The 72,089-nt window shown below is 44.7% G+C and overlaps 2 protein-coding genes across 4 annotated transcripts; one reads left to right on the top strand and one right to left on the bottom strand.

Moving 5' to 3' along the window:
* Nucleotides 1–3,766: 3,766 nt before the first annotated feature.
* Nucleotides 3,767–50,731, bottom strand: chn2 (chimerin 2). 3 transcript variants are annotated; one of them, XM_038983966.1, is made up of 13 exons: nt 50,234–50,731; nt 38,208–38,246; nt 33,073–33,128; nt 32,085–32,116; nt 31,698–31,811; nt 31,323–31,596; nt 20,698–20,787; nt 14,836–14,920; nt 6,405–6,578; nt 5,465–5,542; nt 5,096–5,233; nt 4,807–4,912; nt 3,767–4,680 (listed from the first exon to the last, which is right to left on the bottom strand). In XM_038983966.1, exons 1-13 carry the CDS (start codon nt 50,280–50,282, stop codon nt 4,509–4,511), a joined length of 1,407 nt encoding a protein of 468 aa, XP_038839894.1. In that variant the 5' UTR covers nt 50,283–50,731; the 3' UTR covers nt 3,767–4,508. The 3 variants fall into 3 exon arrangements, with proteins under 3 accessions (XP_038839894.1, XP_038839895.1, XP_038839896.1); XM_038983967.1 differs by lacking the exon at nt 33,073–33,128; XM_038983968.1 differs by lacking the exons at nt 32,085–32,116; nt 33,073–33,128.
* A 3,270-nt stretch (nt 50,732–54,001) lies between these two features.
* Nucleotides 54,002–66,519, top strand: LOC120038027 (probable serine carboxypeptidase CPVL). Its single transcript, XM_038983971.1, has 13 exons — nt 54,002–54,143; nt 54,388–54,569; nt 54,950–55,068; nt 55,563–55,677; nt 56,388–56,446; nt 57,743–57,822; nt 60,966–61,032; nt 61,314–61,436; nt 61,669–61,800; nt 61,938–62,036; nt 62,220–62,393; nt 63,291–63,473; nt 65,992–66,519. The coding sequence occupies exons 1-13, from the start codon at nt 54,139–54,141 to the stop codon at nt 66,088–66,090; spliced, it is 1,437 nt and encodes a 478-aa protein (XP_038839899.1). The 5' UTR covers nt 54,002–54,138; the 3' UTR covers nt 66,091–66,519.
* The last annotated feature ends 5,570 nt before the right edge of the window (nt 66,520–72,089 follow it).

The raw sequence follows: 72,089 nt of genomic DNA on the forward strand, positions 1-72,089 counted from the left end.
TTCATATCAAACCACCTCATGTCCTTCATATCAAACCACCTCTTGTCCTTCATATCAAACTACCTCTTGTCCTTCATATCAAACTACCTCTTGTCCTTCATATCAAACTACCTCTTGTCCTTCATATCAAACTACCTCTTGTCCTTCATATCAAACCACCTCTTGTCCTTCATATCAAACCACCTCTTGTCCTTCATATCAAACCACCTGTTGTCCTTCATATCAAACCACCTCTTGTCCTTCATATCAAACCACCTCTTGTCCTTCATATCAAACCACCTCAAGTCCTTCATATCAAACCACCTCAAGTCCGTCATGTCCTTCATATCAAGAAAACAAACACACAAAAAGCAATTCAAACAAATGACAAAATAAGTAATTGACCCTGGTTGGATATATTTGTAACATTAGATACCATGTGCTTTAGGCTGTGTGTGTATGAAATATGAAAACATACTTGAAAATTAATATTGTAGGAGACCTTAACCCACACCTAGTGAAGTGGGATGGTACCTATGAGGCCATCGGAGAGGCGTGTACACATGAGAGAGACTTGGTATAGAGAAGTGTGGGGACACTCTCCTGAAGGAAGGTGGTAATATAGTAACCTTAACCCAGAACTCTTGGCATTAAGGTCTATGGCTTGACAGTTACCGGACCCTGGTTTGTGTCCCGGACGGAGCTACTTCCCGATTTCACTATAAAATGATTATGAAATCATTCTTTACAATTATTTGATACTTCATAACTATTCCGTATCCATCCTTCATTGGCCAAAACATATTATGAATTAGGTGTATACCTGGTGATAGGCGCAATTGATGAACATTTATGAAAGTTATATCTTTAAAAAATGCCTCAAAATGTATTCAAATTTCATCATCATTGCTCCATGCTCCATAACAGGTTGCAGTCTGGCAGGTAGAATGATCATGGTATAGCCTGGACTACTTAGCAACAGCAGTCGCAGCAACACTTCCACTGAAGTTGTTATTGTCAGGTATGGTCCCCCGTACTCTTCTGTTCTCCTTAAAACGTCCAGAACGTGACACTTTGAGATTCCGTCTACAAGTTTTCTCATTGAACATTGGCTCAAACTCTGCATCGTCGAAGGTTTCTGCATCTGGAAATGTTTCGTTTCCCTTTGAGTCCGGTGTAGATTTGGAGGAGATAGGAGATATCTTCTCCCCAGAAGGTTCGGTCTCACCAGATTCTTGGGTTGTTGGAATACTCTTCCTTGTCACAAATGCTCTCCACCAAGGGAATCTCACAGGCGCTGCCATATCTGGAGGATCACGTTTCACCTGCAAGATACAGTTCTGTATGTCAATATGGCCAAACTGGTTTTGAGAAAAAAGAATCAATCATGCCATAAAAATTCTGTCAATAATAGAAAATATAGGAAATCATGTTCATATAGCTGTCATGTAAACATGCTATACGTTTGTGATCAGCTATGATGGATAATATGTCATACACCTGCCATCAACTCACCTGTATGTTTTCAGCCCTCTGGTGTCTCTTCTAGTATCTCCAAGGGGGTTCAACGTGAGGTCAGTCCTCGGCTGAGGACAACATGACCCGCACACAGACCTTCTAAGACAGTGTAGATTCCAAGTTTTTTCCAGCTGCATCCACTTGGAAGACTCAATTTACAACATCCAATCAAGGCTTGAATTTACCCGACTGTAAATAACCGACTTCTGATGTATTCCCTGTCACTGAGAGGCAACAAATGTTACAGGCATCGGAATACAGCTGTCTATATCGCCTACAAACAAAACCCCACCCATGCACACCTGATTGGTGCACGTAAAACTGGGAGAGAAGTTACCTCCCTGGAAGCCTGCAGGAAGAACACCTGACCTGACAGCCAGAGTAACACATTATCTGAGAACTAGACACACAGAAGAAACAATACATGCAAAGTCCTCCACACCCTTACATTTAGAAACAGGGTGACTAATCATGGCTGTGTCCCAAATTGGCACCCTATTCCCTACATAGTGCACTATTGTTGACCACAGTCCTATGGAACCTGTTCAAAAGTAGTGCACTATATAGGGAATAGGGTGCCATTTGAGACACATCCCATGTGTGTACCCTCAGGTACAGGGCGTCCACCATTGTTGCTCTCTTCAGCACCAGCGCTATTGCGCCATCGTTGTCCTATTGAAGGTGTGGTAGAGTACGTGTGTGTTGTGATTGCATTGCACCATGACGCAGACATTGCTTTGAGCAATTGAATTGTAGCCTATCCTAAACGTACACATAAAAGATTGAGCAAAATGTCATTTTACATCCTTTTAATAAATCAGCATTTGATAAATTACAATCTTAATTGCACCCATCACAAAAATACTTTTAATAAAATTGATTCGTAGAAAGGATTTCAATTATTATCAATAATGGAAAACAACAGAGAATGTGTAAACTCTATCGCCATGACGTTGTTTGGAGTGGGTGAGTTCCACAGCACCTATAGCTGCTCCAGGCAGTTTTATAGGCTGAACATTTAGACTTCATGTTTCCTGACTTTAGTATGTGTCAAATAGTGGCAGAACACTACGAGGTCTAGTCCTTACCCAGACTAGATGTTTGGCAGTCTACGAGTAGCTATTACTGAACAAAAATATAAACGCAACATGTAAAGTGTTGGTCCCATGTTTCATGAGTTGAAATAAAAGGTCCCAGAAATGTTCCATTTGCACAAAAAGCTAATTTCTCTAAAATGTTGTGCACAAATGTATTTACATCCCTGTGAGTATTTTTCCTTTGCCAGGATAATCCATCCACCAGACAGTTGTGGCATATCAAGAAGCTGGTTAAACAGCATGATCATTACACGGGTGCACCTTGTGCTGGGGACAATAAAGTTCACTCTAAAATGTGCCGTTTTGTCACAACACAATGCCACAGATGTCTCAAGTTTTGAGGGAGTGTGCAATTGGCAAGCTGACTGCAGGAATGTCCACCAGAGAATTGAATGTGCCATAAGCCGGCATAATTTTAGAGAATTTGGCAGTATGTCCAACCGGCCTCACAACCACGTGTAACCATGCCAGCCCAGGACCTCCACATCCGGCATCTTTACCTGCGGGATCGTCTGAGACCAGCCACCCGGACAGCTGATGGAACTGAGGAGTCTTTCTGTCTGTAATAAAGCCCTTTTGTGGGGAAAAAAAACTAATTCTGATTGGCTGGGCCTGGCTCCCAAGTGGGTGGGCCTATGTCCTCCCAGGCCTCCCCATGGGTGCGCCCCTGCCCAGTCATATGAAATCCATAGATAAGGGCCTAATTCATTTATTTCCTTATTTGCACTGTAACTCAGTAAATTCTGTTGAAATTGTTGTATGCTGCATTTATATTTTTGTTCAGTGTGTGTATATGTATATATATTACCCCATGGTATTCCACTAAAGTATGAATATTAATATATATATTATATTCATTAATTTACCCATTCCATGTGTCAATTTAAAAGAATGGGAAATTTGATTCAAAAGTTTTCTGTAAACATTTAGGCTCAGACACATTTCACCCAAACCATATACTATAACTCGGCCTATTTTTCTAGTACCAACAAACAGTTGCAGATGGAACTTCAACAGTGCCACTCAAAATATGTTTCTAAGCATTTCCCTACAAGTTTAACCTGCTCTGTTTACCAATTCCTTTAGGGTTTTGTTGTATTTTGACAATGGAACACATCGCAGATCCTTGACAACCTATCAGCTTCAGGGGATAAAAAGCACATGATGCTGAAAACTTTTGCAAAAAGAAATCTTCACAAAATAAATTGATCTGCACAGTGCTTCATACATAGACCATCCATCCATATCTCACCCTACAGGATCACACAGTTACTGAGTCAAAAGAGTCTCTGAGTCATGAGACTCATTAACCAATAAGCACACAACGAACACACTTGAGCAGACAATCACTATACAGACAGACATCAACCAGGAAGAATGTGTTAGTGTGATGATGCTAGATTTATGAAAGGTGTGTGGAAATGCTGGAATCAATGGCTTTTTCTAAAATAGCACCCTACTCACTATATAGTGCACACTACTGTGAACCAGAGCCCTATGGGGCCGGTTCAGAAGTAATGAAAATAGGGTGCCATTTGGGACGTATCCAATACCTTGTTCCTCTTAAGGAGAATATGACAGAATGTGACAACCTTTGACCTTACTGTAACAAGACATGATGTCTGACTGACGTACCACAGACTCAACTTCAACTGATACAGTCATGCTTATGGGAGAGAAGCAATGGAAGCGCAAATCTGACCACAATAGAAACATTTGGGAATTTTGACACTTCATATGATGACAGACATGATGGCTTGAGATTCCTCTGGTATGGAATAAATCAAACATCCTATTCCTGCCCTGACAGGGCTCCAGCCCTTCCTGCCCAGCAACAGACAGGGCTCGTCCTTCCTGCCCAGCAACAGACAGGGCTCGTCCTTCCTGCCCAGCAACAGACAGGGCTCCAGTCCTTCAAAACAAGACATCTTCATGCTCTATCAGGAGCTGTATGATGAGTTTCTGATGCCTCATGTCGTTCAGAGTGGCCAGGGCGTTCTGTTCAGGCGGCTGCATTAACGTCGGACCAAACACAATCCCCAGGTTCTCAGAATTCATGAAATTGTCCTTTTCAAACATGGTGACCCTGTGAGAAAGATGATTATTATATCAGTCAGAAAGGTGAGAAACAACATATGTATATTTGTAAGACTACATCACTGATTCAACCCCATGAAGATCAGATGCAGTGTGTGTGTGTGTGTTTCATCACTTCTTGAGATGCATCATCAGGTAGCGTAGGGTCTCGTAGTGGGCTGGCGGGAGCTGCAGCAGCCCCTCGTGGATGGCCTCCAGTCTGGTGTCTGGGTTGGGAATTTCTACCAGGAGGAAGTACTAATGTTAGTTACATTCACCTGATAAATAACCGTGCCTAAGACGTGAAGATTTTCCTTAGCTCCCCAAGCTAGTGCCTAGCCTTTAGCTCAGTACGCCATCAGTCATTGCGCTGGAGACCCAAGGTGCATTGAGCTAATTGTGGGAATAAGTATGGGAGTACGTACTTGCAGCTTGTATGAATCTGGAGTACACGTGGAATGTGATGACTGGAATGGGCAGGTCTCTCAGATAGAGCTTCAGAGCTCCAGCGATGATGTTGATGTCGTTGTACACATTGGCACTGATGTCTGCCTTCTCGCCATCTGCAGAGATGACACACCAGACACATTACGTACCGACCAGACTGCAGTATATTCACTACAATTACCACAATGCAACATATATGCCCTTTACACCTCACATAACGACATCCGGCAGTCTGATACGGCTATCCTGTGCTCATGTGCTTTTCATTTGAACCTATGGACTTTCATGTCTCATAACCTTAAACCAGACCTAAGCACTGAGGCAAAGGAAATTAAGTTAACACAAACCTCGGTCAAAGGCGAGCCTCACGTCCTCAATGTGTTCTGAGAAGCCAGACACTCTGTAGAGACCCTCAGACTGCAGACCTGCAAGCAGCAACACAGAGAGTCGGTTATCTCTACTCCCTGTACCCTCTTTCACCCCCATGCAGTCTCTACTAAATAAACTCAACAAGCTCTTTGGATCAACAAAATTATTCAACAAGGGTGGCCTTTATTTCAACCAATGGAGCCTTGAGGCAGATTACAGTACTTTGGGGGAATTACATATTTTGATTAAGTGTATTACATATATTTTAGAAATAACACATCCAGTTGAAATAACCCTTTTGAGAGTAGTTCAACACAGTTCAAATGGACAATTTTCTTTCACTAAATGTAGCAATGTCCACCTGGAACAGCCTAAAGAGGACTGGCCACCTCTCAGAGCCTGGTTCCTCTCTAGGTTTCTTCCTAGGTTCCTTCCTTTTTAGGGACTATTTCCTAGCCACTGTGCTTCTACATCTGCATTGCTGTTTGGGGTTTTAGGCTGGGTTTCTGTCTAAGCTCTTTGTGACATCTGCTGATGTAAAAATTGATTTATAAATACATTTGATTGATTGAATTTGATGCGAATTTAAAAGATTGGTTTACACAGCATTTACTTTAGGAGCCTCCTTAGCCCTGGTCCAAGAGAGCCAATACATTTTAGTCATTTAGCAGACGCTTTTATCCAGAGCAACTTACAGTTGTGAGTGCATACATTAAAGTACTGGTCCCCATGGGAATCGAACCCACAACCCTGGCGTTGCTAGCGCCATTCTCTACCAACTGACCAAGACCAAATCCCAGACATCCATTTTCACCTTGAAATTTGAATATTCTTTCAGTTTAGCTAACATGCAGGGTGCACCTGGCTTAAATGTCACAGAAACATTCTAAACTGAATGGCTGCTAAACGGAACGGTACCTCGTAGTTCTATCTCCTTGATACACATGTCCACCACCATGGGCCGTGTGGTGTTGTGGGCCTTGACCAGGGTAGTGAGGTCACAGCTGAACACCTTCTTAATCCTGCGCAGGTCTGGCTGACAGTCGCTGGGCACCAGCTTGGAGCACTGCTTGTGTACGTTCAGCCCACAGTCTGGAAACCACAGGTCAGAGAGGTAGTCAGTGTTAAATACACACCCATACAGAAAGGATATATTCAAATCTTATAATCTGACATGATTATGGTCGACTTCTTCTAAAACAACATGTGACACTGTAACACATTACAGAAGGGTTAGAGATAACAAGTAGTACATTGATTAACCCCAATCTCAGAGAGAAAGCCCAGCCAGCTACGGTAAGACCAGGCTGCTTCAATATGCCATGGTGGGCCACGTCACAGCGTATCTGTCCCCAGGGGCGTGTCTTGTCTTGGCTGTTTGGCAGTGTTGTGGTTTTAGTCACGCAGAGGGTCTTGGACAGATGGGGGTGAGAGAGCAGAGCACTACCTCTCTGTGTGGCATCACTGTCCCGGTCTGGCCTGCACACACACCGTGACGAAGAGAACAAGCTGCCTCTCTGGGAGATGCCACAGGAATGTAACCTAGGTTGAGGTTTCTCTGCCTGTAAACATACTGTACTTGGGAGTCTCCCTGACTCAATAAGAACATCCAGCTAAATCATTCACCACTGATCGTGGCGTTTTTACTACCAAGAAATACCCAGCATTATTGCTGGTCCGCTGACTGGGGTTCCTTATTCTCAGACACAGATTAAAAACAGAGAAAAACAGAGGGAGACTGTCACACAGAAACAGATAAAGATGGATAAAGAGAGATAGACAGACAAGGAGATGGGATAGGGAGGAAGAGGACAGGCTAAGCATGCCAGATAAGAAGGAAGAGAGAGAGAACAGAGCGAGATGGGGATAGGGAGGAAGAGAGAGAGAACAGAGAGAGATGGGGACAGGGAGGAAGAGAGACAATGAGGATAGAAAGCCAGTCATCAGGTTGTGTATCTCTGTGTGTTAGAGAAGGACTGCTTCAGATACAACTGGAAGTACTAAAGAAGTCTTCTGATTGCCATAGGGCACAGGGCTGTCTGATGACACCAGTGTTTGCCTGGGGCTTATAAGCATGGCTAATAACTGAACAACAAACCATCTGTCTACAGAGAAAAACAGCCACGTTAGTCCTCCTCTAAAACACATCCATGTCAGGATTGTGTCCAGGCCATAATAGAACCCTGTGTCTATCGCAGAGAGTTCAGGGACTTTCCAAACCTACTTGTCAACTAGCCTCAATTGTGCTACAGTCTTGCTAAGTTGTAAATGTCTGTAATGTATTTCTATTGTGTGTATGAACCCTATACTTCACTGCACCAGTGAAGTATAGGGCGGCAGGTAGCCTAGTGGTTAGAGCGTTGGGCCAGTAACCAGCAGGTAGCCTAGTGGTTAGAGCGTTGGGCCAGTAACCAGCAGGTAGCCTAGTGGTTAGAGCGTTGGGCCAGTAACCAGCAGGTAGTCTAGTGGTTAGAGCGTTGGGCCAGTAACCAGCAGGTAGCCTAGTGGTTAGAGCGTTGGGCCAGTAACCAGCAGGTAGTCTAGTGGTTAGAGCGTTGGGCCAGTAACCAGCAGGTAGTCTAGTGGTTAGAGCGTTGGGCCAGTATCCAGCAGGTAGCCTAGTGGTTAGAGCGTTGGGCCAGTAACCAGCAGGTAGTCTAGTGGTTAGAGCGTTGGGCCAGTAACCAGCAGGTAGCCTAGTGGTTAGAGCGTTGGGCCAGTAACCGATAGGTTGCTGGAACGAATCCTTGAGCTGACAAGGTAAAAATGTGTCGTTCTGCCCCTGAACAAGGCAGTTAATCCACTGTTCCCCAATATGGGGTCATTGTAAATAAGAAATTGTTCTAAACTGGCTTGCCTCATCAAATAAAAAATACAATCTGATCTGTTATTCAGCCAACAAACATTTCAACAAGTTCACTAGGATACAACATTATTGATCAGTGGAATCATTAGGTGGAGTGTTCATAAATACTAGGGTTGCAAAGAGTGGTTCATTTACTGGAAATTTTCAAGTTATCACAAGACATCTAGTGGCGCTTTTTGGGTATTTCAGATTATCACAGGTATCTGTAATTATCTCTGGCCCTCTGTGTGGCCTTATTACCTGTAAAAATATATAAAATAAGCAAACAATGACAACACTGTAAAACATGATCCTAAATATAAACCAGCAACTTAGTAAATACCATTGGTACCATATTAGGGTGTCAGTGTGACATACAGTACCAGTCAAAAGTCTGGACACACCTACTGTACTCATTACAGGGTTTATATTTTTACTATTTTCTACATGTATTTTATTTGAGATTCTTCAAAGTTGCCACCCTTTGCCTTGATGACAGCTTTGAACACTCTTGGCATTCTCTCAACCAGCTTCATGAGGTATGCTTTTCCAACAGTCTTGAAGGAGTTTCCACATGTGCTGAGCACTTGTTTCCTTCACTCTGCGGTCCAACTCATTCCAAACCATTTCAATTGGGTTGAGGTCGGGTGATTGTGGAGGCCAGGTCATCTGATGCACCACTCCATCACTCTCCTTCTTGGTCAAATAGCCCTTACACAGCCTGGAGGTGTGTTTTGGGTCATTGTCCTGTTGAAAAACAAATGATAGTTCCACTAAGCGCAAACCAGATGGGATGGAGTATCGCTGCAGAATGCTGTGGTAGCCATGCTGGTTAAGTGTGCTTTGAATTCTAAATAAATCAGTGTCACCAGCAAAACACCCCCACACCATCACACCTCCTCCTCCATGCTTCACTGTGGGAACCACACATGCGGAGATCATCCATTCACCTACTCTGCATCTCACAAAGACAAAATCTCAAATTTGGACACGTCAGACCAAAGGACAGATTTCCACCGGTCTAATGTCCATTGCTTGTGTTTCTTGGCCCAAACAAGTCTCTTCTTCTTATTGGTGTCCTTTAGTAGTGGATTATTTGCAGCAATTCAGCCTGATTCACGCAGCCTCTTCTGAACAGTTGATGTTGAGATGTTTCTGTAACTTTAACTCTGTAAAGCATTTATTTGGGCTGCAATCTGAGGTGCAGTTAATTCTAATCTACTTATCCTCTGCAGCAGAGGTAACTCTGGGTCTTCCTTTCCTGTGGCGGTCCTCATGAGAGCCAGTTTCATCATAGTGCTTGATGATTTTTGTGACTGCACTTGAAGAAACTTTCAAAGTTCTTAAAATGTTCCTGATTGACTGACCTTCATGTCTTAAATTAATTATGGACTGTCTTTTCTCTGCTTATTTGAGCTGTTCTTCCCATAATATGGACTTGGTCTTTTACCAAATAGGGATATCTTCTGTATACCACCCATACCTTGTCACAACACAGCAGATTGGCTCAAATGCATTCAGAAGGAAAGAAATTCACACCTGTTAATTGAAATGCATTCCAGGTGACTACCTCATGAAGCTGGTGGAAAGAATGCCAAGTGTGTGCAAAGCTGTCATTAAGGCAAAGGGTGGCTACTTTGAGGAACCTCAAATACCTTCTGATTTGTTTAGCACTTTTTTGGTTACTACATGATTCCATATGTGTTATTTCATCGTTTTGATGTCTTCACTATTATTCTGCAGTGTAGAAAATAGTAAAGAAAGAAAATTGGTGCCAAACTGGTGGCAGTTGTGACAAAAGTTAATAGTAAATAGAGTGTCACGGTTCATTAAAAATAATGTCATTGTTGATTAGATGCTTTTTGCATTATTATGCTGTTTTCTCTTCAACCATATGGTCTATCTACTAGAAGCTCATGGACAATATGGTAACTTACCGGTAGCTTTGCAACCCTAAATATTACATCCTTTTATCTGGCAGGAAGCTCCAAGGACAGCTACAGTACATGTGTCCCTTTTCACTCGATTTAACTTCAGGATTGGAATGATATGAACAGTATTGTGATATTTTCCCCATGTACTGAAGCACTGAAACGGGTTAAAACCACTCCTTAAAAAGGATCTCCATTACAAAGCATGACGGCACGGCCAGACGGCACGGCACGGCCAGACCAGACGGCACGATCAGACGGCACGGCCAGACCAGACGGCACGATCAGACGGCACGGCCAGACCAGACGGCACGATCAGACGGCACGGCCAGACCAGACGGCACGATCAGACGGCACGGCCAGACCAGACGGCACGATCAGACGGCACGGCCAGACCAGACGGCACGATCAGACGGCACGGCACGGCCAGACCAGACGGCACGATCAGACGGCACGGCCAGACCAGACGGCCAGACCAGACGGCCAGACGGCACGGCCAGACGGGATTGTTTTGATCTCGCAGACTGGGACATGTTCCGGGTAGCCTCAGAGAGTAATATCGACGTATACGCTGATTCGGTGAGTGAGTTTATAAGAAAGTGTGTAGGAGATGTTGTACCTACTGTGACTATTAAAACCTACCCTAACCAGAAACTGTGGATAGATGGTGGCATTCGCACCAAACTGAAAGTGCAAATCACCACATTTAACCATGGAAAAGTGACTGGGAATATGGCCAAATACAAACAGTGTAGTTGTTCCCTCCGCAAGGTAATCAAACGAGCAAAATGTCAGTATTAGAGACAAAGTGGAGTCACAATTCAACGGCTCAGACACGACATATATGTGGTAGGGTCTACAAACAACCACGGACTACAAAAGGAAAACCACAGCCACCTCACGGACACCAACTAAACACCTTCTTTGCCCGCTTTGAGGATAATACAGTGCCACAGACACGGCCTGCTACCAAGGACTGTGGGATCTCCTTCTCCGTGGCCGATGGGAGTAAGGCATTTAAACGTGTTAACCCTCGCAAGTCTGCCGGCCCAGACGGCATCCCTAGCCGCGTCCTCAGAGCATGCGCAGACCAGCTGGCATGTTAACGGACATATTCCATCTCTCCCTATCCCAGTCTCCTGTCCCCACATGTTTCATGATGGCCACCATTGTTCCAGTACTCAAGAAGACAAAAGGTAACTGAACTAAATGACTATCGCCCCGTAGCACTCACTTCTGTCATCATGAAGTGCTTTGAGAGACTAGTCAAGGATCATATAACCTCCACCTTGCGTGCGTGCTCAGCCCCCTCCTGTACTCCCTGTTCACCCATGACTGCATGGCCATGCACACCTCCAACTCAATCATCAAGTTTGCAGACCACACAACAGTAGTAGGCTTGATCACCAACGACGACGAGACCACCTATAGGGAGGAAGTGAGGGCACTCATAGTGTGGTGTCAGTAAAACAACCTCTCACTCAACGTCAACAAAACAAAGGAGATGATCGTGAACTTCAGGAAACAGCAGAGGGAGCACCCCCCTATCCACATCAATGGGACAGCAGTGGAGAAGGTGGAACGTTACGTTGCTCGGTGTACACATCACAGACAAACTGAAATGGTCCATCCACACAGACAGTGTGGTGAAGAAGGCGCAACAGCGCCTCTTCAACCTCAAGAGGCTGAAGAAATGTGACTTGTCACCTAAAACCCTCACAAACTTTTACAGATGCACAATTGAGAGCATCCTGTCGGGCTGTATCACCGCCTGGTACAGCAACTGCACCGCCCTCAACCGCAAGGCTCTCCAGAGGGTGGTGCGGTCTGCACAACGCATCACCAGGGGCAAACTACCTGCCCTCCAGGACACCTACAGCACCTGATGTCACAGGAAGACCAAAAAAATAATCAAGGACAACAACCACCCGAGCTGCTGCCTGTTCACCCCGCTACCATCCAGAAGGCGAGGTCAGTACAGGTGCATTAAAGCTGGGACCGAGAGACTGAAAAACATCTATCTCAAGGCCATCAGACCTAAAACAGCCACTAACACAGATGCTGCTGCCTACATACAGACTCAATCATTGGCCACTTTAATAAATGGATCACTAGTCACTTTAAGAATGCCACTTTAATAATGTTTACATATCTTGCATTACTCATCTCATATGTATATACTGTATTTTATACCATCTATTGCATCTTGCTCATGCCGCTCTGTCATTGCTCATCCATATATTTATATGTATATATTCTTATTCCATTCTTTTACTTAGATTTGTGTGTATTAGGTAGTTGTTGTGGAATTGTTAGATTACTTGTTAGATATTACTGCACTGTCGGAACTAGAAGCACAAGCATTTCGCTACACTCGCAATAACATCTGCTAACCATGTGTATGTGACCAATAAAATTAGATTTGACAGCACAGCCAGCCTTGTTGCAGTTTTGTGGATACAGTATTTGGATGTCCTTGCTTGACTGGGTGTGTCCCGTTGATGCACCTTCTAAGCTCTCTGTGAGCGTCTGTCTTGTTTATAAATAGTTGACAGCCATAGTCGCCGGGGGAACTGGTTTGTCCCAGGTGTCACTGAGGAATGCTAAATTACTACATTTCACAGGCCTCATCCAACCATTGATTTACATGGAACAGACCACATTTCCTGGACTCTACATTCCATGACATGATCCAGGCTTGAACATAATATTGTAATACCCTTTTTATTGTCATAGCATTTAAAAATAAATACATTATTAGGCATTTCAAGTTTGATATCTCATGTGTTACAATTAGTCACATGACATTAGTCGCATGACATGAAACCCAACCGGACAGAGACGTCCGATCAGTTGTCCAATTTGATTGATATTTGATCAAACGTGAATTCTTGAAATAAATCAAAACTTGGAAGTCATATTGTAAACACGGGGGATAAAATGAGACAACACCTGGTTACATGGATGATTTATTGAACATGTTGACTTAATCCATTTCTGCCCAGAGGGATGTTAACAGGACTCCAAGGGTCTGATCAGGGATGTTAACAGGACTCCAAGGGTCTGATCAGGGATGTTAACAGGACCCCAGGGGTCTGATCAGGGATGTTAACAGGACTCCAAGGGTCTGATCAGGGATGTTAACAGGACCCCAAGGGTCTGATCAGGGATGTTAACAGGACTCCAAGGATCTGATCAGGGATGTTAACAGGACTCCAAGGGTCTGATCAGGGATGTTAACAGGACCCCAAGGGTCTGATCAGGGATGTTAACAGGACCCTAAGGGTCTGATCAGGGATGTTAACAGGACTCCAAGGGTCTGATCAGGGATGTTAACAGGACTCCAAGGGTCTGATCAGGGATGTTAACAGGACTCCAAGGGTCTGATCAGGGATGTTAACAGGACCCCAAGGGTCTGATCAGGGATGTTAACAGGACCCCAAGGGTCTGATCAGGGATGTTAACAGGACCCCAAGGGTCTGATCAGGGATGTTAACAGGACTCCAAGGGTCTGATCAGGGATGTTAACAGGACTCCAAGGGTCTGATCAGGGATGTTAACAGGACTCCAAGGATCTGATCAGGGATGTTAACAGGACCCCAAGGGTCTGATCAGGGATGTTAACAGGACTCCAAGGGTCTGATCAGGGATGTTAACAGGACTCCAAGGGTCTGATCAGGGATGTTAACAGGACTCCAAGGGTCTGATCAGGGATGTTAACAGGACCCCAAGGGTCTGATCAGGGATGTTAACAGGACTCCAAGGGTCTGATCAGGGATGTTAACAGGACTCCAAGGGTCTGATCAGGGATGTTAACAGGACTCCAAGGGTCTGATCAGGGATGTTAACAGGACTCCAAGGGTCTGATCAGGGATGTTAACAGGACTCCAAGGGTCTGATCAGGGATGTTAACAGGACTCCAAGGGTCTGATCAGGGATGTTAACAGGACCCCAAGGGTCTGATCAGGGATGTTAACAGGACTCCAAGGGTCTGATCAGGGATGTTAACAGGACCCCAAGGGTCTGATCAGGGATGTTAACAGGACCCCAAGGGTCTGATCAGGGATGTTAACAGGACCCCAAGGGTCTGATCAGGGATGTTAACAGGACCCCAAGGGTCTGATCAGGGATGTTAACAGGACCCCAAGGGTCTGATCAGGGATGTTAACAGGACTCCAAGGGTCTGATCAGGGATGTTAACAGGACTCCAAGGGTCTGATCAGGGATGTTAACAGGACCCCAAGGGTCTGATCAGGGATGTTAACAGGACCCCAAGGGTCTGATCAGGGATGTTAACAGGACTACAAGGGTCTGATCAGGGATGTTAACAGGACTCCAAGGGTCTGATCAGGGATTGGAGTTATTTTCTTTAGGCTTTCATCCCAAATTGCATCCAATTCCCTGTAAAACTTTAGATCAGAACCCTATGAGCCCTACACACGTGGACTACATAGGTAATAGGGTGATATTTGGGACGGTGCTCTAATGTGATGAAGTACCCATGAAAGGTCAGTGATGGTAGCTAGGTCAGCAGTGAGCAGTGTTGGGATGTCTGAATGGAAGAGGAGGTTACCTGAGCAGTGGACCCCTTGGGCTATGAGGCCCCACATGAAGTTGGCACAATACTCGCACCAGTGAGGCCCTCGGAAAGTATGAACCTATGGAAGGGTGAGAAAACACAGCAATAGATTAGAGTCTGGAAGACACGCCACACCTTCTCGCTCTCACTGAACAAACATTATAAAACTCTAAATCACACACACACCACTAAACAAACATAACTCTCTAAATCACACATACCTCACTGAACAAACATAACTCTAAATCACACACACATATACGCAAAGACAAGATCTGTGAATTCTTTCATTCATTGTATTTCTGGAGGTGAGTAGGACCCAGGTCAGGTCAGACGGTTACTGTAGGTGAGTAGGACCCAGGGCAGGTCAGAAGGTTACTGTAGGTGAGTAGGACCCAGGTCAGACGGTTACTGTAGGTGAGTAGGACCCAGGGCAGGTCAGAAGGTTACTGTAGGTGAGTAGGACCCAGGTCAGACGTTTACTGTAGGTGAGTAGGACCCAGGTCAGGTCAGACGTTTACTGTAGGTGAGTAGGACCCAGGTCAGGTCAGAAGGTTACTGTAGGTGAGTAGGACCCAGGTCAGACGTTTACTGTAGGTGAGTAGGACCCAGGTTAGGTCAGACGTTTACTGTAGGTGAGTAGGACTCAGGTCAGACGTTTACTGTAGGTGAGTAGGACCCAGGGCAGGTCAGATGGTTACTGTAGGTGAGTAGGACCCAGGTCAGGTCAGACGTTTACTGTCGGTGAGTACTGTCCTATGGGCTGCTCTGGCTCGGACGTGGCCTACTGTCCTATGGGCTGCTCTGGCTCGGACGTGGCCTACTGTCCTATGGGCTGCTCTGGCTCAGACGTGGCCTACTGTCCTATGGGCTGCTCTGGCTCGGACGTGGCCTACTGTCCTATGGGCTGCTCTGGCTCAGACGTGGCTTACTGTCCTATGGGCTGCTCTGGCTTGGGATCAGACGTGGCTTACTGTCCTATGAGCTGCTCTGGCTCGGGGTCAGACGTGGCTTACTGTCCTATGGGTTGCTCTGGCTCGGACGTGGCCTACTGTCCTATGGACTGCTCTGGCTCAGACGTGGCCTACTGTCCTATGGGCTGCTCTGGCTCAGACGTGGCTTACTGTCCTACGGGCTGCTCTGGCTCAGACGTGGCTTACTGTCCTATAGGGTGCTCTGGCTTGGGAAGAAAATATTACACTATGGCAAAATAGAGGGATACTTGTTTACCTGGATGTACCACAGCTCTTCACACTGTGCTTAGTAATGACAGAGGAATGTCTCTTCAGTAAGGCAGAGAATACTTGTCTGGGTCCCAAATGGCACCCTATATAGTTACCTACTTTGCCCTGGTGAAACTAGTCCTTTATCTAGGGAATAGGGTGCCATTTGGAACTCAACCCTGGTCTCTGGTCCCAGTCTACAGTGGAAGGGATGGAGGGACCCCAAGCCCAGTCTACAGTGGAAGGGAGGGAGGGAGGGAGGGACCCCAAGCCCAGTCTACAGTGGAAGGGAGGGAGGGAGGGAGGGACCCCAAGCCCAGTCTACAGTGGAAGGGAGGGAGGGAGGGAGGGACCCCAAGCCCAGTCTACAGTGGAAGGGAGGGAGGGAGGGAGGGACCCCAAGCCCAGTCTACAGTGGAAGGGAGGGAGGGAGGGAGGGACCCCAAGCCCAGTCTACAGTGGAAGGGAGGGAGGGAGGGAGGGACCCCAAGCCCAGTCTACAGTGGAAGGGAGGGAGGGAGGGAGGGACCCCAAGCCCAGTCTACAGTGGAAGGGAGGGAGGGAGGGAGGGACCCCAAGCCCAGTCTACAGTGGAAGGGAGGGAGGGAGGGAGGGACCCCAAGCCCAGTCTACAGTGGAAGGGAGGGAGGGAGGGAGGGACCCCAAGCCCAGTCTACAGTGGAAGGGAGGGAGGGAGGGAGGGACCCCAAGCCCAGTCTACAGTGGAAGGGAGGGAGGGAGGGAGGGACCCCAAGCCCAGTCTACAGTGGAAGGGAGGGAGGGAGGGACCCCAAGCCCAGTCTACAGTGGAAGGGAGGGAGGGAGGGACCCCAAGCCCAGTCTACAGTGGAAGGGAGGGAGGGAGGGACCCCAAGCCCAGTCTACAGTGGAAGGGAGGGAGGGAGGGACCCCAAGCCCAGTCTACAGTGGAAGGGAGGGAGGGAGGGACCCCAAGCCCAGTCTACAGTGGAAGGGATGGAGGGACCCCAAGCCCAGTCTACAGTGGAAGGGATGGAGGGACCTCAAGCCCAGTCTACAGTGGAATGGAGGGAGGGACCCCAAGCCCAGTCTACAGTGGAAGGGATGGAGGGACCCCAAGCCCAGTCTACAGTGGAAGGGAGGGAGGGACCCCAAGCCCAGTCTACAGTGGAAGGGAGGGAGGGACCCCAAGCCCAGTCTACAGTGGAAGGGAGGGAGGGACCCCAAGCCCAATGAGGGACTGTGTATACAAGTCAGATTAAAAGGATTTACAAAGTGTCTGGCATCTGTTCCTGCCCGGGCTGCTGGATACATGCAAACATGTTCACACACACGCAAGTCTGCACCGACCACTTCACTAAAGAGTTATTAGGTTACGTTAGATTGATAGAACAGTACAGATAAGGGCTCTTGACAGGTGCTGAGCAGCCGGGTGGTTTGCTGTTCCATTCTCAAATGGGACCAGACACTAGGCTGGAGAGCTGGAGGTTAGGAGGCCATTCTACCCTGCAGGCTCACTGAAACCTGAGACACAATGGCAGGAATGTATTCAGGTGCCCATGAGGAGAGATCGCTTTCTCTCTCAATTCAATTTAAGGGCTTTATTGGCATGGGAAACATATGTTAACATTGTCAAAGCAAGAGAACCAAATAATAAACAAGTGAAATAAACAATACAAATTAACAGTAAACATTACACTCACAAAAGTACCAAAATAATAAAAGACATTACAAATGTCATATGTGCAAAAATGTCAAGTACAAAAGGGAAAATAAATTAACAGAAATATGGGTTGTATTTACAATGGTGTTTGTTCTTCACTGGTTGTCCTTTTCTTGTGGCAACAGGTCACACACACTGCTGTTGTGATGGCACACTGTGTTATATCACCTAGTAGATATGGGAGTTTATCAAAATAGGATTTGTTTTCAAATTCTTTGTGGGTTTGTGTAATCTGAGGGAAATATGTCTCTCTAATATGGTCATACACTGGGCAGGAGGTTAGGAAGTGCAGCTCAGTTTCCACCTCATTTTGTAGCTAGTGTGCACATAGCCTGTCTTCTCTTGAGATCCAGGTCTGCCTACGGCGGCCTTTCTCAATAGCAAGGCTACATCCCCTCTGTACATAGTCAAAGATTTTCTACATTTTGGGTCAGTTACTGTGGTCAGGTATTCTGCCACTGTGTATTCTCTGTTTCGGGCCAAGTAGCATTCTAGTTTGCTCTGTTGTTTTTGTTAATTCTTTCCAATGTATCAAAAAAGTATATTTTTGTTTTCTTATGATTTGGTTGGGTCTAATTGTGTTGCTGTCCTGGGGCTCTGTGGGGTCTGCAAACAATTTAGTGGTATCCAATTGGTAGTAGTTACAGTCTTGTCTCATCGCTGCAACTCCCGTACGAACTCGGCGAAGGTCGAGAGCCATGCGTCCCCCGAAACACAACCCAACCAAGCCGCACTGCTTCTTGACACAATGCACATCCAACCCGGAAGCCAGCTGCACCAATGTGTCGGAGGAAACACCGTACACCTGGCGACCTGGTCAGCCACAGGAGTCGCTAGTGCGCGATGAGACAAGGATATCCTTGCCGGCTAAACCCTCCCCTAACCCGGACGACGCTGGGCCAATTGTGCGCCGCCCCATGGGCCTCCCGGTTGCGGCTGGCTGCGACAGAGCCTGGGCTCAAACCCAGAATCTCTGGTGGCACAGCTAGCACTGCGATGCAGTGCCTTAGATCACTGCGCCACCCGGGAGGCCATTATTTTAGTCTTACTGAGATTTACTGTCAGGGCCCAGGTCTAAAAGAATCTGTGCAGAAGATCTAGGTGCTGCTGTAGGCTCTCCTTGGTTGGTGACAGAAGCACCAGATCATCAGCAAACAGTAGAGATTTGACTTCAGATTCTAGTAGGGTGAGGCCGGGTGCTGCAGACTGCTCTAGAGCCCTCGCCAATTCATTGATATATATGTTGAAGAGGGTGGGGCTTAAGATGCATCCCTGTCTCACCCCCAGCCCTGTGGAAAGAAGTGTGTGTGTTTTGCCAATTTTAACCGTGTACATGGATTTTATAATGTCATATGTTTTTCCCCCAACACCAATTTCCATCAATTTGTATAGCAGACCCTAATCCCAAACTGAGTCAAAAGCTTTTTTGAAATCAACAAAGCATGAGAAGACTTTGCCTGTTTTGTTTTGTTTGTTTGTTTGTTAGGGTGTGCAGGGTGAATACATGGTCTGTTTTATGGTAATTTGGTAAAAAGCCAATTTGACATTTGCTCAGTACATTGTTTTCACGAGAAAATGTATGAGTCTGCTGTTAATGATAATGCAGAGGATTTTCCAAAAGGTTGCTATTGACGCATATCCCACAGTAGTTATTATTTGTCTCCACTTCTGTGGATTGGGGTGATCAGTCCTTGATTCCAAATATTGGGGAAGATGCCAGAGCTAAGGATGATATTAAGGAGTTTAAGTATAACCAATTGGAATTTGTTGTCTGTATATTTTATCATTTCATTGTGGACACCAACACCACAGGCCTTTTTGGGTTGGAGGGTTTGTATTTTGTCCTGTAGTTCATTCAAATGTAATTGGATCATCTAGTGGGTTCTGGTAGTCTTATATAGTTTATTCTAAAATGTGTATCTGATCATGTTTCTGCTGTTTGTTCTTTGTTATAGGGCCAAAAAGATTGGAGAAGTGGTTTACTCATACATTTTCATTTTGGATAGATAACTCTGTGTTGTTGTTTGTTTAGGGTTTTCTAAGAGTCTATGGATTCTTCAATTACATTGAGCTGATTTCTGACGTGCTGTTCCTTCTTTTTCCGTAGGGTATTTCTGTATTATTTCTGTATTGTCTTCACCATAGTGAAGGCGTAGGCTGATGTTTTCTGGGTCTCTATGTTTTTGGTTGGATAGGTTTCTCAATTTCTTTCTTAGGTTTTTGCTTTCTTCATCAAACCATTTGTCATTGTTGTTTCTGTTTGAACTGTTTAGATTTGATAGGGAAGTTGAGAGGTCAAAAATACTGGTTAGGTTTACTGCCAAGTTTGTGTTGGTCTCACACACCAAAATCATTTGTTGTATTCAATATTTATTTCAATATATCAACTGTATTTCTGTTTTTGAAAATCAAGATGAAACAAAGAGGTTAAAGTGCTCAAACATCTTAGACAATCAATGTTCACAGCCGTTAATGGGTTAAAACATACGCCATATCCATTAAGCACAGTCGATAGATTTAAACATATGGCTGACAGCTGCACGTGCCCACAAGACAGCTTTCATCATGAAAGCACATGATGATGAATAACATCAGTCTCTGTGTTATAATGGTACCTAACGGTAGCCAGTCAGGTGACAGGTAGGCAGCTCACCAGGCAGATAAAAAGAGTCATTGAAATCGGTTACTTTGTCACTTTGAGGAACGTCGCTTTTAAGTTTCAGATCAACCTGACAGAACTTAATCTCCCAGGCCCTGCATGGACAAGCAGAGCTGCCTGTAGGAATGGAATAATTTCCTGAGGTAAAAGAGCTTTGAACAGAGAATCTACAGAGAGGCAGACCTCCTACAGAGGTCCTAAAGCAGTCGACTCTCCCTCCCTCCCTCCCTACATCCTCCTTTAAAAAGGTTCAATCAAACAAACCATCTCACCTTGAAGTTGTGGATCTTGTCATAGGAGCTCTGCTTCTCGGAGGGGCAGTCTTTCAGGGTGCTGTGCCGTACCAGAGGAGAAGTGGTGATCTGTGGACAGGAAGCCAACAGTTTTAGAGGCTTCCAGAGTAATGTTCTCCTGCTCCCCAACTTGACCCTCAGGGCTAAGGCCAGTAGCTCCTGCCTCTTCCGCTCCCCTCTCTTGGTCTTGTGGACCGTTACATCTCCTGGCCCTATCCCTCCTCCCGGACCCCGGCTCCCTTCCTCCACTTCCATGGCCGCTGCCGTGTGTCTGACTGTGTCCCCCTGTCCTAGTCCGGGCTCCCACAGAGCCTCTGTCTCCTCTGGTGAGCCGTGTGGTGTGTGCTGGAGGACGTAGCGCCCAGCGCTGGGTAACAGACGCCGGCGGCACCTGCCCAACGAGGAGGACACGGCCGCTGTGCTCCACTCCCCTCCTCCCTCTGTTCCTCCTACTCCTCTTCCTGCTGGGACCCAGGATGGTACAGACTGACAGTCAGGATGGGGGCGGCTCTGCATCTGATCTGAGCTCCAGCTCCAGTTCAAGGAGAAAGAAGCAGAGAGCAGCCAGCAGCAGTGGGCGGCCCCAGGGCAGGAGTGTGCCTCACACAATGGCTCTCATTCACACACACCCAATAGGAGAGAGACAAGTCCGGGGGGAGGGTCCCTTGGTTGGTGGGGAGGGGCTAGGAGGAGAGTCCCTTGGTTGGTGGGGAGGGGCTAGGTGGGTGTGTGGGGTTAGAGTGAGTGTGTGTGGGGTGAGGGGGAGCTGTCAGTACAGCTCAGCAGCAATCTAAAGCAGGATCAATGGCTGCAGTCAAACTCTCTAAAGACACTCACACTCAACTGGAGATAATACTGAACTGAACTGCCAGTAGCCCACGGTAACAAACCCCCCCACCAACAACAGTTACATAACCAAGTCCCCTCCACACAACAGGAGTCCTGGCACTATCCTTCTGGCCCAGAAGAGCCACGACATGCTCCTAGATTCCTTCCAGTCCAGTAGAAACAGATTAGTCAACTACATCTCGACCTTCATGCCTCACAATCCACTGGTGGTCTTCCTCTCCCTGCCTAGACTGCAGCCAGACTACAAACAGACGCTATGACTCCAGCCTGCTCCCACCAATCACTCTGCTCTGCTCTTAAACCCCCAGCAGAACAGCACCCGACCATGGTCATCCATTGGGATTGGCAGGGATTATGGCCATAATCCCCACTCAAGGTGTAATCCCACGGTGGCCAAATCCCTGTCAGGTCCCAGGCAGAGTTCATGGTGGCCATGTCCTGACTCAATGGGGGGCTGTTGCCAAATCTACAGCACTACAACAGATTGAGCGACTCTCCTTCTAAACATCCACTCCCTCTAAAACACCAGGAGGGCCTCATCAGCTCCTCTTGATTAACAATACAATCAAATGGGAAGTAGACAACTCAAACTAGTGGACATTCAGGGTTGCTGACATGAAATGTTGAAATTAGGGACAGCAATGCAGTTAGTCTGTGAAGAGAAAGAATGAGGGAATGTCAGAATTAAACTAGAACAGAGGATTTTGTAGCTGTGATGGAATGATGAAGAGCTGGAAGGGTAGAATAGTTGAGGAAGGGAACGATCCTAAGGGAGAGAGAAATATATGCTTGAAGCTCACTCAGCTCAGAGACAAAAGCCCTTCAGCTGAAATGAGAGGATAGGCAGCTTTAAAAGGACATAGAAGCCGTTTTAAAAATATGGCTTTGGGCCTCCTGTACACCGTCCAAACTTCAGTAACGTAGACTGAGGACCATGTTGTGCTGTTGTAACAGTATAGCTTCCGTCCCTCTCCTCGCCCCTACCTGGGCTCGAACCAGGGGCCCTCTGCACACAACAACAGCCACTCTCGAAGCATCGTTACCCATCGCGCCACAAACGCCTCTGCAAGGGAAACAACTACTTCAAGGTCTCAGAGCAAGTGACATCACCGATTGAAACGCTATTAGCGCGCACCACCACTAACTAGCTAGCCATTTCACATTGGTTACACTGTAGCTACACTGTAGCTACAGAAGTAATACTCATTTCTACCAGCATGTCAACTGTGCAACTAGATGAGACAATACATTTACTCCACACAGAAACACATACAAAGCTCTCCCTAACCATAACCCTATCCTCATGATTCCTGCTTACAAGCAAAAACAGGAATGACGTGCTCAATAAGGAAGTGGTCCGATGAAGTGGTTGTTAAGCTACAGGACTGTTTCACTAGCATAGACTGGAATGTTATGGGATTCATCAGTCACCGGCTTCATTAATAAGTGTATCAACGACGTTGTCCCCACAGTGCCTGTATGTACATATCCCAACCAGAAGTCATGGATTACAGGTACCATCCGCACTGAAAAGGCTGTCAGAGCAGCTCACAGCACCTGTACATAGGCCATCTATAAATAGCCCATCCAGCTACCTCATCCCCATACTGTATTTTTTTATTTATCTTGCTCCTTTGCACCCCAGTATCTCTACTTGCACATTCAACTTCTGCACATCTACCATTCCAGTGTTTAATTGCTATATTGTAATTACTTCGCCGCCATGGCCTATTTATTGCCTTACCTCCCTTATCCTACCTCATTTGCACAGAGTTTTTCTACTGTATGTTTGTTTATTCCATGTGTAACTCTGTGTTGTTGTATGTGTCGAACTGCTTTGCTTTATCTTGGCCAGGTCGCAGTTGCAAATGAGAACTTGTTCTCAACTAGCCTACCTGGTTAAATAAAGGTGAAATAAACAAATATAAAAAATATTGCTTGTACCCCTGCACATCGACTCAGTACTGGTCCCTTGTGTATATAGCTAAGTTATCGTTACTCATTGTGTATTTATTATTACTTTAATATTATTTATCTTTTATTTCTCTCTGCATTTTTGGTTAGAGTCCGGAAGTATTTCACTGTTTGTCTACACCTGTTGTTTACAAAGCATGTATCTAATACATTTGATTTAAAATGGCTGAACGGGTAACAGTCAGGACAGGAGAAGCTGTTTGTCACCGAGATAGACATCCTATCAAAGGACAGGAGAAGCTGTTTGTCACCGAGAAAGACATCCTATCAAAGGACAGGAGAAGCTGTTTGTCACCGAGAAAGACATCCTATCAAAGGACAGGAGAAGCTGTTTGTCACCGAGAAAGACATCCTATCAAAGACCAGGAGGAGGATCTAAACTAGACGGGGCAGAGAGAAGAGTAAGGGATCTGGAGGAAGAGGGACAGGTGGATGAAAAAAATGTATGACACAGAAAAAGAAATGGGGAGAGGAGGAGGGAGGGGGTATACAGTACGTATTGAGAGAGAGAGAGCGTGTGTGTGACGGTTATGGTCTTTTTCCCCAAGAGGCAGATGGCTTCTTGTCTCAGAGAAGAGTTTGGAATAAAATACATTTTAAAAAAGGCCCTGGTTTCTTTTCAGCAGCCAGGCTCTGTAATTCACTGTGTGGGTGCAGCTGAGCAGACACAGTGGGGAGAACAGAGGATCATGGGAAAATAGAAAATAACACTAGTGTCTTTCTTTCTGTAAGGTCAGATAACCGTCCAAACAAAAACACACCATCTCATACAATTCCATCCAAACATAGACGTGAATGGGGATGTAGTCAGTGATAAAATCAGTTTTACTATTCAGAAAGTGTAGTGAAAGGAAAACGTACAGTGCCAATTAAAACAGGCCTGCCTGTGTCTGGAAGTATGACAGATCAACATTGAAAGCCTTCTTCCTTTTACAAAGTATGTAGCTACTGTATAAAATCTTTATAGTAGTAGCTCAATTATTTCCCAACGCCATCTTTATAGATCATGTTGTTTCCAACAGACTAACAGGTAGCTCAAGGACGAGGTCATTAAACTTCCAAAAACAAACAAACTACTATAACGTCATAATAAAATCCAAGCAGGCTAACCTCACATTATAGAACTAGGACCAGAACATGGACTAGAAATGCAGTGATCACCTTCCAATCCCCACCAGCACCAGTTACATTAAACCAGTGATGGGTCTCAAACGGCTCCCTATTCCCTGCACAGTGCACTTCTTTTGACCAGAGCCCTGAGGGACCAGAGGGTATAGGGTGCCATTTGGGAAGCTGTTGTTATAGGAGGAAACTGGCAGGAGTTTGGCCACTGTGGCAACTCCCAGCACAAGTACACAGACACATTGAGCCGTGTGAACCGAGGAGGCTGACACACAGCAGGTCACCAGACAGGTTGAGTGAGTCTCCTCCCCCCCTCCGGGAGGAATGTACACACACACACCTGGATGAGGATTTACAAGAGAGAGTAAAGACAGCATGTGAGGGAGTATGTTTACTGTAGCTACTGTGTCTGAAAACACAGGCTGATACTGGACAGAGTATTATAGTACACTGTTAACTAAAGTCAGTAAAGATACAGGCTGATACTGGACAGAGTATTATAGTACACTTAACTAAAGTCAGTAAAGATACAGCCTGATACTGGACAGAGTATTATAGTACACTTAACTAAAGTCAGTAAAGATACAGGCTGATACTGGACAGAGTATTATAGTACACTGTTAACTAAAGTCAGTAAAGATACAGGCTGATACTGGACAGAGTATTATAGTACAGTGTTAACTAAAGTCAGTAAAGATACAGGCTGATACTGGACAGAGTATTATAGTACACTGTTAACTAAAGTCAGTAAAGATACAGGCTGATACTGGACAGAGTATTATAGTACACTGTTAACTAAAGTCAGTAAAGATACAGGCTGATACTGGACAGAGTATTATAGTACAGTGTTAACTAAAGTCAGTAAAGATACAGGCTGATACTGGACAGAGTATTATAGTACACTGTTAACTAAAGTCAGTAAAGATACAGGCTGATACTGGACAGAGTATTATAGTACAGTGTTAACTAAAGTCAGTAAAGATACAGGCTGATACTGGACAGAGTATTATAGTACACTGTTAACTAAAGTCAGTAAAGATACAGGCTGATACTGGACAGAGTATTATAGTACAGTGTTAACTAAAGTCAGTAAAGATACAGGCTGATACTGGACAGAGTATTATAGTACACTGTTAACTAAAGTCAGTAAAGATACAGGCTGATACTGGACAGAGTATTATAGTACAGTGTTAACTAACGTCAGTAAAGATACAGGCTGATACTGGACAGAGTATTATAGTACACTGTTAACTAAAGTCAGTAAAGATACAGGCTGATACTGGACAGAGTATTATAGTACAGTGTTAACTAACGTCAGTAAAGATACAGGCTGATACTGGACAGAGTATTATAGTACAGTGTTAACTAAAGTCAGTAAAGATACAGGCTGATACTGGACAGAGTATTATAGTACAGTGTTAACTAAAGTCAGTAAAGATACAGACTGATACTGGACAGAGTATTATAGTACAGTGTTAACTAAAGTCAGTAAAGATACAGGCTGATACTGGACAGAGTATTATAGTACAGTGTTAACTAAAGTCAGTAAAGATACAGGCTGATACAGGCTGATACTGGACAGAGTATTATAGTACAGTGTTAACTAAAGTCAGTAAAGATACAGGCTGATACTGGACAGAGTATTATAGTACACTTAACTAAAGTCAGTAAAGATACAGGCTGATACTGGACAGAGTATTATAGTACAGTGTTAACTAAAGTCAGTAAAGATACAGGCTGATACTGGGCAGAGTATTATAGTACACTGTTAACTAAAGTCAGTAAAGATACAGGCTGATACTGGACAGAGTATTATAGTACACTGTTAACTAAAGTCAGTAAAGATACAGGCTGATACTGGACAGAGTATTATAGTACACTTAACTAAAGTCAGTAAAGATACAGGCTGATACTGGACAGAGTATTATAGTACACTTAACTAAAGTCAGTAAAGATACAGCCTGATACTGGACAGAGTATTATAGTACACTTAACTAAAGTCAGTAAAGATACAGGCTGATACTGGACAGAGTATTATAGTACACTGTTAACTAAAGTCAGTAAAGATACAGGCTGATACTGGACAGAGTATTATAGTACAGTGTTAACTAAAGTCAGTAAAGATACAGGCTGATACTGGACAGAGTATTATAGTACACTGTTAACTAAAGTCAGTAAAGATACAGGCTGATACTGGACAGAGTATTATAGTACACTGTTAACTAAAGTCAGTAAAGATACAGGCTGATACTGGACAGAGTATTATAGTACAGTGTTAACTAAAGTCAGTAAAGATACAGGCTGATACTGGACAGAGTATTATAGTACACTGTTAACTAAAGTCAGTAAAGATACAGGCTGATACTGGACAGAGTATTATAGTACAGTGTTAACTAAAGTCAGTAAAGATACAGGCTGATACTGGACAGAGTATTATAGTACACTGTTAACTAAAGTCAGTAAAGATACAGGCTGATACTGGACAGAGTATTATAGTACAGTGTTAACTAACGTCAGTAAAGATACAGGCTGATACTGGACAGAGTATTATACTACACTGTTAACTAAAGTCAGTAAAGATACAGGCTGATACTGGACAGAGTATTATAGTACAGTGTTAACTAACATCAGTAAAGATACAGGCTGATACTGGACAGAGTATTATAGTACAGTGTTAACTAAAGTCAGTAAAGATACAGGCTGATACTGGACAGAGTATTATAGTACAGTGTTAACTAAAGTCAGTAAAGATACAGACTGATACTGGACAGAGTATTATAGTACAGTGTTAACTAAAGTCAGTAAAGATACAGGCTGATACTGGACAGAGTATTATAGTACAGTGTTAACTAAAGTCAGTAAAGATACAGGCTGATACAGGCTGATACTGGACAGAGTATTATAGTACAGTGTTAACTAAAGTCAGTAAAGATACAGGCTGATACTGGACAGAGTATTATAGTACACTGTTAACTAAAGTCAGTAAAGATACAGGCTGATACAGGCTGATACTGGACAGAGTATTATAGTACAGTGTTAACTAAAGTCAGTAAAGATACAGGCTGATACTGGACAGAGTATTATAGTACACTGTTAACTAAAGTCAGTAAAGATACAGGCTGATACTGGACAGAGTATTATAGTACACTGTTAACTAAAGTCAGTAAAGATACAGGCTGATACTGGACAGAGTATTATAGTACACTTAACTAAAGTCAGTAAAGATACAGGCTGATACTGGACAGAGTATTATAGTACAGTGTTAACTAAAGTCAGTAAAGATACAGACTGATACTGGACAGAGTATTATAGTACAGTGTTAACTAAAGTCAGTAAAGATACAGGCTGATACTGGACAGAGTATTATAGTACAGTGTTAACTAAAGTCAGTAAAGATACAGACTGATACTGGACAGAGTATTATAGTACACTGTTAACTAAAGTCAGTAAAGATACAGGCTGATACAGGCTGATACTGGACAGAGTATTATAGTACAGTGTTAACTAAAGTCAGTAAAGATACAGGCTGATACAGGCTGATACTGGACAGAGTATTATAGTACAGTGTTAACTAAAGTCAGTAAAGATACAGGCTGATACTGGACAGAGTATTATAGTACAGTGTTAACTAAAGTCAGTAAAGATACAGACTGATACTGGACAGAGTATTATAGTACACTGTTAACTAAAGTCAGTAAAGATACAGGCTGATACTGGACAGAGTATTATAGTACAGTGTTAACTAAAGTCAGTAAAGATACAGACTGATACTGGACAGAGTATTATAGTACACTGTTAACTAACGTCAGTAAAGATACAGGCTGATACTGGACAGAGTATTATAGTACAGTGTTAACTAACGTCAGTAAAGATACAGGCTGATACTGGACAGAGTATTATAGTACACTGTTAACTAAAGTCAGTAAAGATACAGGCTGATACAGGCTGATACTGGACAGAGTATTATAGTACACTGTTAACTAAAGTCAGTAAAGATACAGGCTGATACTGGACAGAGTATTATAGTACACTGTTAACTAAAGTCAGTAAAGATACAGGCTGATACTGGGCAGAGTATTATAGTACAGTGTTAACTAAAGTCAGTAAAGATACAGGCTGATACTGGACAGAGTATTATAGTACAGTGTTAACTAAAGTCAGTAAAGATACAGGCTGATACTGGACAGAGTATTATAGTACACTGTTAACTAAAGTCAGTAAAGATACAGGCTGATACTGGGCAGAGTATTATAGTACAGTGTTAACTAAAGTCAGTAAAGATACAGGCTGATACTGGACAGAGTATTATAGTACAGTGTTAACTAAAGTCAGTAAAGATACAGGCCATTAGAACAAGCCTGGCTCCACTCCATAGGGACATACGCTACATCCCAAATGGCAACCTATTCCCTACTTAGTACATTACTTTTGACCAGAGCCCTATAGGACCTGGTCAAAAGTTGTACACTATAAAGGGGATAGGGTGTAATTTAGGACGCAGAAGAGAGGAAACAGGAGGACTGCACTTTGACCTCCCGCTTTTTTTGGGACATGACAGACTGGCAGGTGTTTGTCCAACACTGAAAGCCTAAAATCAGGAGACCTGTCATTGGCCCAACTCGTCATGTTTTCCAAGACTGCATCCCAAATGGCACCTCTTTAGTGCTCTACTTTTGATCAGGACCCATAGGGCTCTGGTCAAAAGTAGAGCATTGTATAGGGAATAGGGTGCCATTTGGGACATAACCCAAGCTTGACAGATTGAAGTGTGACACTCAAAACAACAAATTTTTACAGACACACTGACATTACTGACTGACAGGCTGGCAGTCTGATGTCAAAACTCAAAACATGCTCTAGATATCCACTCACGTCTGCTGGGAACCCCCCCCCCCCCCCCCAATACTATACAAGGTCAGACAGTCTGTATTTGACCAGACCAAATAGCCTAGAATATGTACTTTCTGTATATCAGGTCCTGTATGTTTTCTAACATAAATACACACACTGCTATGGAGGATCCTCCTGGAGGAGTTTAGTGTTAAGGATTCATCTCTGAACGTGTTGGAATCCGTCAGAGTCCATGAACTACTGACCAAGTTAAGAGCCTGCAGGGATAGAGCTGCCTCCTGCAGTAAGGGCTTAAGGCTCTCTGTCCCCTTCACTCTAACTCTAGTGGACAGACAGTGACATGAATAGCACAGTGCTGGTAGGTGTTGGAAAGGAGCAGAGAGGAAACGGACGCCTTGCAACGCCACTGACTCAGGCAGGACTGCCTTGTTGCTGTCAGACGACTGATGGAGACCCATGTGCGTCCCAAATGGCACCCTATTCCCCATATAGGGCATTACTTTTACCAGGGCAAAGGTAGTGCACTACATAGGAAATATAGTGACATTTGGGAGGGACACAACCTTAATGCTGTTTATCAGAACAAAATGATTTGTTCAATATTCCAAGAAGCACCAGGGGTGTGTGGCTTGTATGAGAGGAACATAACGTCAAGACATCTTCACCCAACCAAACATGGATGAAGGAAAGGCTTTGTGATTTTACCATGTTTAAAAGTCAAAGACTGAAGAAAGATAACATTTCCAATCACAGCTAAGTGTGAAATGTGCTGTTGATATGCTATGGCTTGGTCCGGTTGCCACCTAGTGGTGAGATGTGGGAATTGCTAACACCCTAGACCGACACAGTAGAATGAAAGCATTTCGCTAATATAATGAGTCACAGACAGTCAATATCCTTCAGCAGTTAGTTGATGAGAACAAATGGTGTGAAATGTGTGATTCATCTATAGCCCTAGAACAGTGTCTGTCTGACATAGAATAACATCCCAGTCCTGTTGGTCATCATGACCTTTAATGAGAAGTGATGTCAGGAAGGAAACACCCCCCTGCAGAGACAATGTGTCTCTCTCTCATGAGAAACGGTTACATAATGAAAAACTCCATCCTTACTGCAGATGCTGATAGAGTAGAAGGTAATGAACATGTTTTAGGGACAGGAGTTTTTCCAGACCGTGTGGCGAGACCAGGAAAAACTCTGGTCTGTTACAGTCCATAGCTAAGGCCCAGAGTTGTTCCTGTTCAGGTCAGAACTATAGTTAGGAAACACAACAGTAGTAGATGTATCACATTAATACATAGTTAACCTGGTGCTATGGGAGAGAACCACCACCATTCCCAATGTCACCATCCACACCACCCCAACATCCCCAATGTCACCATCCACACCACCCCAACATCCCCAATGTCACCGCCACCGCCGCCACCCCCAATGTCGTCGCCGCCACCACCCCCAATGTCGTCGCCACCCCCAATGTCGTCGCCGCCGCCACTCACCAATGTCGTCGCCGCCGCCACTCACCAATGTCGTCGCCGCCGCCACTCACCAATGTCGTCGCCGCCGCCACTCACCAATGTCGTCACCGCCACTCACCAATGTCGTCACCGCCACTCACCAATGTCGTCACCGCCACTCACCAATGTCGTCACCGCCACTCACCAATGTCGTCACCGCCACTCACCAATGTCGTCACCGCCACTCACCAATGTCGTCACCGCCACTCACCATCCCCATCAATGTCATCACTAAAGTAACTTTTCATAGCACTTAGTTACATAAAGTCAAAGCGATGTACTGTAGTATCTCACCTTACTGTCCTCTCTTTGGAAGGTGACCCTACGGGGTTCAGTGCGTCCCCGGCTCAGCCGGTGCCCCATCTTGTCCTTCAGCAGGGATGTGTAGCCCAGGTGTTCATAGATGGGGTTGGTGGTCATCTTGGCGATGTACTCTGCTGCCTTGGTCTCGATGTACAGGGTGATGAGGCCATCCGTCACCAGGTCATGGACCGTCTCAAAGCGCTTCTCCCCCACAAAGTGCTTCCCGTCATAGAACAGTCTGTAGTTCAGGGTCTGGTGCCCAAACCTGGGGAGAGGGAGGTAGAGTGAGTGGGTGGGTGGGGAGAGCGTTTTTGACACGGTGTGTATATTTAGTAAGTAAATGTGTGTGTGTACTGTGTACAGTACCTTAAGGCCAAGGTGTGTGTCCCTGGCTGTCTCTGGCTCTCTCTGACGAGGTAAGCCCCGTCTGCTCCTCCCAGTAGCTCATCTGCACACTCTCTCGATAGCATGCCATGGAACCTTGAGAGAGCCACAAGTCTCCTGTCAATGCCGCCACAAGTCTCCTGTCAATGCTGTGGCCTTGTCTACGGACCTTGATGTCTCTGTCCCTGTCCTTCTGGATTTAACACTCAATTATCCCCATCCTCTTGCACACACAGGGACACACAGACCTTCAACACCCTAAGCACATGTAAAGCTTGACGTTAATGATAAATCACACAGCTAGAGCCAGCCTCCCCAGCAGCTGTATTAGAACATGGATGAAAAATCAAAGTAAGTCCCACTACTCACTCTCTGCCGTAATATTTGGGTCTGGTCTCCATCTGTAAATCCAGAGGAGAGAGACAAGATACATTGGCTGACAGAGACATAGTCAGTTGAAAGGTCACTTCAATGGCTTGGCCAAGAGATCTAACAACCTGTTTAGATTGAAGGATAAACGTTTCATAAAGGATGTCTGTGTCTCTCTGCCAATCCTATTTAATTTCAATTTAAGGAGCTTTATTGGCATGGGAAACATATATTTACATTGCCAAAGCAAGTGAAATAAACAAAATGTACAGTAAACATTACACTCACAAAAGTAAAAGAATTAAGATTTCAAATGGTATATTAAGTATATATACACAGTGTTGTAATGATGTGCAAATAGTTAATGTACAAAAGGAAAATAAATATAGGTTGTATTTACAATGGTGTTTGTTCTTCACTGGTTGCCCTTTTCTTGTTGCAACAGGTCACAAATCTTGCTGCTGTGATGGAACAATGTGGTATTTCACCCAGTAGATATGGGAGTTTATCAAAATTGGATTTGTTTTCGAATTCGTTGTGAGTTTGTGTAATCTGAGGGAAATGTGTGTCTCTAATATGGTCATACATTTGGCAGGAGGTTAGGAAGTGCAGCTCAGTTTCCACCTCATTTTGTGGGCAGTGTGCACATAGCCTGTCTTCTCTTGAGATCCAGGTTAGGTATTCTGCCACTGTGTACTCTCTGTTTAGGGCCAAATAGCATTCTAGTTTTCTCTGTGTGACTCTCCCTCTCTCATCCTGCCAATTGCCTGACCTCTTTACCATTCGGTGTCAGATTAGAGATAAGAAAACGACAATGTGGTAAATGATTAGTTTATCAGTATGTTGGTTACATTATCACAACAGATCAGGCATCCGATCACAGAATACTGTAGTCTATATGGTTGCCTCGCTGATGATTCTGAGACACTTTGAGAGAAGGGTAGACAATGGGGGTGTAGCTTAATGTTTAAAGAGGTACAGTGCTGACCTCCTGAGGGCAGGTCATCCTCTTGGGCCGAGGAGCTTCCTGCTGGAGCCGGTACACTGTTAGAGACAAACATGGACTGTCAGGTAAAAAGCATAGTATTGAGTATTAGAACGGCTGCACTGCTGAGGCCACGATATGTCCGCTGTGAGAGAGTTACACAGCCTTAAGGGAGCAACACAGTCTACGGACACTGAGGCCACGATATGTCCGCGTCCAGAGAGTTACACAGCCTTAAGGGAGCAACACAGTCTACGGACACTGAGGCCACGATATGTCCGCTGTGAGAGAGTTACACAGCCTTAAGGGAGCAACAGAGTCTACGGACACTGAGGCCACGATATGTCCGCGTCCAGAGAGTTACACAGCCTTAAGGGAGCAACACAGTCTACGGACACTGAGGCCACGATATGTCCGCTTCCAGAGAGTTACACAGCCTTAAGGGAGCAACACAGTCTACGGACACTGAGGCCACGATATGTCCGCTTCCAGAGAGTTACACAGCCTTAAGGGAGCAACACAGTCTACGGACACTGAGGCCACGATATGTCCGCGTCCAGAGAGTTACACAGCCTTAAGGGAGCAACACAGTCTACGGACACTGAGGCCACGATATGTCCGCTTCCAGAGAGTTACACAGCCTTAAGGGAGCAACACAGTCTACGGACACTGAGGCCACGATATGTCCGCGTCCAGAGAGTTACACAGCCTTAAGGGAGCAACACAGTCTACGGACACTGAGGCCACGATATGTCCGCTGTGAGAGAGTTACACAGCCTTAAGGGAGCAACACAGTCTACGGACACTGAGGCCACGATATGTCCGCTTCCAGAGAGTTACACAGCCTTAAGGGCGCAACACAGTCTACGGACACTGAGGCCACGATATGTCCGCTTCCAGAGAGTTACACAGCCTTAAGGGAGCAACACAGTCTACGGACACTGAGGCCACGATATGTCCGCGTCCAGAGAGTTACACAGCCTTAAGGGAGCAACACAGTCTACGGACACTGAGGCCACGATATGTCCGCTTCCAGAGAGTTACACAGCCTTAAGGGAGCAACACAGTCTACGGACACTGAGGCCACGATATGTCCGCGTCCAGAGAGTTACACAGCCTTAAGGGAGCAACACAGTCTACGGACACTGAGGCCACGATATGTCCGCTGTGAGAGAGTTACACAGCCTTAAGGGAGCAACACAGTCTACGGACACTGAGGCCACGATATGTCCGCTTCCAGAGAGTTACACAGCCTTAAGGGCGCAACACAGTCTACGGACACTGAGGCCACGATATGTCCGCTGTGAGAGAGTTACACAGCCGTAAGGGAGCAACACAGTCTACGGACACTGAGGCCACGATATGTCCGCTGTGAGAGAGTTACACAGCCTTAAGGGAGCAACACAGTCTACGGACACTGAGGCCACGATATGTCCGCTTCCAGAGAGTTACACAGCCTTAAGGGAGCAACACAGTCTACGGACACTGAGCCGACGGTGGTCCGTTTCGCGTCGAGTTCCAAAAATTCAGACGAACAAAGACTACGTAGACAGCAACACAAACGGACCTCCTTCAGCTCTGTTTACGTAGACTGTAGACCGCTTCACACACACACACACGGAGACAGTAATTCATGCATTATTTCCCTATGGGACAATAAAGTTTAGTAACGTATTCATTCATGCACTGTATGGGGTCATCAGCTGGACATACAGTACCACTACAGTACAGCCATCCCCAATGTATTCATCTCCTTTAAGTCCCATTTTCACTCCACAGCTACCAGGCCGGTCCAGCTTATTCTTCTCAAATTTGGTGCACAAATTTGTTTACATCCCTGTGAGTGAGCATTCCTCCTTTGCCAAGATAATCCAACCACTTGACAAGTTACTGGCCTTGCGATATATGTTCAAGCAGATGTCTAATCATTTGAGTTACACAATTATTAATAACGCCCCAATGCACTCCTCTTGCAGCTCCCTCTGTCACATGCTACATGTTCAACACTATTCTTAACCATGGAACATGTTTGTGTGCAGTGTTCCCAGCAGGACTTGAGAGTGGCACTAGATTGAGGAGTTAAAACTGTCCATTAGGAAGTTAGAAGGTTATAGTTGCTCTAATATTGGACATGCAGCATATGGCCACTGACAGTATGATTCAAAGATGGCTGGCTCACTATTAGCCCAACTCAGAGCAAAGTCAACAAGGAACAGTAGGAACACCAGGAGCTGTTAGCTAAGTCGAAGATAACCACACGCTAATGTCTCTCAGTGGTTTATATGACAGGTCCCATACATCACCAAACCCTCTGTGTGAATGTCAATGGATATTTCACAGAGGGAGACATCCCAAATGGCACTCTATTCCCTATGCAGTGCACTACTTTAGATCAGGGCCCATAGTGTACTAACTAGAGAATAAGGTGCCATTTGGGACATAACTGTAGTCTAGGGCCTTAGTGCAGGATACGAACAGTGGCTATTAAATCTTAGTACTGGGACACAATGGGGAGACACAGTATGCATCCCAAAAGTCCCCCTATACCCCTACATAGTGCACTACATTTGACCAGAGCCAAGTACTACAGTAAATAGGGTTTAATTCGGGACGCAGGCAGAGTAGCACAGTAACACATGCAGCAGCAGCACTGAGCCAAGCTGCCATCATGGATGAAGTGTACTTAAAGACTGAGTGCTCAGTGTAAATCAGTGAAACTGTTGAAAATGGAATGGAGAAAATCTATCTACGGTTAAGCCTGCCACAGTATAACATATCATAGCTGAGCTGGGGACACTAGGCCTATTGTCTGTAATGTACATATTCTAAGGGCATTACTGTAGACAAAGATTATACTATACTCATGTGATGCAATAAGAATGTGCATGACACTAAGTGCGTGTACCAAATGACACCATATTTCCTACATAGTGCACTACTTTTATAAACACAGCTTTATTGGTGAAGAACACAAAATTATACATGTTTACATATTTAGTGCAAAAGTAATGCTTTAAATAGGGAACAGGGTGCCATTTGAGAACGCATCCTAAGAATGTTGGACGATACAGGATTAGAAGAGACAGACAGTCTTTGCCGAAAACTCTTTCCTCATTGTGATGAACACAGCATTGGGAGTAGTGCCGTTTCCTCATTGTAATGTAACACAGCATTGGGAGTAGTGCCGTTTCCTCATTGTAATGTAACACAGCATTGGGAGTAGTGCCGTTTCCTCATTGTAATGTAACACAGCATTGGGAGTAGTGCCGTTTCCTCATTGTAATGTAACACAGCATTGGGAGTAGTGCCGTTTCCTCATTGTAATGTAACACAGCATTGGGAGTAGTGCCGTTTCCTCATTGTAATGTAACACAGCATTGGGAGTAGTGCCGTTTCCTCATTGTCATGTAACACAGCATTGGGAGTAGTGCCGTTTCCTCATTGTCATGTAACACAGCATTGGGAGTAGTGCCGTTTCCTCATTGTCATGTAACACAGCATTGGGAGTAGTGCCGTTTCCTCATTGTCATGTAACACAGCATTGGGAGTAGTGCCGTTTCCTCATTGTCATGTAACAGCATTGGGAGTAGTGCCGTTTCCTCATTGTAATGTAACACAGCATTGGGAGTAGTGCCGTTTCCTCATTGTCATGTAAAACAGCATTGGGAGTAGTGCTGTTTCCTCATTGTCATGTAACAGCATTGGGAGTAGTGCCGTTTCCCCATTGTAATGTAACACAGCATTGGGAGTAGTGCTGTTTCCTCATTGTCATGTAACAGCATTGGGAGTAGTGCCGTTTCCTCATTGTGATGTAACAGCATTGGGAGTAGTGCCGTTTCCTCATTGTAATGTAACAGCATTGGGAGTAGTGCCGTTTCCTCATTGTCATGTAACAGCATTGGGAGTAGTGCCGTTTCCTCATTGTAATGTAACACAGCATTGGGAGTAGTGCCGTTTCCTCATTGTAATGTAACACAGCATTGGGAGTAGTGCCGTTTCCTCATTGTCATGTAACAGCATTGGGAGTAGTGTAACAGGTTAAGTCTCTGTACTGAATCTTCCCCACAACAGACTTTCCATGCGGGAGCAGGCAGACTCCTGACTGTGAGTTTGTTTTAGTCAGGACAACTCACGTCAACCAGCAAGACCTGGACGTCTTCCACGGACACACACAGGCTGTCTTCCACGAACATGAAGACATAGTGAGCTCCAGCGGAGGCTGCTGAGGGAGAACAGCTCATAATAATGGCTGGAATGGAGTGAATGGTATTTTTTTTATTTTTTTATTTCACCTTTATTTAACCAGGTAGGCAAATTGAGAACACGTTCTCATTTACAATTGCGACCTGGCCAAGATAAAGGAAAGCAGTTCGACACAAACAACAACACAGAGTTACACATGGAGTAAAACAAACATACAGTCAATAATACAGTGAAAAATAAGTCTATATACAATGTGAGCAAGTGAGGTGAGATAAGGGAGGTGAAGGCAAACAAAATATATATATAAATAAAAATATAAAAAAAGGCCATGGTGGCAAAGTAAATACAATATAGCAAGTAAAAAACACTGGAATGGTTGGTTTGCAGTGGAAGAAAGTGCAAAGTAGAGATAGAAATAATGGGGTGCAAAGGAGCAAAATAAATAAATAAATAAATACAGTAGGTAAAGAGGTAGTTGTTTGGGCTAAATTATAGATGGGCTATGTACAGGTGCAGTAATCTATGAGCTGCTCTGACAGCTGGTGCTTAAAGCTAGTGAGGGAGATAAGTATTTCCAGTATCATGAACATGGTTATGTATGACACCATTCCATTCCAGATATTAAACAGAGCCGTCCTCCCCTCAGCAGCCTCCACTGGTGAGCTCTAAAAATATCTCAGCAAGTGTTAGACTGGAGAAGAGAGAGAGAAGTAACAGGAAGCTGTGCTGAAGCATGGCGCGTCCCAAGAAGCCTTACTGTACACACTAACTGTAACAGATTCAAGTATTTCTGCTTTAATATCCTTCACATATAAAAGTCCTTTGTAGTGACATGCAGCAGCCTGGCGGCCATGATGACTAGGCTTCTAACGTTCCACATTCCTCATCGACAACCAATGACTTTACAGTGGATAAACAGTACTTTAGATACTTACAGTAAGACTTCCATATGGGCGGTTGGTAATCCTCAGGATCTGAAACGACAACACAGGAGGAGGGTCAGAGAGAAAGACAGACAGACAGACAGACAAAGAGAGATAGATAGAGACAGACTCCCATATCCATTGGGTGAAATACCAGTGTGCCATCACAGCAGCAAGATTTGAGACCTGTTGTCACAAGAAAAGGGCAACCAGTGAAGAACAAACACCATTGTAAATACAACCTATATTTATGATTTATTTATTTTCCCTTTCGTACTTTAACTATTTGCACATCATGGTGTATATATACACACACATATTACATTTGAAATGTCTTTATTCTTTTGGAAATTCTGTAAGTGTCTTGTTTACTGTTAATATAAAAAAGTATCTATTTCACTTGCGTTGGCAAACATGTTTCCCATGCCAATAAAGCCCTTAAATCGGACAGACAGACAGACAGACAGACAGACAGAGACAGACAGACAGACAGACAGACAGACAGACAGACAGACAGACAGACAGACAGACAGACAGAGTTCAGAACTAGACAGAAGGGAGTTAAAGTGGTTAGACAACAGGCAAATAGAACCGTTTTATTCTTTCTTGGGTGAACTGTCTGTCTCTCTGCGTCCCAGTTCCATTCACTCTGAATGGGTTATGAACTCATCACCATGGTTATTTCAGGGTTGTTTACGTCTCAGTCTAGTTATTCTGCTAGACTAGCATAATTATACACAGGGTTTATTCACACTGTGAAGCCTCTTGAGATATTCACACTGAGCAATGAGTAGAGTTTTATTCAGTCTCCCTGCTTCAAGGAACATCAGTACATGTCCACCTTATTATTTTAGTTAACAGGCTGTGTCCCAATGGCACCCTATTCCCTACATAGTGCACTACTTTTGACCAAAAGCACTATGTAGGGAATAGGGTACGATTTGGGATGCTGCCAAGGTTGCCACACAACAGATCTATAGCACCTGGTGCAGCCCAGGGATATGTCCCTTCTTCACAGATAGATCCATCTTTATAAACACCAGGCAAGCATTATGCCATGATGATGATACACACTATTCATTACCCAAGAAGGGCAACACAAATTAGAACATGTGGAAATGCAATTTCCAGCCCAATACCCATGGGATCTGCTGTAACCTAAGGGGAAAAGTGCTACTTTAATTGCATGGACGGTTGAGGTTTGTGTTTAGTGAAGGAAAATGTAACCACAATTTCTTACTCCTTGTACTCTGTCATCATGCCCACCGTGTTCCCTTGGTAACTCATACGTTGGTACAACTTCCTCCTGCATAATATACTACCTACTATATGCACCATAAGTACCTTGACATAGTCATGTACTGTTACAGTATACAAGCATATCTAATGAATTAGTATGGCTATACTATGGATCTAGGCTGGCAAGGCTGTGCATGACAACTAATCCAGAAACGTAGAAACCTACTGTAGTGTCCTCTGCTACCTTACAGACACGTAGTCAGGTATCATTGTGTAAATGTAGCTTGTAATACTGCAGCAGGTAGAATGATGGAACGTGTCCTTAATGCATCACAACACATCTCTACTGTTCCCGGTGGAAGGATCTCACTGACAGCTGGAGTAACTGCATGTGTGAACAATGAATCACATTAAAAAGGTGAAAGACACACAGAGTTCATTTAAAAAGACCCAGGGACATCTATCTAGGGGTCAATATGCTGTCCCCCCCAGGGGACGGACTGGATGCTAACTACCCTGTGGCTTCCACAGGCCCACCTGAGAGAGTCAAGAAGACCCAGGGACATCTATCTAGGGGTCAATATGCTGTCCCCCCCAGGGGACGGACTGGATGCTAACTACCCTGTGGCTCCCACAGGCCCACCTGAGAGGGTCAAGAATAGCCAGGGACATCTATCTAGGGGTCAATATGCTGTCCCCCCCAGGGGACAGGCTGCATGCTAACTACCCTATGGCTTCCACAGGCCCACCTGAGAGAGTCAAGAAGACCCAGGGACATCTATCTAGGGGTCAATATGCTGTTCCCCCCAGGGTACAGGCTGCATGCTAACTACCCTGTGGCTTCCACAGGCCCACCTGAGAGGGTCAAGAATAGCCAGGGACATCTATCTAGGGGTCAATATGCTGTCCCCCCCAGGGGACGGACTGGATGCTAACTACCCTGTGGCTTCCACAGGCCCACCTGAGAGGGTCAAGAATAGCCAGGGACATCTATCTAGGGGTCAATATGCTGTCCCCCCCAGGGGACAGGCTGCATGCTAACTACCCTGTGGCTTCCACAGGCCCACCTGAGAGGGTCAAGAATAGCCAGGGACATCTATCTAGGGGTCAATATGCTGTTCCCCCCCGCCCCAGGGGACAGGCTGCATGCTAACTACCCTGTGGCTTCCACAGGCCCACCTGAGAGAGTCAAGAAGAGCCAGGTGTGCATGGAGGGGTGTGTCATTGTGCTCTCTCACTCTCAGTAGTGAACTATATTTATAGTCAACAACTCACTGGCAGACCAAACCTGCCTACTGTCATTGTCTGGAACCAACCAGACAATGACCGTCACAGTAAGTTTAGTCTGAGTGAGTAACTGGTCCACTGGATCCCCACGTCAACCACACTGAATGTTTTGTTGTCATCATTGGCAATTTCCATACATTGTTCAGTGTGGGACCCAAGTGGCACCCTGTTCCCATGAAGCTAGGGTTATGGTTGAACCAGGATGTGGACATGAAGCTAGGGTTATGGTTGAACCAGGATGTGGACATGAAGCTAGGGTTATGGTTGAACCAGGATGTGGACATGAAGCTAGGGTTATGGTTGAACCAGGATGTGGACTTGAAGCTAGGGTTATGGTTGAACCAGGATGTGGACATGAAGCTAGGGTTATGGTTGAACCAGGATGTGGACATGAAGCTAGGGTTATGGTTGAACCAGGATGTGGACATGAAGCTAGGGTTATGGTTGAACCAGGATGTGGTCATGAAGCTAGGGTTATGGTTGAACCAGGATGTGGTCATGAAGCTAGGGTTATGGTTGAACCAGGATGTGGTCATGAAGCTAGGGTTATGGTTGAACCAGGATGTGGACATGAAGCTAGGGTTATGGTTGAACCATGATGTGGTCATGAAGCTAGGGTTATGGTTGAACCAGGATGTGGACATGAAGCTAGGGTTATGGTTGAACCATGATGTGGTCATGAAGCTAGGGTTATGGTTGTGGATGAGGGTTGAACCAGGATGTGGACATGAAGCTAGGGTTATGGTTGAACCAGGATGTGGACATGAAGCTAGGGTTATGGTTGAACCAGGATGTGGACATGAAGCTAGGGTTATGGTTGAACCAGGATGTGGTCATGAAGCTAGGGTTATGGTTGAACCATGATGTGGTCATGAAGCTAGGGTTATGGTTGAACCAGGATGTGGACATGAAGCTAGGGTTATGGTTGAACCAGGATGTGGACATGAAGCTAGGGTTATGGTTGAACCAGGATGTGGTCATGAAGCTAGGGTTATGGTTGAACCAGGATGTGGACATGAAGCTAGGGTTATGGTTGAACCAGGATGTGGTCATGAAGCTAGGGTTATGGTTGAACCATGATGTGGTCATGAAGCTAGGGTTATGGTTGAACCAGGATGTGGACTTGTAGCTAGGGTTATGGTTGAACCAGGATGTGGACTTGAAGCTAGGGTTATGGTTGAACCAGGATGTGGACATGAAGCTAGGGTTATGGTTGAACCAGGATGTGGACATGAAGCTAGGGTTATGGTTGAACCAGGATGTGGACATGAAGCTAGGGTTATGGTTGAACCAGGATGTGGTCATGAAGCTAGGGTTATGGTTGTGGATGAGGGTTGAACCAGGATGTGGACATGAAGCTAGGGTTATGGTTGAACCAGGATGTGGACTTGAAGCTAGGGTTATGGTTGAACCAGGATGTGGTCATGAAGCTAGGGTTATGGTTGAACCAGGATGTGGACATGAAGCTAGGGTTATGGTTGAACCAGGATGTGGTCATGAAGCTAGGGTTATGGTTGTGGATGGGGGTTGAACCAGGATGTGGTCATGAAGCTAGAGTTAGGGTTGTGGATGGGGGTTGAACCAGGATGTGGTCATGAAGCTAGGGTTAGGGTTGAACCAGGATGTGGTCATGAAGCTAGGGTTATGGTTGAACCATGATGTGGTCATGAAGCTAGGGTTATGGTTGTGGATGAGGGTTGAACCAGGATGTGGACATGAAGCTAGGGTTATGGTTGAACCAGGATGTGGACTTGAAGCTAGGGTTATGGTTGAACCAGGATGTGGTCATGAAGCTAGGGTTATGGTTGAACCAGGATGTGGACATGAAGCTAGGGTTATGGTTGAACCAGGATGTGGTCATGAAGCTAGGGTTATGGTTGTGGATGGGGGTTGAACCAGGATGTGGTCATGAAGCTAGAGTTAGGGTTGTGGATGGGGGTTGAACCAGGATGTGGTCATGAAGCTAGGGTTAGGGTTGAACCAGGATGTGGTCATGAAGCTAGGGTTATGGTTGAACCATGATGTGGTCATGAAGCTAGGGTTATGGTTGTGGATGAGGGTTGAACCAGGATGTGGACATGAAGCTAGGGTTAGGGTTGAACCAGGATGTGGTCATGAAGCTAGGGTTAGGGTTATGGATTAGGGTTAGGGTTGAACCAGGATGTGGACATGAAGCTAGGGTTGGGTATAGGGAACCATTTGGGAAGCAGACATACTGTACTCTGTCTACCGTCCTACATCTGACTGATAAAAACCAAATGCCTTTGTTCAAAAGATCTAGTTTAAGTATCAAATAGCAACCAATTCACTACACTTCCCTTATGGGCCCAGGTATAAAGTAGCACACTAGAGAGAGAATAGGGAGCCATTAGGGAAGTAACCATACTGTATGTCTACAGTGGATGTGTCACAAAGCCTTTGTTCAATAGATCTAGAAACAGCACTCAGAAGAGAGACTTTATGGACAAACTTTCCCCAACTCAAAACCCTGGCACTTCAGAACACGGCTTGATTTATAGAAAATTGACTGGCCTTCCGGCTCCATTTACTAGTGTGGGCAAATTGCTTGGGGGGGGGGGGGGGGGGGGGGTGTATTGTCTACAGAAACTCAGAAGCTTGGTCATTGTGTCTCTGCTCTGGCGAGCAATCAAAATGAAATGATTCTACTGTGGATCATTTGGAGAATGCTCTCTTTTTAATAACTGGTTATTCTGGAAGGGTATTGTCTGGGGGTGTGAGGTCCTTCAGGGCAGGCCCTGAGCTGACGCATACTACTCTAAAGGAGCCCGTCCCCATTAAATGGATGGCATAAGGGCTATGCCACATTTGGCAAAGCACAAGATATAAGGACTTGTTATAACACGCTTAAATAATATGACATGATTGGTGGAGTGTGCTGTATGCGTAGGCCTAAGAAAGGGTTTGAGAAAGCTGAAGAAGATATACTGGTTAGAGACCGAATTTCAAATAGGGAAAGTTGAACTCCTGCAGCCTGTGTGTTGTGGAGGAAGAAGAGAGAGAACACACACAGTAGCTGGAGGGTAAGGGTCGCCCCCTCAGGAGACAGACAGTATATTAATTGTGTTGCCCTCCGTTACCCACCAGTCACTGGAAGAATTTGATAAAATAATTACAGCGGTGTGTGTGTGTGTGTGTTCTCCGGGTGTTTGTTTTGGAAGCAAAGAGAATAAGAGATGAATAAAGATCAAGCTTAGCAAAGATGTTCTCCACTGAGAGGACTTGTGCTCCAGCAAGATTGAACAAAATGTAGATTTCATGTGAGCGGAAAATATTTTAGGTATCTCAGATTGTTCTGGGAATTCTCACATGGAAACTTCATTGGGAGGAAGGATGTTTAATATGCTTTTACATTAGTATCCTCTCCCGCTGGTGTGGAATCACCCTGGAACACGCCTACTCACAGAAAAAGACGCCACGCTCCTCTCAAAATCATCACTATCCATATGGACAGCTAGACCCAACTAAACATATGGCCACACACAGGGATACAGCACAGCCCCTGTAGGGAGACCATCTGTGCATCAAACTGTTCTAAAACAAGCATATCCAGACAGCAAGTAAGTGTGTGTGTGTGTGTGTGTGTGTGTGTGTGTGTGTGTGTTTGCGTGCACAGGTATGCACAGATGTGTGTGCACACAGATGCACACACAGGTATGCACAATCACACGTACAGTGTGTACACAAGTGTGAATAAATGTGTGTGTGTGTGTGTGCGCACGCTGAGAGTCTTAGTGTGTTGTGAAATCTGTTATGAATGTGTTGTAAGGTTTTTAAATTGTATAACTGCCTTAATTTTTCTGGGCCCCAGGAAGAGTAGCTGCTGCCTTGGCAGGGACTAAAGGGGATCCATAATAAACCCCAGGAAGAGTAGCTGCTGCCTTGGCAGGGACTAAAGGAGATCCATAATAAACCCCAGGAAGAGTAGCTGCTGCCTTGGCAGGAACTAAAGGGGATCCATAATAAACCCCAGGAAGAGTAGCTGCTGCCTTGGCAGGGACTAAAGGGGATCCATAATAAACCCCAGGAAGAGTAGCTGCTGCCTTGGCAGGGACTAAAGGGGATACATAATAAACCCCAGGAAGAGTAGCTGCTGCCTTGGCAGGGACTAAAGGGGATCCATAATAAACCACAGGAAGAGTAGCTGCTGCCTTGGCAGGGACTAAAGGGGATCCATAATAAACCCCAGGAAGAGTAGCTGCTGCCTTGGCAGGGACTAAAGGGGATACATAATAAACCACAGGAAGAGTAGCTGCTGCCTAGGCAGGGACTAAAGGGGATCCATAATAAACCCCAGGAAGAGTAGCTGCTGCCTAGGCAGGGACTAAAGGGGATCCATAATAAACCCCAGGAAGAGTAGCTGCTGCCTTGGCAGGAACTAAAGGGGATCCATAATAAACCCCAGGAAGAGTAGCTGCTGCCTAGGCAGGGACTAAAGGGGATACATAATAAACCCCAGGAAGAGTAGCTGCTGCCTTGGCAGGGACTAAAGGGGATCCATAATAAACCCCAGGAAGAGTAGCTGCTGACTTGGCAGGAACTAAAGGGGATCCATAATAAATAACAGTTTGGTGGGTTAGAAAACCCTTCGGACTGCAGACCCAGTATTCTGGTTAGGTTAGCACCAGGCCAGGCTTCATTGTTTGGTAATGTGATTCCCTGGCTGCATGATGGAAGCCACTGAGGGAACCAGGGTTTCTAATTAATAATGAATGGAGAGAAAGACAGCAGACGCATGTTGAATTAAACAACTCACCATCTCTGTATGGAGACATTAGGACATGTTTTATGTTTTCATAAAAACAGACAACTGTTTAGTTTGTATTTTTTAAGTCACTTCGAGGGTGAGAACCTGCTAAAGTTACTACAATGTGATTTTTTTTATATATCCTTATCTGTTGACACCAGTACTGTCCTGAAGCCTGACTAGTCATGACTAGTAACAGCTTCCACTCCACATGTGAATGCTTATGTGATGCAGAACAGAAACACCTGCAGGATAATGATGTTGAAGAACACACGGCTCTCTTCCTTTACAAGACTGTGTCTGCGTCACAATTAACACACTGTTTCCTATATAGTGCACTGGTGGGCCAGGGCACTACATAGGGCACAGGGTGCCATTTGGGATGCACTCTATGAGACACAAATCCTGCCTCTACTACTATCCAACGGTGTGGTTGCAGGGCTAGGACAGAAGACAAGATACACTTTCATCCTGTATCCCTCCATTTATTCCCAGCCAGAGTAGGGCAGAGTGTTTGCTGAGAGCTGTGTGACTAACAGTGTGCTGGTGGTACACACTACTCAGCTCTCCTGTGCCAGGAATGCGGAGGAGTCGTCTCTCAGATCAGTGCACAGCACAAGCACGGCCACAATTCTTTTTTTTTTATCCAGGGGAAGGGAAAATGATTGTGAAATATATCACTAATCTCTTGTTTTTTTTCCATTGGAGTATAATATACAGTGCAAGTCAGGGCCTGGGAAACGGCTTTTCATCAATGGTCTAATCTTCTTCCAAAACTGTATTACCCAGATTTCTATTATCCTACAGCGGGATGGATAAACATTGTTGGTATTATCCTACAGCGGGATGGATAAACATTGTTGGTATTATCCTACAGCGGGATGGATAAACATTGTTGGTATTATCCTACAGCGGGATGGATAAACATTGTTGGTATTATCCTACAGCGGGATGGATAAACATTGTTGGTATTATCCTACAGCGGGATGGATAAACATTGTTGGTATTATCCTACAGCGGGATGGATAAACATTGTTGGTATTATCCTACAGCGGGATGGATAAACATTGTTGGTATTATCCTACAGCGGGATGGATAAACATTGTTGGTATTATCCTACAGCGGGATGGATAAACATTGTTGGTATTATCCTACAGCGGGATGGATAAACATTGTTGGTATTATCCTACAGCGGGATGGATAAACATTGTTGGTATTATCCTACAGCGGGATGGATAAACATTGTTGGTATTATCCTACAGCGGGATGGATAAACATTGTTGGTATTATCCTACAGCGGGATGGATAAACATTGTTGGTATTATCCTACAGCGGGATGGATAAACATTGTTGGTATTATCCTACAGCGGGATGGATAAACATTGTTGGTATTATCCTACAGCGGGATGGATAAACATTGTTGGTATTATCCTACAGCGGGATGGATAAACATTGTTGGTATTATCCTACAGCGGGATGGATAAACATTGTTGGTATTATCCTACAGCGGGATGGATAAACATTGTTGGTATTATCCTACAGCGGGATGGATAAACATTGTTGGTATTATCCTACAGCGGGATGGATAAACATTGTTGGTATTATCCTACAGCGGGATGGATAAACATTGTTGGTATTATCCTACAGCGGGATGGATAAACATTGTTGGTATTATCCTACAGCGGGATGGATAAACATTGTTGGTATTATCCTACAGCGGGATGGATAAACATTGTTGGTATTATCCTACAGCGGGATGGATAAACATTGTTGGTATTATCCTACAGCGGGATGGATAAACATTGTTGGTATTATCCTACAGCGGGATGGATAAACATTGTTGGTATTATCCTACAGCGGGATGGATAAACATTGTTGGTATTATCCTACAGCGGGATGGATAAACATTGTTGGTATTATCCTACAGCGGGATGGATAAACATTGTTGGTATTATCCTACAGCGGGATGGATAAACATTGTTGGTATTATCCTACAGCGGGATGGATAAACATTGTTGGTATTATCCTACAGCAGGATGGATAAACATTGTTGGTATTATCCTACAGCAGGATGGATAAACATTGTTGGTATTATCCTACAGCGGGATGGATAAACATTGTTGGTATTATCCTACAGCGGGATGGATAAACATTGTTGGTATTATCCTACAGCGGGATGGATAAACATTGTTGGTATTATCCTACAGCGGGATGTCTTTCTGTCCATCCTGGTAGTTTCATGAAGAATAACTTCAAAGTCAAGTCTTGATTGGCTGGACCGACCTCGCTCATGTACTGTAGTTTCCTCATACAACCGCTGTGTCTCCACCGAGAGAGGACGGTCTAGTCAATTAAGGCTTGCAGACTAGAGACTACGGTCACGTAGAAACAGCTGAAGACAGCAGCATCACAGCAACATTTGTTTACGGCAGCAGCAGGAAACCGAGGGGCTAATATGAAGCAGAACGTGTTGTGTTCACAGATTCATTTCTGAGGTTGCATCACAAATGGCACCCTATTCCCTATATAGTGCACTACTTTTGACCAGATCCTTATGGGCACTGATCAAAAGTAGTGCACTATATAGGGTACATGGTGTCATTTGGGATGCAGATGGAGTCATACGCCTCATAGAAAAGATTATTCAAATGTCTCTGTTAGCCAGAAAGCTCTCCAAGAAGATAATGACAGCCATGTGTGACAGGCCCTCTGTCTCTGGCAGCACAGCACCTCGTAACGTCTGGTAATTATATCGAGAGCCCAACAATAATGACAAGCCTCCACACCACAGTCAGAAAATACTTTCCCCTTAAAAAAAGATGCAGTGGTCAAGTGGTAAATCCAGTGCTTTTGGCAACGTACTCATGAGATAATGTCTTGTGAAGTATGAAGTCAGCACAGACAGCCTGTATCAGCCTGGAACGTCTACGTCCCAAATGGCTCCCTATTCCTTATGTAGTGCACTTCATAGATGATAGGGTACCATTTGGGATACAAACATTGTGTCTGGCTCCCATGGGCAGCAGAGCCTTCTGGGTAATTTGACTATGGTATGGTGGTGTGGTGTGGTTGGATAGGGGATTAGAAGACACTAAATAAATACAGGCCATCATATCATATGTTCACTCTGACAACGACGACCCAGCAGCAATAGGATCAAAGACTAGTGCTACTCCCACCCACTGTACATTCTGTAACTTTTGGTCACACTTATCTTAACCTGAGTCAATCATGTAGAGGATAGGAAAAGACTGTCACAAATGTTCAGAATATGACCTGGAAAAGTGCCACAGCTGCTCAAACAAACTGAGTGTGAAACGGCAGTCGCTGGCTGTAGCCTCCTCCTGAACACACAGTATAACTGAGTGTGAAACGGCAGTCGCTGGCTGTAGCCTCCTCCTGAACACACAGTATAACTGAGTGTGAAACGGCAGTCGCTGGCTGTAGCCTCCTCCTGAACACACAGTATAACTGAGTGTGAAACGGCAGTCGCTGGCTGTAGCCTCCTCCTGAACACACAGTATAGATAAACGTGTGGTGCCCATGTTTGTCAGGGTATAAAGTACAAACAACCCTATCACACTGTTGGTTAATGTATGTGGAGGCCACGCCAGTAACCACAGGGAGGGTGTGGGTGTGTGTGTGTGTGTGTGTGTGTGTGTGTGTGTGTATCTCAGTGGAGAAGCGGTTATTCTAGTAGTTTAATAGCCAGGAGAGGGAGAGTGTGTGTGTTATGTCTTTGTCTACCCGGAGGAAAAGTCACCCCTAAAATAAAATCCACCATAGTGAAGCATATGTTGCTTGTCTCACAAACCATCAATGAACATAGGAACAGTCAACTGTGCAGGGCAAGGTGGTGTTTGTTAAGAAGAAACCCAGAGAATCTTCTAGACATCTTCTATAGGTATCAAAAGACAACCAGAACACAGCATACATGGCATCTTGCCAACTAGTGAGTCACCAACTTCAAAATGTTTTACTGGGAATAAACAAGTATTTTTGAAATGTCACATCAAGCCCCAGTCTTCATGGAGGCATGATGGGAAAATGGTAGATTTAGTTAGAGGGACCCCATCCCTGGTGCCCCTACCAACAGAATAGCAGTGGCCACAATGGCCAGTCGACAAGGATTATGGGAACAATTGAGAATTTAATGGTAGTTATCCAAACAAAAACATGTACATCAATGACCATCTCAGCCTGTTCATTGAGAGAGGCGTTCACTTCCTATCCAAGATGATTCCTCACTGAAACCAGACGCAAGAAGGTATGCGTTAAAATACATAAAAACACAATCTATTTGCGAACGACTAGACTGGTATGTCACTCTCAATCAAGCTCTTGAAAGTGGAACGTTTATCATTCTATGTTCAGCGGCGGCAGATGTGAAAGAGAGCAAGAGATGAGAGGAGGCATGAAATGAATTATTATCGATGCGAACGTAGACGACTGTCGTCGTGACTTATTGGGTGATGTCTGTCAATTAAGCACAGATCGATATTTTTTTAAAGTTACATAATGTGTATCACAAACGAAATTCATGCATGCCAACTATGACATGGTTAACTCTCAAGCCCCTATATTAATTGCATTATGCAATAAATATTGAATATAGAGAGAATAACAAGGGTGATAATATTATCATTGATAAGCCTAACAAATAATAAAATGGTAAGGCCGAATACCATATAGTAAATTGTTTGTTATTTGTTTCATCAAACAAAATATTTTAATTTAGGGCTATTACCAGAAGACACTGATGAACCCGAAAGGCTTGAGTTGCTGGATGCTGCCATCCCAATCCGCTTCAGGCTCGGTCTGTTCACTCGCGGTCGGTCGAGGTGCGCTCACAGCCCGTCCCCCGTAGTCCGTCCATCTCACTATGTCACGTAGCGTAGGCTACTCTCACTCGCTGCTTTGGTACGAACTAACACCGTTTATTTCTCGTCCGTTTTCTAAATTGCTCCTCTTGTATGTGTAACGTTCCAGCACGCTTTCACTTCTCTCGGTTCCTTTCCCTGGCGGTTCCCTGCGCGCCGTATGTTGCCGCATTTACTGTAGCTCCACTCACTGGCAGTGGTGTAAAAATAGTCAGACAGGAACAATATCAACTTTCGATCATCTTGTCTAAACGCACAACTATACACACCATTAAAGTTTGTCAAATGTATCCACTGGAAGAGCGGCATATGCTTTCGCCATGTTGAATTAAAAACACAGTATCGTTTTCCATGTGGTGGTGCTACTTCTGGGATCGTATAAACACACTACACTGCGACGGAGCCGCCTTCTTAAAGTGGAAGTATTCAGTAGACTGAAAGAGACCTCTGAACTCCAGTCAATCTGAAGCAGATCTATTCCTCTGAGCTCTGACCTTTGATTTCAATATGATGGTGATGATGGTGACAGAGTGGCTGGGTGCAGGGCAGGCTGCTGGCTCAGTGTCCCCACTCCCCAATGCCATAATAAAAACAAATAACCAGAATAAAATACATATTTGAGGATGTTTAATCAGAACATTAACATGATGACAACTGTATTTGGCTATATTGCATGTGTTAAACTCCAAACCAAGTCCATTTACACCCTTTAAACCATAGGATATTGATTTCAACTGCCTAAAAATAGGTTCTCTCTGGGCTGTATTTTTATAGCACAGGAAGCACAATTCTGATATTTGGTTTGACCAATCAGATCAACTCTGAAAAAGATATTGATGTGAAAAGATCTGATGTGATTGGTCAAAAGACTAATTAGTTGAAAAAATATCATAATTGGGCTGCCTGTCTAAATGCAGCCTTTGTCACCTCACATCAGGGGCGCAGCCAGGGATTTTGGGCCCCATGAAAAGATATCACATTGGGCCCCACCACCACAGGCCACACCAACCCTGCACGGTTTCTGTAACCACACACCTCCAGAAGCCAATCGACCCATTCAAAGCTTTAAATAACTCTACCTTTGCAGGCTTGCAACTCTCTTGTAGTCCAATATTTACTGTATGATATTTACTGACAGCGAGCTGTGAAAATACAACACTGTGCAGACATGCATGCAACATTCTGCATACAGTGGAATTAACTATTTGATGCAAGACTGATACCCTCTATAAGAAATGTGCTAAAGGCCATCTTTTACAGTCTAAATGTAATTTTAATGGTAAAAATCTTGAATGGAAAATTCTCTTAACATGAATGAATAACTTAAAATAAATATAACTTAAATATACATTAACCTCTTCAATTAAAATAAATTAACATTATCATCTATAGAATGATATAACAAACAAAATAATACAATCCGCAGCAGATTGTTGAACTAAGTATACATACCAACTAGAAAATAAGCAGCTGTAAAAGTGGAAATGAAAAACAAAATGGAAATAGAAATGAAAAGGCCTGATGGTGGCGCCAGAGGAAAGGTCAAGAGGTCACCAAATCAATAGGTTTCTTCCACTTGGGGTCTTGATTGTGCACAACAAATGTTATGGCAATCCAGATTTATCTTGTTCTCAGTCTTGTTCTCAGCCTGTGGGCATCATGTGTGTAGTGATCCAATATCCATAGCCATGCCATTTAACAGTTATCACTGGCCCTTGCTCAGCCTTACCAAGAGCTCAGCGCCGAGCCTTCTTGCTAGCAAAGTCCCTGATCAAGTCTTTGAAGTCCAGCTTTCTAACTGACAGCATGGCAAGACTGCACAGCCTGTCCTGGGACATAGTGGATCTCAAATAGTTGATCAGTTTAAGCTTACTGAAAGCTCTCTCGCCACCAGCAACAGTCACAGGCAGTGTGGAAAATATAAGTAAAGCAATGCACACTTCTCCAAAAATGCTTTGCAGCTGCATCTTACAAATTGCATTCAGGAGACCAAGAAGGGACAAGTTAGGAGGGAAAGTGGCAGCATATACAGTGTTCAGGTGTCTTACTTCATGTTGAAACTCAGGTGTAAGATCTCAGGAACACTTCATGATCAGTGATTGGCACACAGAAGGGACTTTATCCTCACTAATCTGCCCAACTTTCAGAACAGCAGAAAATTATTCTACAATTTTGCAGTGGTGTGGAACCTAGTGTCCAAGTATGATGTTTTCCATAGCAGTAAAAAACACTGTGTTCCAAAACACTGTTGCTGCACTGTCCTGAGCTGTCTCCTCTTCAGAGGTCTCATCATGGAATCTCTTCCTTTTCCTCTGGCGGCTGTGTTCCTTGCTAAATTGAGGTGCAACATTCATTTGCGTAGCAATCAGTGTTGCCTCAGACAGGAGCTCCCATCCATCTCCAAGAGCCTGTATCTCTTCCTTTAAGGCTCTGACATTGGCTGCCTCGGAGTCAAGTGAGATTTTTCCTGACTGGAGAATCACATTCCTGTCCTCAATGCATTGTTGTACCTGCAATTATGCCAACTGACATGTCATTCAACACAATGCTGCTCACCTCCTTCTTCAGTTGGGAGTAGGGCTGGTTCAGGGGGATGGGGATGGGGAGACGGCTGCTGAGCCTGAAGCTGCATCTGTTGGCCCAGGGGCAGGGACAACTCATTTAGTATGAATAGCTTGGTAAAAGTTTTCCTGCATTGATTAAATGTCGGCTAAAAGAGGAGCGAAATGTAAACACACAAGAATTGTCTGTGAAGATAATATTAAGTAACTAACATTATGGGAGCAAAAGTAGCATATTTCACTATGGACTAAGCTAACAGGTTAATTTCCACCACAGACTCCACCCAACTTCCTTTGTGAAAAATTGGGTGACATACTCTCGCCCTTTCTTTTCTCTCTCCTGTCTTTTAATTTATTTTCGTTTTAGGAAGCCAGATTTTTCTTTAGGAAGCTGAGACATTATGCTCCATCGGCAATTTACTGCTAGCAAGTACCGTTCGCGCCTGGTTTGGGAGTAGGACCGAACCATTTCATGTAAATAATAATTTCATTTTGAAAAAAATGTACCTAATATTGTAATAATTTTTTAGGGCCCCTTGCAGTCACAGGCCCTTAGAATCGTCCTAACCCCCCCCCCCCCCCCCCCCCCCACACACACACACACACACACACACACACACACACACACACACACACACGGCACCCCTGCCTCACATAGCATGCATGTGTGTTTCTCAGACCACACAATTTAAAATCTATTTAGCTAGGCATGCTAAAATGTCTCCCACGATTAGGGGAATGTATCAATGTGAGTGTAGGCTCTAGCCTGCATTTGGTAAAAATGTTAGTGCCTCACTTCATTGACTAACCATGTGCACATAAATAATTCACCCAAGATAAACATGTGAATAGGCCTACATCCATTTATCTAAAACCAAAAAGCTAAAAATACAATGCCTGAAGAAAACAGTAACATTCATGAAGCATCTGGATAGACCGTAAACAAATGGTGTCGAATTTAGCAGTTGCGAAAGTTCTTCGACATGAAGATTGTTGAGAACCGGAAACAGAAACGCACTGTTGGATGACGGATTTGATTGCGCAGGACAGCATGAAATCACATGATCACTCACCCAGTTGATCATGTGACCAATCCATTTTTGTAATAACGGCGGAGCAGCAACGTGAAACTACAGATGATCTGATTTATCTCGCTTCAATAACACGGATTAGCTGGCTGCTCTGAACTACAGAGGAGGCGAGCCCAAATAATGAGGTATGTTCGCAAAATAAAGCTGTATGAAAGCCTGGTCATTGGATTATTCAGTGCAGTTCTCTCAATGATTATTTGACTAGGCTAGCTAATTCCTTCTTTTTTTATATTGAACATACTTTAAAAATACATGCCCAAGCTAGCTAAAGCAGACATTTGGACATTTGATAATGCAAAAATGTGTGAGAATGAAATTGTGTTGTAACTAAACTATCAAATGTATCTGCTCTCCACTTACCCCTGACAGAATGTTGAAGGAGACGCTGTGTGTCCTTCTCCTGTGGGCTTCTCTGGAGGCAACACAGTCAAGGGGCTGCTCGAGTTTCTTCTGCCGGAAATCTCACCGTGTCAGCATGTTCTCCAGAGGAGCCGACCCCGGCAAGCCGCTCTTTCTCACCCCCTACCTGGAAAAGGGCAACGTCGAAGAGGGTAGGTTGGTTTACTTTACTCAGAAACGATATGTTGGTATTTTGTTCATTTGTTCAACTGTTAATACTATCCCTAATGTTGTACATGGCAGTTGTCAAGTTTTCAAAAAATGGACGAGATTGCGTTATGCATCATATGTTATTTGCATCATCAACACAGTTAGGATCCCCATTAGCTGTTGCACATGCAGCAGCTACTCTTCCAGGGGTCCACGCCACAAAACACGACATGACAGTGTGCAGAACAGTTGTTACGACGTTGTGATGTTATCATGAATGTTACAGTATTACACAGAAGTCTGATGGAGACTAATCATAGTGTTCAGATGAAACTAGGTTTGAGACAGTTATTAGAAAGCAATGACCTGTTCTCTCTTTCAGCCCGGAAGCAGAGTCTGGTAGGTCCCCTGCCTGGTGCCAATGTGAAGAGTTATGCCGGCTACCTCACTGTCAACAAGAAATACAACAGCAACCTCTACTTCTGGTTCTTCCCTGCTCTGGTACACTACCATGTGTCCCAAATGGCACCCTGTTCCCTTTGTAGTGCACTACTTTTGACCAGGGCCCCATAGAGAATAGGGTGCCACCCATATCAGCTGCAGTGTCCTCCTCAGTTTCACTCGTGACAAGAATGAATAGCACGTGTTTGTCTAGCAATCACCTTTTATCAGCTCCAATAAAGGACTGTGTGAATCAGGGCAAAGTTTTATTTGGATTGTACATTTCAACATGTTTTGGTTTCAGAAAACTTAACAAAAGACTTATGGGCTTAACCACTATAAAGTAAGTACAAAACAAGTCCTTTCTGCTACCTACATTATCAAGGTCCTAGTGATAAAACCGTGTTTACTTCATAACTGTGTGTCAACGACTTAGCCACAAGGTGACAGTGTTGTATTAGAAGGGTTCTGGGTGGAGGCCTCTCACTAAGATAGCTCCACTATCCACTGTTAGATAACTACTAACTTGTGACTGTCTGTCTGTCTCTCTGCAGGAGATGCCTGAGACTGCTCCAGTCCTGCTGTGGCTGCAGGGGGGTCCTGGGGGCACGTCTATGTTTGGGCTGTTTGTAGAACATGGACCCTACGTTGTATTGAAGAACCTAACAGGTACCAACATAGCCACATGTCTCTGGACTGACTCCTGTCTAGTGTATAGTAACGTGTCTCTGGACTGACCCCTGTCTAGTGTATAGTAACGTGTCTCTGGACTGACCCCTGTCTAGTGTATAGTAACGTGTCTCTGGACTGACCCCTGTCTAGTGTATAGTAACGTGTCTCTGGACTGACCCCTGTCTAGTGTATAGTAACGTGTCTCTGGACTGACCCCTGTCTAGTGTATAGTAACGTGTCTCTGGACTGACCCCTGTCTAGTGTATAGTAACGTGTCTCTGGACTGACCCCTGTCTAGTGTATAGTAACGTGTCTCTGGACTGACCCCTGTCTAGTGTATAGTAACGTGTCTCTGGACTGACCCCTGTCTAGTGTATAGTAACGTGTCTCTGGACTGACCCCTGTCTAGTGTATAGTAACGTGTCTCTGGACTGACCCCTGTCTAGTGTATAGTAACGTGTCTCTGGACTGACCCCTGTCTGTCATTTCTATTTGATCAGAAAGCCACCTGTATGTTTCTACTGTAGTGGTGGGCCCTTCATCTCTCTCCATGTATCTCTGTTCCTAATGTAGTGGTGGGCCCTTCATCTCTCTCCATGTATCTCTGTTCCTACTGTAGTGGTGGGCCCTTCATCTCTCTCCATGTATCTCTGTTCCTACTGTAGTGGTGGGCCTGTCATGTATTGTGTTATTTCACCTGTTTACAGTGGGCTACAGAGACTATCCCTGGACATCCAGATACTCTGTTCTGTACATCGACAATCCAGTACGTATGGCTTCTTCTTCCTTCCTGTGAAAGTATGAACACAGTTTGTTTGCATCCAAATGGCACCCTATTCCCTTTATAGTGCTCTACTTTTGACCAGGTACTCTTGTTGAAAGAAGTGTACTAAATAGGGAATAGGGTGCCATTTAGGACATCCTGTATCAGACAGGTTTGATTTGGTTTCTATGCTGCTTTAATAGTTTTCTCATCAAAATGTGTGTAATGTGGGCCTCCCGGGTGGCGCAGTGGTCTAGGACACTGCATCGCAGTGAAGGAAGGAAGAAGAAGCCACTAACTGCGCCACCAGAGTCTCTGGGTTCGCGCCCAGGCTCTGTCGCAGCCGGCCGCGACCGGGAGGTCCGTGGGGCGACGCACAATTGGCATAGCGTCGTCCGGGTTAGGGAGGGTTTGGCCGGTAGGGATATCCTTGTCTCATCGCGCTCCAGCGACTCCTGTGGCGGGCCGGGCGCAGTGCGCGCTAACCAAGTGGGCCAGGTACACGGTGTTTCCTCCGACACATTGGTGCGGCTGGCTTCCGGGTTGGAGGCGCGCTGTGTTAAGAAGCAGTGCGGCTTGGTTGGGTTGTGCTTCGGAGGATGCATGGCTTTCGACCTTCGTCTCTCCCGAGCCTGTACGGGAGTTGTAGCGATGAGACAAGATAGTAATTACTAGCGATTGGATACCACGAAAATTGGGGAGAAAATGGGATAAAATTTAAATAAAAAAAAATAAAAAATGTGTGTAATGTTACCTAACAGCATGTACAGTATGTGATTGTAATGTAATGTTACCTAACAGCATGTACAGTATGTGTAATGTTACCTAACAGCATGTACAGTATGTGTAATGTTACCTAGCAGCATGTACAGTATGTGATTGTAATGTTACCTAACAGCATGTACAGTATGTGATTGTAATGTTACCTAGCAGCATGTACAGTATGTGATTGTAATGTTACCTAGCAGCATGTACAGTATGTGATTGTAATGTTACCTAGCAGCATGTACAGTATGTGATTGTAATGTTACCTAGCAGCATGTACAGTATGTGATTGTAATGTTACCTAGCAGCATGTACAGTATGTGATTGTAATGTTACCTAACAGCATGTACAGTATGTGATTGTAATGTTACCTAACAGCATGTACAGTATGTGATTGTAATGTTACCTAACAGCATGTACAGTATGTGATTGTAATGTTACCTAACAGCATGTACAGTATGTGATTGTAATGTAATGTTACCTAACAGCATGTACAGTATGTGATTGTAATGTCAGGTGTGTTTTCTTGTCCAGGTAGGAACAGGGTTCAGTTTCACTGATGATGACCGAGGCTTTGCTCAGAACCAGGATGATGTAGGCAGAGATCTGTACAGGTAAGACTGGTCACTGAGGTTCTGGGTGCATTAGGCTGTATTTACAGACAGCTCAATTCTGATCTTTTATTCACCAATTGGTCTTTTGACCAATCAGACCAGCTCTTTTGCCCATAATAATGGGCAGAAGATCAGAATTGAGCTGCCTGTGTAAACGCAGCCTTACACTATGCACAGATTATAATATCATTCCATATTGATGTGGTTCCTGAGATGGAAAACACTTCTCTAAGCATTGTAAAGATCTGATGGTGGCCTTTCTGAGTGGTGCAGCGGTCTAAGGCACTGCAGGGCTTGAGGCCTCACTACAGATCTGGGTTCGATCCCGGGCTGTGTTGCAGCCGGGCCGTGACCGGGCGATGCACATTTGGCCCAGCGTCGTCCGGGTTAGGGGAGGATTTGGCCGCCTGGCATGTCCTCTTCCCATCGCGCTCAAGCGACTCCTGTGGCGGGCCGAGCGCGCTGACACAGTCAAATCAAAGTTTATTTGTCACGTGCGCCGAATACAACAGGTGTAGACCTTACAGTGAAATGCTTACTTACAGGCTCTAACCAATAGTGCAAAAAAGGTGTTAGGAGGAACAATATGTAGGTAAAGAAATAAAACAACAGTAAAAAGACAGGCTATATACAGTAGTGAGGCTATAAAAGTAGCGAGGCTACATACAGACACCGGTTAGTCAGGCTGATTGAGGTAGTATGTAGATATGGTTAAAGTGACTATGCATATATGATGAACAGAGAGTAACAGTAGCGTAAAAGAGGCGTTATCGGGTGGTGGGTGGCAGGACACAATGCAGATAGCCCGGTTAGCCAATGTGCTGGAGCACTGGTTGGTCGGCCCAATTTGAGGTAGTATGTACATGAATGTATAGTTAAAGTGACTATGCATATATGATAAACGGAGAGTAGCAGCAGTGTAAAAAGAGGGTTGGGGGGGCACACAATGCAAATAGTCCGGGTAGCCATTAGATTACCTGTTCAGGAGTCTTATGGCTTGGGGGTAAAAACTGTTGAGAAGCCTTTTTGTCCTAGACTTGGCACTCCGGTACCGCTCGCCATGCGGTAGTAGAGAGAACAGTCTATGACTGGGGTGGCTGGGGTCTTTGACAATTTTTAGGGCCTTCCTCTGACACCGCCTGGTGTAGAGGTCCTGGATGGCAGGCAGCTTAGCCCCAGTGATGTACTGTGCCATATGCACTACTACTCTGTAGTGCCTTGCGGTCAGAGGCCGAGCAATTGCCGTACCAGGCAGTGATGCAACCAGTCAGGATGCTCTCGATGTTGCAGCTGTAGAACCTTTTTGAGGATCTCAGGACCCATGTCAAATCTTTTTAGTTTCCTGAGGGGGAATAGGCTTTGTCGTGCCCTCTTCACGACTGTCTGGTGTGTTTGGACCATTCTAGTTTCTAGTTTGTTGTTGATGTGGACGCCAAGGAACTTGAAGCTCTCAACCTGGTCCACTACAGCCCCGTCAATGAAAATGGGGCGTGCTCTGTCCTCCTTTTCCTGTAGTCCACAATCATCTCCTTAGTCTTGGTTACGTTGAGGGATAGGTTGTTATTCTGGCACCGCCAGGTCTCTGACCTCCTCCCTATAGGCTGTCTCGTCGATGTCTGTGATCAGGCCTACCACTGTTGTGTCGTCTGCAACCTTAATGATGGTGTTGGAGTCGTGCCTGGCCATGCAGTCGTGGGTGAACAGGGAGTACAGGAGGGGACTGAGCACGCACCCATGTGGAGCTCCAGTGTTGAGGATCAGCGTGGCAGATGTGTTGCTACCTACCCTCACCCCCTGGGGGCGGCCCGTCAGGAAGTCCAGGATCCAGTTGCAGAGGGAGGTGTTTAGTCCCAGGATCCTGAGCTTAGTGATGAGCTTTGAGGGTACTATGGTGTTGAACGCTGAGCTGTAGTCAATGAATAGCATTCTCACATAAGTGTTCCTTTTGTCCAGGTGGGAAAGGGCAGTGTGGAGTGCAATAGAGATTGCATCATCTGTGGATCTGTTTGGGCAGTATGCAAATTGGAGTGGGTCTAGTGTTTCTGGGATAATGGTGTTGATGTGGGCCATTACCAACCTTTCAAAGCACTTCAAGGCTACGGACGTGAGTGCTACGGGTCTGTAGTCATTTAGGCAGGTTGCCTTTGTGTTCTTGGGCACATGGACTATGGTTGTCTGCTTGAAACATGTTGGTATTACAGAATCAATCAGGGACATGTTGAAAATGTCAGTGAAGACACCTGCCAGTTGGTCAGCACATGCCCGGAGCACACGTCCTGGTAATCCGTCTGGCCCCGCAGCCTTGTGTATGTTGACCTGTTTAAAGGTCTTACTCACGTCGGCTACGGAGAGCGTGATCACACAGTCGTCCAGAACAGCTGATGCTCTCATGCGTGCCTCAGTGTTGCTTGCCTCGAAGCGAGCATAGAAGTGATTTAGCTCGTCTGGTAGGCTCGTGTCACTGGGCAGCTCGCGTCTGTGCTTCCCTTTGTAGTCTGTAATAGTTTGCAAGCCCTGCCACATAAGATGAGTGTCAGAGCCGGTGTAGTATGATTCAATCTTAGCCCTGTATTGACGCTTTGCCTGTTTGATGGTTCGTCGCAGGGCATAGCAGGATTTCTTGTTAGAGTCCCGCTCCTTGAAAGCGGCAGTTGTACGGTGTTTCCTCCGACACATTGGTGCGGCTGGCTTCCGGATTAAGCGAGCAGTGTGGCAAGAAGCAGTGTGGCTTGGCAGGGTCGTGTTTCGGAGCACGCATGTCCAATATACATCTAGGACCTTGGTTATGTCACCATGGTCTCTGCTCAATATACATCTAGGACCTTGGTTATGGCACCATGGTCTCTGCTCAATATACATCTAGGACCTTGGTTATGGCACCATGGTCTCTGCTCAATATACATCTAGGACCTTGGTTATGGCACCATGGTCTCTGGTCAATATACATCTAGGACCTTGGTTATGGCACCATGGTCTCTGGTCAATATACATCTAGGACCTTGGTTATGGCACCATGGTCTCTGCTCAATGTACATCTAGGACCTTGGTTATGTCACCATGGTCTCTGGTCAATGTACATCTAGGACCTTGGTTATGTCACATGGCACCCATTGTTTTTCTCATCTTGTGTCTTTGTCTTCTAGTGCATTGACTCAGTTCTTCCAGATCTTCTCTGAGTATCAGTCCAATGACTTCTATGCTACAGGAGAGGTGAGTTTGGTTCTAGTCTCCACATCTGTGTTACACATAACATTACACAACTTCCCTACATCCTAGTTGGCAAATTCCCCAAATCCTAGCTACAAAGACATCTGCTTTTTATTCCCTTTTATGATGTTGAACAAGGTCTTAAAATGGTTATTTTAGGGTCTCTGCTATAGCAACAAGAATAATCTTTCCACATAAATGCATAATAACATAAAATTGAAATTACTTTCTGCAATCAGAATGCAGACACTAAAATTGATTGGAATTGTCCTCGATGTCCTCAGTCCTATGCAGGAAAGTATGTCCCAGCCATTGGTTACTACATCCATAAGCATAACCCCATTGCTAAGGTGAAGATCAACTTCAAGGGAGTTGCCATTGGAGACGGCCTCTGTGACCCAGAGCTGGTGGGTTGTGTTTTAATACACCGTGATTTCAACTTTACTCAGCATTGTTTGACACTTCTGATTTAATATGAAATATATCAATAATATAATTTAAGATATATTATTATATCTCCAGGATGAAAAAAAAAAAAGAAAAAGTTTTTGTTCTTCATTTGCTCTTTCCCTTGGTCTCACCTGTTCTGTCTCTCTCTCTCTCCCTCCCCTTCGCTCTCTCTCCCCTTCTCTCTCTCAGATGCTGGGAGGGTATGGAGACTTCCTGTACCAGACAGGTCTGATCGACATGCTCCAGAAACAGTATGTTGAGCAGCAGACAGCCAGCGGGGTGCAGCTCATCCAGCAGGAGAAATGGGTGGAGGCCTTTGAGGTAAGACACTGACTGCATCTGCTAACACAATAACCTGTGTTTTTGTTGTCCACTCTACACATCTGAATGTCTGTCAGTCATTCTTTCAAGGCCTCCAACTTCCTGGTACATTCTTCCACTGTCCTCTTGTCCTGCAGGTATTTGACAGCTTGCTGAATGGTGACATTCTGCCGTACCCCTCGTTCTTCCAGAACGCCACTGGCTGCACCAACTACTTCAATTACTTGCAGTGTCAGGTAGGTACACAGAGCAAGGCTTACACAGACACCTACCTGTTTGAATAAAGGTTCACTTATATTACCCAGAGAAGGTATGTTTCCTGAATGAAATGTGTTTTCTTTCAAGGCTTACACACATATGCACGTTTTTAAATAAAGGTTCAATAATCAAATGTTATGTTATGGTTTTCTATGCTACAGGAGCCTGCAGATCAGGAGTATTTCTCCCAGTTTGTGACGCTGGCAGAGGTGCGGCGCTCCATCCACGTGGGGAACCTGACGTTCCACGACGGCTCAGAGGTGGAGAAACATCTGCTGCAGGACGTCATGAAGAGCATCAAACCCTGGCTCGCCACGCTCATGGACAACTACAGGGTGAGACTAGAGTCCATGCCCATCCAGCACTCAGACATGCTACGGTTCTATTAACAGCACAGATATATAATATATGCCATTTAGCAGACGCTTTTATCCAGAGACACTGACGTGTGCGTACATTTTATGTATGGGTGGCCCAGGGAATCTAACCCACAATCCTTGCTCTGCGAGCGGGTCGCTCTACCAACTGAGCCATGGTTTAACTTTGGTTTACAGTATCCGTCACGAGCTACAGTATCTGTCACTAGTGTTAGGGTTTCGTTCCTTACGTCCTTCCTTGTCAATCATTGGTTCATTGGTGAAATTAGCATTATGACTATCTTTAATTAAATCATTCAAAAACCTTTATTAATGTAATTGCAGACAGAAGTTGACAAACAGGAACATAGCACGCATGTTTCTGAGTAAGTTCTGCATCAAACAAAAGGTCTCAAGTAGTTTTATTAAACCGAAGTCCCGCCTTAGTGATGTCACTGACTATGTCATTACCTTTTTACTCCCGAGACCAAAACCCTGCATCCACAGCTATACAAACAGAGTTTCAGTGTTTATCTAAAAGCTAGGCAATAAATGTCCCCTCCCCAAAGTTGAATCATTGTGGAATGTCTGAGTAGTCTCTTATCTCCCACACTCCCCTGCAGAGTTCTGTCTCAGTCACACATTGAGTGAGTGAATGAGAAAACAGACACTAGCTACGGTGTCAGTCACTAGCTACGGTGTCAGTCACTAGCTACGGTGTCAGTCACTAGCTACGGTGTCAGTCACTAGCTACGGTGTCAGTCACTAACTCCTCTCCTCAGCTATTGTTTGGACCGCTATACTGTAATCATTGAATAAATGCCTTATCTGTGTTTCTTTCTTCTGTACACACACACCACACACACACACACACAGGTGTTGATTTACAGTGGTCAGCTGGATGTGATTGTGGCGGCCCCCCTGACCGAGAGGTTCCTGCCCACGGTGAACTGGACCGGGGCTGATGAGTTCAACAAAGCCTCTCGCTTCCATTGGAAGATCCAGCCAGAGGACACAGAGGTGGCGGGATATGTACGCCAAGTAGGGGAATTCTACCAGGTGAGTACTGCATGTCTGTGTCCAGGGTCTGGATTCACAAAACCTTCTTAAGAAGACATTTCTTCTTAACTGCCATTTTTTTCCTTAACTTTCTTCTTAATTCTATAGTTAAGCAAAGTTGCTATTCCTCTAAAAGGTTAGAGGAAATTCTCTTGCACTATTTCTTATGTTTCTCCTTAAGAAAAAAGTTAAGAAGAAATTAGATTCTTGAAAATAAAGTTCTTGGATGTGTTCTTGAATTCCAAGATAGCTAAACCCTTGTCTTAATCTCAGGACAGTGAGAGAAAAAGCTCAGGAAAGCAATTGAACATGTTTAATTCACTCACAAACTTCATCTGAAAGTTTCAGTATTTATTATTTTAAACCCAAGAACATGTTTTAGAAGAGTAATCTCAGTTGGAAATTTGCTAACATGATTGTCATTGCTAGCCAGATAGCTAGCTAAATCGGTTGCCTAGCAACACACATTTTAAGAAGACACAGTTGAAGTCGGAAGTTTACATACACCTAGAGTCATTAAAACTCGTTTTTAAACCACTCCACAAATTTCTTGTCAACAAACTATAGTTTTGGCAAGTCGGTTAGGACATCTACTTTGTGCATGACACAAGTAATTTTTCCAACAATTGTTTACAGACAGATTATTTCACTTATAATTCACTGTATCACAATTCCAGTGGGTCAGAAGTTTACATACACTAAATTGACTGCCTTTAAACAGCTTGTAAAATTCCACAAAATTATGTCATGGCTTTAGAAGCTTCTGGTAGGCTAATTGACATAATTTGAGTCAATTGGAGGTGTACCTGTGGATGTATTTCAAAGCCTACCTTCAAACTCAGTGCCTCTTTGCTAGACATCATGGGAAAATCAAAAGAAATCAGCCAAGAACTCAGAAAATAAATTGTAGACCTCCACAAGTCTGGTTCATCCTTGGGAGCAATTTCCAAACGCCTGAAGGTACCACGTTCATCTGTACAAACAATAGTACGCATGTATAAACACCATGGGACCACGCAGCCATCATACCGCTCAGGAAGGAGATGCATTCTGTCTCCTAGAGATGAACGTACTTTGGTGCGACAAGTGCAAATCAATCCCAGAACAACAGCAAAGGACCTTGTGAAGATGCTGGAGGAAACAGGTACACAAGTATCTATATCCACAGTAAAGCGAGTCCTATATCGACATAACCTGAAAGGCCGCTCAGCAAGGAAGAAGCCACTGCTCCAAAACCGCCATAAACATGGGGACAAAGATCGTACTTTTTGGAGAAATGTCCTCTGGTCTGATGAAACAAAAATAGAACTGTTTGGCCATAATGACCATTGATATGTTTGGAGGAATAAGGGGAGGCTTACAAGCCGAAGAACACCATCCCAAGCACGGGGGTGGCTGCATCATGTTGTGGGGGTGCTTTGCTGCAGAAGGGACAGGTGCACTTCACAAAATAGATAACGTCATGAGGAGGGAAAATTATGTGGATATATTGAAGCAACATCTCAAGACATCAGTCAGGAAGTTAAAGCTTGGTCGCAAATGGGTCTTCCAAATGGACAATGACCCCAAGCATACTTCCAAAGTTGTGGCAAAATGGCTTAAGGACAACAAAGTCAAGGTATTGGAGTGGCCATCACAAAGCCCTGACCTCAATCCTATAGAAAATTTGTGGGCAGAACTGAAAAATCGTGTGCGAGCAAAGAGGCCTACAAACCTGACTCCGTTACACCAGCTCTGTCAGGAGGAATGGGCCAGAATTCGCCGTGGAAAGCTTGTGGAAGGCTTCCTGAAATGTTTGACCCAAGTTAAACAATTTAAAGGCAATGCTACCAAATACTAATTGATTGTATGTAAACTTCTGACCCACTGGGAATGTGATGCTGAAATAAATAATTCTCTCTACTATTATTGTGATATTTCACATTCTTAAAATAAAGTTGTGATCCTATCTGACCTAAGACAGGGAATCTTTACTAGGTTTAAATGTCAGGAATTGTGAAAAACTGAGTTTAAATGCATTTGGCTCAGGTGTATGTAAACTTCCGACTTCAACTGTACATAAGATATTTGAGGAGTTTGAAAGAAAATCATTACATCTTAAGGAATTCTTGAGGAATTGCACTTACAAATTATCTTATGAACTTCTTATTTTTTTTCTTAAGCAGCTTCTTAAGTTATTGCGTAAGAAGTGTTTTGTGAATCTGGGCCCAGGGCTTTACTGGGTATTCAGGGCATTTGGCCACCCTTTAAAATGGAAAATGTTAACATGGCATAACTAAACATAATGTGAGTAATTTAGCAGTAGCTGTCATGCAGAACACCTTAGTCAGTGCATTCAACTAAGTTTAGTAGGAAAAAAACAAGCACGTGACAATTATTGCAAGTAGAGTCTTATTCAATATCGCTGTGCCAGGAAGATCAGATCAACTTTATGGACACCAGGTGGGAACACAGTGCTGCTGATGGGGAAACTGGTTCACATGCTATAAACCTGTCTGTTTGTCTCCTTGTCATGCAGGTGATTATACGAGGGGGAGGGCACATACTACCGTACGACCAACCACAGAGGTCCTTTGATATGATTGACAGATTCCTCTCAACACAGGGATTTATTTGAGTGGGCGGGACTGAGCAGGAACACAGTTGATCTGAGTTCCTCCACCTTTGATTCGGAGTGTCTCCAGATTCCCAGTGACTGTTTATTTCAAACACTATTGATTTTAGCAAGTTCGTAACCATGGAAAGTAAATTATACATGGTAGAGGTCTATCACCTAGAAAATAATACATGTCGTGGATAGAGACGTTTGGACAGCTATGGTGCCTTCATCAGAGTTTAATGACCTCCTAAATCCTACTTTAACCCTCAGATTGTGACTGCACTCTGATGCACTGCCAATGAATTCTCATGTTTGCTATTCTGTGGATCCGTCAAAATGAATATTTTTTTGACTGTGGGGAATAATGATTTATGTTGCACATGATCAATATATGATTGAGATGGCATGCAATGCAATTGTAATAAAAAATAAATGAAACTAACATGGGTCTGTCAAACAAGTTCAATGGACGAACACCAGAGGGCGCTAGTGTTTGAAATACTGTAAATGCCTGGTGGTGTTGTCCCTTGTAAATGCAACAAAGTTACTGAATCGTTTCTCTTATACAACTTACTTTGGTAGAAGTTCCATTGTCCAACTTCAGATAATGACCAATACCTTTTTATTCTATATGTCAGATAATTCAGTCATACTCGACCATCCTGTTTAATCAAAAAAAGAACAATTCAACTATGAATAGGCTGCAATACATGCCTCTGTTTAGGTAATAGTAGGTACTACTCCGAGAACTCAATAACCTCTACAGACAATCATGGCAGACTGTTTTAGAAAGTACTAACCAGTAACAGAGAAACAGGCTGCCATGATCATCTGGTGGTTTTGGCAGTGAGATGACTACTCCTTGCTCTGTCACGTACCAAGGCAAACCATCATGCTACTTATCAGCTCATTAAACTTAAATTAAGCAGTCTAGACATCTCCATATTTATTGATGGTTTTAGAACATTTAAACAGAACTATTTACTGAGCAATCAATGGTCAGGGCTTTTGTATTGGAAGACCATGTGGATTATTGGTCACTAAGGAGTTGCTTAGGCCTCAGATCTATCAGGACATGCTTCCCTCGCCACATATTCACACACATCCTATTTACAGGACCATGAACATATGCTCTACTGTATATGTAGATACACTGAGTGGACAAAACATTAAGAACACCTGCTCTTTCCATGACAGACTGACCAGGTGAATCCAGGTGAAAGCTATGATCCCTTATTGATGTTACTTGTTAAATCCACTTCCATCAGTGTAGATGAAGGAGAGGAGACGGGTTAAAGAAGGATTTTTAAGCCTTGAGCCAACTGAGACAAGGATTGTGTGTGTGGCGTTCAGAGGGTGAATGAGCAAGACAAAACATTGTGTGTGCCTTTGAACAGGGTATGGTAGTAGGTGCCAGGCGCACCAGTTTGTGTCAACAACTGCAACTGGTTTTTCACACTCAATAGTTGTTCCTGTGTGCATCAAGAATGGACCACCAGCCAACTTGACACAACTGTGGGAAGCATTGGAGTAAACATGGGCCAGCATCCCTATGGAACGCTTTCGACACCTTGTTGAGTCCATGCCCCGACGAGTTGAGGCTGTTCTGAGGGCATAAGGGGGGGGGGGGCGCAACTCAATATTAGGAAGCTGTTCTTAATGTACTCAGTATATATTCCACAGGAGGTTGGTGGAACCTTAATTGGTGAGAAGGCCTCGTGGTAACGGCTGGAGCGGAATAGGTGGAATGTTTTTGGTGCCATTCCATTTGCTCCGTTCCAGACATTATGAGCTGTCCTCCCCTCAGCAGCCTCCTCTGGTGTATACTCAGTGTACATTTTAAGGTTACATGGTTTGTCTGTGCTTCAAAAGGTACACCTGAAGACATTTGAGCCAGCTGAGTAATGTTACAGAACAAGTGCTTTATTCTCCTACTGTAATGTAGCCGCAGTGATATGTAACATCTGTACAACTGCTGAACAAAACGCAGACCAGACAATATGCTGTGATGAGAGACACAAACATGTACAAAGTTATGAATACATCAATCCATTAAGTATAATAAACCGTGGACACGTATCGAAGCGCGGAAATGAACCTTGACGAACATACATTGAGGAGGCTGCAAACAAGTGCTACGCCAACATCATTTACATACATGTACAAAACATCAAAGACTCCTTTCAAAAAGAAAGGTGGTTGCATTACATGTACAGTCAAGATTATAAAAATGAATGACATTCTATACAATATTTATAGTTTTATATTTAAAATGATACATTTATACTTGTATTAATGTGCAGGCATTGTCCTCCACCTCTCTCCCAGAAACCCACAGACACTCATCCTGAACTCACTAACCTGTCTCGTATGTCTGCCTGTACAGTTAGACAAACCTGTCTTCCTTATGCTTGGCCTGTCTGTCCACTGTTAACTAGAAACTCCACACTATTAGCTGTTATTCCAACAAAACATCAAACAACAATTCCAGTTGAATATGTTGAGGTCAATGCCATATATTCCCCATGATGCAACATGTTTTATTTCAGAACAGTTAAATACTCAAGTAGTTGGTGAAAGTAATAAGCCACGTTTAGAGATTCAAAAGAAAATACAAAGTTGATGAAATAAGGCGCTTTGTAGGTGTTTCACTTGTTTGCAATACAGGAAGCCCTTAATACATGTTCAACCTTTCATAATAATAAGATCAGTTATTATCACACACGTGCACACACACCTCAAACCCACCAAGCCTTTCTACAAGACCTTTGTGCAACACACTGGAGAAAAAGTGAAAGCATGTTTCCAGTCGACCTTATTCATTTAGTTAGCGACCTTTCAGTGAGCCAAACTGGAGCTGAACAGTGTTGTAGTAACAGACATCTGAAAGGTACATGTTTAAAGCTTTATAAGGAGCACCCTGTGGAGCCCCACCATTAGGCACAGTCACTGCCATGCAGTCAGTCTCTACAGAGAAACATTCACTGCCATGCAGTCAGTCTCTACAGAGAAACAGTCACTGCCATGCAGTCAGTCTCTACAGAGAAACAGTCACTGCCATGCAGTCAGTCTCTACAGAGAAACAGTCACTGCCATGCAGTCAGTCTCTACAGAGAAACATTCACTGCCATGCAGTCAGTCTCTACAGAGAAACAGTCACTGCCATGCAGTCAGTCTCTACAGAGAAACAGTCACTGCCATGCAGTCAGTCTCTACAGAGAAACAGTCACTTCCATGCAGTCAGTCTCTACAGAGAAACAGTCACTGCCATGCAGTCAGTCTCTACAGAGAAACAGTCACTGCCATGCAGTCAGTCTCTACAGAGAAACAGTCACTGCCATGCAGTCAGTCTCTACAGAGAAACAGTCACTGCCATGCAGTCAGTCTCTACAGAGACACAGTCACTCGGTCTCTCTACAGAGAAACAGTCACTGCCATGCAGTCAGTCTCTACAGAGACACAGTCACTCGGTCTCTCTACAGAGAAACAGTCACTGCCATACAGTCAGTCTCTACAGAGAAACAGTCCCTCTACAGAGCATCAGTCCGTCAGTCAGTCTCTCTACAGATCAACAGTCAGTCAGTCTCTCTACAGAGCATCAGTCAGTCTCTCTACAGATCAACAGTCAGTCAGTCTCTCTACAGAGCATCAGTCAGTCTCTCTACAGAGCATCAGTCAGTCTCTCTACAGATCAACAGTTAGTCAGTCAGTCTCGCTACAGATCAACAGTCAGTCTCTCTACAGAGCAAGAGACAGTCACACAGAGTCTCGCTGGTGTATTGAACCGGGCATCACTGAGACCTCAATATGGCTATTCTACCCTCTGGATATCCCAGAGGTCAAAGTGCATAGACAGCTACATGATGTCTCTCTAGCTCACCTGGCTGTAGAGCTGCTTGGCTCACTCCTACTAAAGGATGTAGTCATAGGTACTACTAGTCCTGCTAAAGTATCAACATGTTCAGGGAAAAGTGGAGTTTCTCCCAGACACTGAGCTACGGTCTGTTTAGAATCCCCCTCCACTAATGGTTTAGGTTTGGATATGGGGAGCGTAAGCTGATCCTAGATCAGTGCTAACTAAGGGGTGACTTGAGCAAGCATGACAGAGTTGTGGTCAAAACTAAAGTGAATATTGAGCTTTCCTACTGGTTAGGGCTGTTGGAAGATGTGTTGATGGAAAACACACACACACACACACACACACACACACACACACACACACACACACACACACACACACACACACACACACACACACACACACACACACACACACACACACACACACACACACAGTGACATGTCAGCCTGTCTGTGGGACAGCTGGGTTGGAGCTGGAATGGAGAGGTCAGAGGTTAGACGGAAGGTCAGCTTTTTCCTCCCTGGTCAGTCAGCCAGCTGGTTTTGCCCTTACAGACTAAACTCCCTGACAACACACTGGTCCTCTGTAGGTCAGTTGGTAGAGCATGACACTTGCAACAACAGGATAGTGGGTTTGATTCCCGTGACCATCCACACATAAAGAATGCATACATGACTACATGGTTTGAATAAAAGCCTCTGCTAACTGGCATAAAAACACACCAACAGCAGACACACAGTGTCCATCAACGCGACACTCACCGAGACTGGGGGAAACAATGACTTATAAAGGCTTGATAGCTCAATGGAAAAGTTAATGATGATTAAAAGGTATTTGAAACAATTGACATTCCATTTAGTAATAAAAAAAGACAGAGAAGTTCAGGCACGTTGTGATGTTTTGGAAAGCATTCGGCTAAAACTGCTGAGCCTCGTTAGAGATGGTAGTAAGACCTTTTCATTATAAAGGGATAGAAACTCAGCCAATCATTCTTTAACTGTCAAACACACACTGACAGTCAGACTACAAAAGCATAGAATCAATCAACTCTCTCACCTCATATCTCTCTCTATATGTCGCCTACAGTATGACAACCCCACCTGAGATATTGAGGCAGACAGAGGACAACGCAAGGCTCATATCTGGAATGTTCAGGTCATTTGGAATGTGCCGCTGATTCTGGAAGCCTGGCTGCAGCAACACTAGAACTACACTAAAGGAGATGTCTCTTAAAGCTTTACTTGGTCCTGGAGAGTGGAGGAGACAGGGGTCAGGAGTCAGCCTCCAGGAGAGTGGAGGAAACAGGGGTCAGGAGTCAGCCTCCAGGAGAGTGGAGGAGACAGGGGTCAGGAGTCAGCCTCCAGGAGAGTGGAGGGGTCAGGGGTCAGCCTCCAGGAGAGTGGAGGAGTCAGGGGTCAGCCTCCAGGAGAGTGCAGGAGACAGGGGTAAGCCTCCAGAAGAGTGGAGGAGACAGGGGTCAGGGGTCAGCCTCCAGGAGAGTGGAGACAGGGGTCAGCCTCCAGGAGAGTGGAGGGGTCAGGGGTCAGCCTCCAGGAAAGTTGCGGAGACAGGGGTCAGGGGTCAGCCTCCAGGAGATTGGAGGAAACAGGGGTCAGCCTCCAGGAGAGTGGGGGCGAGAGCGGTCAGGGGACAGCCTCCAGGAGAGTGGGGGCGAGAGCGGTCAGGGGACAGCCTCCAGGAGAGTGGGGGCGAGAGCGGTCAGGGGTCAGCCTCCAGGAGAGTGGAGGAGACAGGGGTCAGCCTCCAGGAGAGGGGAGGAGACAGCGGTCAGGGGACAGCCTCCAGAGCGGCCTCGGCTAGCTGGTGTCACAGTGCAGGGCAATATGGCTGATAGAACAACAATACTAGGATGTATTGCTTCAATTTGAACATATTCTCAACACCGTTCAATCTTTCATTACATGTAACGCCCTCTAAATAGCATCAAAGGGTTGCTAGGGTAACAGTCATGGTCCTTTCTAGAAAAAGAGCATAATTCAATAGAAACACCAGATTCCGGTGGGTAACCAAGTAATAGCAGATCATGGCAACAGTTCGACTTGGTTAAAAACAACAACATCAACAACAACAACATGGAGGCAGTAGCATCCCACACACTTTCTTAGCTAAGCATCTGATCAAGTACCTACATACG

Source organism: Salvelinus namaycush, unplaced genomic scaffold, assembly GCF_016432855.1.
Source record: "Salvelinus namaycush isolate Seneca unplaced genomic scaffold, SaNama_1.0 Scaffold204, whole genome shotgun sequence".
NCBI lineage: Eukaryota > Metazoa > Chordata > Actinopteri > Salmoniformes > Salmonidae > Salvelinus > Salvelinus namaycush.

Excerpts from the sequence above, each read along its gene's own strand:
- chn2 (XM_038983966.1), bottom strand. The coding sequence starts at position 50,282 with ATGGCAGCATCCAGCAACTCAAGCCTTTCGGGTTCATCAGTGTCTTCT. Across the intron at positions 32,117-33,072 it reads GGATGACCTGCCCTCAGGAG|ATGGAGACCAGACCCAAATA; the intron begins GTCAGCACTGTA and ends CTGGATTTACAG. Across the intron at positions 31,597-31,697 it reads ACACACACCTTGGCCTTAAG|GTTTGGGCACCAGACCCTGA; the intron begins GTACTGTACACA and ends CCCTCTCCCCAG.
- LOC120038027 (XM_038983971.1), top strand. Across the intron at positions 55,069-55,562 it reads TCTGGTTCTTCCCTGCTCTG|GAGATGCCTGAGACTGCTCC; the intron begins GTACACTACCAT and ends GTCTCTCTGCAG. Across the intron at positions 57,823-60,965 it reads GTAGGCAGAGATCTGTACAG|TGCATTGACTCAGTTCTTCC; the intron begins GTAAGACTGGTC and ends TTTGTCTTCTAG.